At 43.5% G+C, this 72,089-nt stretch overlaps 2 protein-coding genes across 9 annotated transcripts in view; both read right to left on the minus strand.

Moving 5' to 3' along the window:
• Window positions 1-9,931: 9,931 nt before the first annotated feature.
• On the minus strand, window positions 9,932-52,366 carry CD14 (CD14 molecule). Of its 2 annotated transcripts, none has more exons than XM_077474133.1 (2): window positions 52,203-52,366; window positions 9,932-12,309 (listed from the first exon to the last, which is right to left on the minus strand). In XM_077474133.1, the coding sequence occupies exon 2, from the start codon at window positions 12,294-12,296 to the stop codon at window positions 10,902-10,904; it is 1,395 nt and encodes a 464-aa protein (XP_077330259.1). In that variant the 5' UTR covers window positions 12,297-12,309; window positions 52,203-52,366; the 3' UTR covers window positions 9,932-10,901. The 2 variants fall into 2 exon arrangements, with proteins under 2 accessions (XP_077330259.1, XP_077330260.1); XM_077474134.1 differs by lacking the exon at window positions 52,203-52,366 and adding an exon at window positions 51,921-51,939.
• A 12,863-nt stretch (window positions 52,367-65,229) lies between these two features.
• The window catches only part of LOC143964418 (uncharacterized), an 8,807-nt gene continuing 1,947 nt past the window's right edge, over window positions 65,230-72,089 (minus strand). The window contains exons 1-6 of one of the 7 annotated variants that reach the window (XR_013271135.1): window positions 71,641-72,089; window positions 71,406-71,511; window positions 69,680-69,755; window positions 65,891-65,996; window positions 65,640-65,765; window positions 65,230-65,443 (exon numbers count right to left, since the gene is read on the minus strand). The exon at window positions 71,641-72,089 is cut by the window's right edge and continues 1,899 nt beyond it. Coding sequence is in view for 1 of the 7 variants with exons in the window: in XM_077474135.1 (XP_077330261.1) it covers window positions 67,592-68,809 (1,218 nt within the window). In the remaining 6 variants the exon portion in view is untranslated. The other 6 variants (XR_013271138.1, XR_013271136.1, XR_013271139.1 and 3 more) reach the window with 6 other exon arrangements.

The raw sequence follows: 72,089 nt of genomic DNA on the forward strand, positions 1-72,089 counted from the left end.
AAGGCCCTGGAGTACCAGGACAATGGAATTTCCCATTACGTATAATCTGTGAGGCATGGGCTGCAAATAAGTACTCTGGTACTCTGATGGGCTGCAGATAGGTACTCTGGTACTCTGATGGGCTGGTGACAGGTACTTGAGTACTCTGATGGCCTGGTGACAGGTACTTGAGTACTCTGATGGCCTGGTGACAGGTACTCGGGTACTCTGATGGCCTGGTGACAGGTTCTCTGATGGCCTGGTGACTGGTATTTGGGTACTCTGAAGGGCAGTGATAGGTACTCAGGTACTCATATGGACTGTGACAGGTACTCGGGTACTCAGATGAACTGTGACAGGTACTCAGGTACTCAGATGAACTGTGACAGGTACTCAGATGAACTGTGACAGGTACTCGGGTACTCAGATGGACTGGGACAGGTACTGGGGTACTCACATCTCGTTACCGTGGTTTGTTTACATTTTAGTGATCGGCTGTGAAACGATCACAGCCAATCACGTGGTTAAACAGCTGGCCAATGGTTGTTTGCCAGCGTCGGTGACGAGCAGTGTTCCCGGGAATGCGCCAGCACCGACGTGCACGTGCAGCGCGGTCGCAATTGCGTGCACACGCCGTGCACAGTGGGGTGTGACCATCTGTGATTGGCCGTGACTTCATCACGCCCGATCACGTGGTAAACAGCCATACCCAATGGCTGTTCACCCCCTTCAGTGGCGAGCAGTGACTCCGTGACATGCCGCCACCGAAGAAACAGGGATGCGCACGCACGATCGCGCGCATTCCCTGTTTAAACGGGAGGAAGTCATATGATGCCCTCCCGCCACAATAGGTGCACCGCCTGGACGTCATTTGACGGCCGGCGGACGTGAACTAGTTAATTGAAGTCGAATATTTCATAATTAAAATGGTTGTTTCATTCTCACCCTTCAATGCATAAAGTGATATTAAAGTCTTGTTGTTTTTTTAACAATAACAAACATGTTATACTTACCTGCTCTGTGCAGTGGTTTTGGCTTCTCAGGTCCCTCGCCGGCGCTCCTGATTCCTCCCTTCTGCCGAGTGACCCCACAGCAAGCAGCTTCCTATGCGGGCACCCGAGCCAAGCTGCTGCTCTGTGTGTCCATTTAGACATGGAGCTGCAGCTAGGCCCTGCCCCCTCTCTCTCCTCATTGGCTCACTGACTTTGATTGACAGCAGCAGGAGCCAATGGTGCCCGCTGCTGTCTCAGCCAATGAGGAGGCAGAGCCCCAGATAGCAGAGGCTCTTGTGCAACATCGCTGGATCAAGATGTTCAGCTTATATCTCCACGTCTGGGGGTCATTATTTGTGCTACTTCTTTCCCCAGTCAATTGGGCAAAGCTCTCCTTGATCTTCACATTACATCTTAGCCCTTGTACACACGGTCGGACATTCCGACAACCAAATCCGTCGGATTTTGTCCAAAACTGTTGCATACACATGGTCGGACAAAGTTGTCGGAAAATCCGATCCTTCAGAACGTGATGACGTTATTTCGTTACGACGGGACTACGTTCAGGCTAGTAGCCAATAGCTTTGATGTAGGAATTTGATCTGAGCATGCGTGGCACTTTGTCCGATCGGAATTCTCTACACATGATCGGAGTATGTCCAATCGGAGCATTTTGTCGGAAAATGTTAGCAACAAGTTGGAAAACTTGGTCCGTCGGATACTCCGACGGAAACAGCGCGATGGAGACCACACACAGTCGGAATATCCAACAAAACGGTCCGATCGTACACATTCCGTCGGAGTCTCTGACTGTGTGTACAAGGGCTTACAGCCACACAGTAAATGAATGTCATGAGTCCCTAAAATCAATTTTCTTAAAGTGGTAGTAAAGCCCACTTTGTTATTTTTCCCTACAGGTAAGCCTATATTAAGGCTTACCTTAACCGCTTGCGGACCAGCCGCCACAGTTTTACTGCAGCAGGTTGGCTCCGCTGCGCGAAATCATGTTATTGTACGTGATCTCGCGAGGCATGGATAGCGTGCCTACCGCAAGCTCTGTGATTCTGACTGCAGGTCCCGTGGACTCGATGTCCGCAGGGATACCCACAATCGTCTCACAGAGAGGAAGAACGAGGAAATGCTGATGTAAACAAGCATTTCCCCGTTCTGTCTACTGACACTGATCACAGCTCCCTGTAATCGGGAGCGGTGATCATTGTCATGTCACACACAGCCCTTCCCCCCACAGTTAGAATCACTCCCTAGGACACACTTAACCCCTGCAGTGCCCCCTCCTGGTTAATCCTTTCACTGCCAGTCACATTTACACTTCGTGCATTTTTAATCGCACTGATCACTGTATAAATGTGTATGGTCCCAAAATAGCGCCAAAAGTGTCCGATGTGTCCGCCATAATGTCACAGTCACGATAAAAATCATAAAGTACAGATATTTATTATGGTAAAAAATAATGCGTTTTTTTTTTCAGAATTTTGCTCTTTTTTGCTTATAGCGCAAAAAATTAAAACCATAGAGGTGATCAAACACCACCAAATGAAAGCTCTATTTGTGGGGAAAAAGGACGTCAATTTTGTTTGGGAGCCACGTTGCATGACATCACAATTGTCAGTTAAAGCGACACAGTGCCGAATCGCAAAAAGTGCTCTGGCCTATGGCCAGCCAAATGCCCGGGGCTGAAGTGGTTAAAATAGAATGAATATCTCCTAAACGTGCACTGTTTAGGAGATATTTACCCTGCATGCAGCCAGTGACATCACGGGAGCATGCCCTCTAAAAGTCTGGCATACCTTGCCGGAACTTCAGAGCTTGTGTCCTGGAACCGGGGGATCCCGCACGCATGTGCTGGATGTCTTTGCGACTCCGGCCAATCACACAGCCAGAGCATGCGAACCCGGAAGAAAGCCTGGGGGAAAATGTCAGCCATCTCAGCGGTGACCTGGTGCTGTGGGAGGTCTTTGTTCTGAGGTGGGCATTCAACCGTTTTAAGTAGAAAAAAATGTTTACAACTGTTTTAAGTAGAAAAAAATGTACATGCACTCACATAAATGATTATAATAGGTACATATATTAACCATCTATGTGACTGCATATATTTTTATACTTAATAAAACAGTGAGCACTATGGGGTTTTTTTCTGCTTTAAGCCTGAAATCTAGAGTTTATATGAGGCATTGGACTGGGAAGTAAGAGAAGCTGTTGGGGGCATCCTGACCGGGTTACTACACATTGATTGAATCGATCCGGCTGAATTGTGAATTCCTTTTTTGAATTAGCCTTTATGCGCGTGTTGACCTTTGTAGTGAGAACCTGCCAGGTGAGAGCACACCTTTGGGGGTCCAGTGGAGGATTTGTGTCACCTATCTGCAGTATGAACACAGGTTATGGACTTTTGTGGGCTCTAATTCACGGTGTGTCCAGAGGCATAGGTGGAGCACATGTAGCGGGTGCTGCGGTTCCCCATCCCGCCGGCAACTGACAAGAGCACATACCGCTCCCACTGTCCCCGGAATCCGTGCTATCTGAGTACCAATGTGGAGCCTAGTACCAGAACACATTCCAGTACTAGACTCCACTAATATTTTGTCCGGTGCGTGTGGAGCAGTTTCCTGTCTGCCCAGCTCCCTCTGCGCGTCGGCTCTTCTCTTCTGGGTTGACCGGAGCTGCTGCCAATCATCCAGTGCACTCCCAGAAATGCTGTTCAAGTGCCGCCCTCCTAGTAACCAAAGATGCCCCCTGCAACATGCACAGTGCTTCTGCTCCCAACGCGCCCAAGCTACAGGGATCTATTGGACAGGTACTGATCTATGGGGACACCTGCTGTGGGGGGGCTCTGATGGGGAACAGCTGCTGTGGGGGGGCTCTGATGGGGGACAGCTGCTGTGGGGGAGGATCTGATGGGGGACACCTGCTGTGGAGGGGGCTCTGTTGGGGGCATCTGCTGTGGGGGAGGATCTGATGGGGGACACCTGCTGTGGAGGGGGCTATGTTGGGGGCATCTGCTGTGGGGGGGCTCTGATGGGGGACACCTGCTGTGGGGGGAGGCTCTGATGGGGGACACCTGCTGTGGGGGGCTCTAATGGGGGACACCTGCTGTGGGGGGAGGCTCTGATGGGGGACACCTGCTGTGGGGGGCTCTAATGGGGGACACCTGCTGTGGGGGGAGGCTGCTGCCAATCATCCAGTGCACTCCCAGAAATTCTGTTCGAGTGCCGCCATCCTAGTAACCTAAGATGCCGCGGATGCCCCGCCCACCTGCAACGTGCACGGTGCTTCTGCTCGTGATGCGCTCAAGCTACAGGGATCTATTGGACAGGTACTGATCTATGGGGACACCCGCTGTGGGGGGGGCTCTGATGGGGGACAGCTGCTGTGGGAGGGCTCTGATGGGGGAGAGCTGCTGTGGGAGGGCTCTGATGGGGGACACCTGCTGTGGGGGGGCTCTGATGGGGACACCTGCTGTGGGGGTCTCTGATGGGGGACACCTGCTGTGGGGGGACACCTGCTGTGGGGGGCTCTGATGGGGGACAGACTCTGATGGGGGACACCTGCTGTGGGGGGCTATGATGGGGGACACCTACTGTGTGGGGGCTCTGATGGGGGACACCTGCTGTGGGGGAGGCTCTGATGGGGGACACCTGCTGTGGAGTGGGCTCTGTTGGGGGCACCTGCTGTGGGGTGTCCCTGTGGGGGGGACACCTGCTGTGTGGGGAGGCTCTGATGGGGGACACCTGCTGTGGGGGAGATCTGATGGGGGACACCTGCTGTGGGGGGGCTCTGATGGGCACATTGATATAAGCTGCGTGTGCCGCAGGTCACTCTCTCCCCAGAATTCCCTCATTCTCAACTTTAAAAGTTGGGAGGTATGCAGGAGCAGATCAGGGGAGGAGAGACTGTGCCACCACCGTCCCGGTTATCAACATGAAGAGGGCTCTCTGTGTTTACTGCCCATCCCCCTCCCTCCTCCTGTCAGAGGAGAAGAGCGATGCAGCCGGATATTGGCGAGCACCTGTCTGAGTGGAAAGAGAGCAGCTGCTGGCTCTAAAAGCCCCCCTCCCTCTCCCTTGCACTGCTGTACTAGTGAGCGGCACTTGCCAGGTCAGCTGCCTGCTATGTTTCTTCTCCCTCCTTCATATTGGCCAGGGAAGAAATACAATAAATAAGGGAGCAGAGAAGAGGATTGTGGGACATGTAGTCCCAAGGACTGGTGGCCTCATTGTGACCCGGAAACTGCAACCCACACAGCATGCTCACCTGAATAAGAGAGGCTGGGGGAGAGAGAGAGAGAGCACCAGGAGCCCGGGAAAGCTTTCGGGGAAGTGCACCCAGGACTCCAGGGAGAGGACAGTGCTGAGGGGATGCCATCAGAAAGAGAACCCCGCTGCCCTGTGCACAGCCTGGCACCATCCCCGGTGAAGAAAGAATGGAGTCATTGCCAGAATACAGATCTGAGCACCACCCAGCGGAGTTGCCACGGGCAACCCAGAGTGAGCTGACTCCTGATCAGAAAAACTGATGTTGCTGTATCGCCGGGTCTGGTGAGAGGGCTGGTCAGCCATTATCTACTTCCATCCTTAGGAACTGCAGTCTCTGACCATCTCCTGTAGCGTGTCTGCAGTCTCTGATAATCTCCTGTACTACGTCTGCAGTCTCTGATCATCTCCTGTACTATGTCTGCAGTCTCTGATAATCTCCTGTACTACGTCTGCAGTCTCTGATCATCTCCTGTACTATGTCTGCAGTCTCTGATAATCTCCTGTACTACGTCTGCAGTCTCTGATCATCTCCTGTACTATGTCTGCAGTCTCTGACCATCTCTTGTACCATGTCTGCAGTCTCTGACCATCTCCTGTACCATGTCTACGGTCTCTGACCATCTCCTGTACCATGTCTACGGTCTCTGACCATCTCCTGTACCATGTCTACGGTCTCTGACCATCTCCTGTACCATGTCTGCAGTCTCTGACCATCTCCTGTACCATGTCTGCAGTCTCTGACCATCTCCTGTACCATGTCTGCAGTCTCTGACCATCTCCTGTACTATGTCTGCAGTCTCTAACCATCTCCTGTACTATGTCTGCAGTCTCTGACCATCTATTGTAGTATGCCTGCAATCTCTGTCCATCTCTTGTAGTATGTCTGCAATCTCTGACCATCTCTTGTAGTATGTTTGCAGTCTCTGACCATCTCTTTTAGTATAACTGCAGTCTCTGACCATATCTTGTAGTATGTCTGAAGTCATTGACCATCACCTGTATCATGTCTGCAGTTTGTCTGGGGGCTATTTCTAACAGACTCTCTAGTGGAAGCCCTCTCTGTGTGCATTAAAGAGACCCCCCTCCAGGTCCCATTAGTGTACTCATTTTCTTTATTGTTAAAAGATCATGGGAGGATCCCAGGGTAATAAAGACTTCTTAGGGGAGCATCTCTGTGTTGAAGCCATAGAAACATTGTAAAGGGGAGAAGTTAGTAAGATGACCACACCCATGTGGGGGCACCAGAAACATTTCTGCACCCAGGTGTCTGTGACCCTAGGATCGGCCCTGAGCATATCAATGCCCATCAGTTTAGCCTATCAGTGGCCATCAGTGCAGCCTATCATTGCCCATCAGCGCAGCCTATCAGTGCCCATAAGTGCAGCCTACTATTGCCCATCAGTGCAGTGTATCAGTGCCCATCAGTGCAGCGCATCATTGCCCATCAGTTCAGTGTATTATTGCCCATCAGTGCAGCGTATCATTGCCCATCAGTGCAGCGTATCATTGCCCATCAGTGCAGCGTATCATTGCCCATCAGTGCAGCGTATCATTGCCCATCAGTGCAGCATATTATTGGCCATCAGTGCAACGTATCAGTATCCATCAATGCAGCCTATCATAGGCCAAATGTGTGCCCAGCAATGCATCAGGGAGGAATCAGGAGGATCTGCTGCCGGATGAGACACGGCGTGTATATGAATAGCCGCCACTGTCAAATGAAGTCCCACCTCCTAGACCAGCTACTCTAATAGACAGCACACTGGTCCAATGCCGGTCCAGGAGGTGGGACTTTGTTTGACAGCGGCCGGCTATTTATATACAAGCCATGTCTCGGTGGGAGATCCCCGCTCTGTGTCATCCAGCTGAACGATCCTTCTGAAAGTTTCCTGGCTGAAGCGGTGCGGCCTTTTGTACAGGTCATCCGAGTGGTCTGGGGGTAGGGAGCCCCCCTCCGGGCCGCTCTGATGGTCGCACTGTTTCTGCCAGAAGCAATCAGCCAGGAAGCTGTCAGCACAGTCCGTCCCTGCTTCACACTCACCATCCATTATTTTCCACTCACCAATGTGAGCAGGCGAGTGGAAATTTGGAGGGCTGCATGTGTGGACACCTTGCTCCAGGGAGGGGGGGTTTGCCCCCCCCCCATGCAGACACCCATGTCTGGAACAAGTATGCAAGTCAGTAAAGTCAGAAAGCCTTTTCTGAATACATAAGTCTTTTACACACAATGAAATTATCAGATGAATGATTGTCCGTTATTTTTTTTTGGGATGCTAGTCCCTATATTGAAAATGAATAGGTTACTAATGTACCAAAATTCTCATACGACAGAATAAAAATTTGGAAGTGATGTAAAGTATTTGTATTGTATTTTCAAATGAAAACTGTACTGATTAAACATAAATCTTACAATCTGGTATCTGATGATAAACATTTCCACTTTCGTCCCTTTGGAAAGTACATTGAAAATTTTATTTTTTGTATGATTTTCTGATTGTGTGTACGGGCCTTTATTCTATGTCCACAACTCATTGTTTTAAAGGCAGAAAGTCAGCATGAAAACCAGGCAACTAGCTTGTTCATAGGGAGAATTCAGCAAAAGAAGCATCCATGTTTTTCCTAATCATGGGTATACTGTTAGGCTGGGTTCACACTGCCGCACAGCGTGGCTTATAGCATGGGTCCAGTGCGTCCCTGTTCACTATTTCAGGTCCGATCACAGTCTGAATTTTTGGCTGAATTTGGACCTGAAAAGGACCAAAAGACGCACAGGACTCCTGTGCAATTCGCACTGGAGCCCCTCTGGAGATTTGTGAACCGGCTCCATAGAGAGCTGGTCACAATCTCTTGACATGAAAATTGGGTGTGGAGAAATTTGCAATAGTGTGAACCCAGCCTGCTGGCTAGTTCACACCAAATGCCTTTCAGTGCATTTTTTCTTGTTCAATCTTTTTATTGAGTTTTATACAGGAAAAGACAAATAATGTCTAGAAAATGAAATGAGAATAAACTACAAGCATGGGATACAATACAGAACAATATAACCATAACTTCTTAGATATAATCACATTTGAGCAAATATAGATATAATATTTGACAACTAATATACAAAGAAGAAGGAATGTTAATGTAACTTTAAATAAACATCTCTGAATTCCCAAACGCACATTCACCCCAATTGGGTTCAAGCTGTGAACGCGTGTGGGTATTTTAGGACATAAGATAAAATGTATCGAGACTAAAAGTATATTAATTAAAGTAAAGAGGAAAAAAAGAAAGTTATGTAGCAGACTACCGTATATACTCGAGTATAAGCCGAGATTTTCAGCCTCTTTTTTGAGGCTGAAAGTGCCCCCCTCGGCTTATACTCGAGTCATCGCTGTCTGCCTGCTCGATCAGCGTATCGAGCAGACAGACAGCGGCCATTCTAACATTCAAACGCCGCGCCTCCGCCTCCGCCTTCGCCTGTGATAGGCGGAACACTGAATTTCCCAGCAGGCTGTGTTCCGCCTATCACGGACATCGTCTCATCCTCGTACTACGGACGAGGATGAGACGATGTCCGTGATAGGCGGAACACAGGCTGCTGGGAAATTGAGTGTTCCGCCTATCACGGACATCCGATAGGCGGAACAGCAGTCAGTGGGAAATTGAGTGTTCCGCCTATCACCGACGGAGGCGCGGCTTTTGAATCCTAGAATGGCCGCCGACGAAGAGCTGAAGGACGGAGGCTCGGCTCGGGACGGGACGGGCCGGGCCGGGACGGGACGCAGGCTGGACGGGACGCAGGCTGGACGGGACGCAGGCTGGACGGACACAGGCTGGACGGACACAGGCAGGCTGGACACAGGTAGGCTGCACGGACACACACACACACACACACACACACACACACACACACACACGGATGCATGGACACACACACACACACACACACACACGGATGCATGGACACACACACACACACACACACACACACGGATGGATGGACACACACACAGGGATGGATGGACCCACAGGGATGGACGGACACACAGGGATGGACAGGCATGTCTCACCCTCGGCTTATACACGAGTCAATAATTTTTTCCAGTTTTTTGGGGGTAAATTGGGGGCCTCGGCTTATATTCGGGTCGGCCTATACTCGAGTATATACGGTATATGATTCTCCTTTATCCTATATTTGATAACATAAGGAATCTATAATAAATGAGAAATCAGCCAAGTATGAGTGACAGAGATTCTAAGATATATATATGAGTAAAAAGAGTGAATCAAGATCTTCCAGTGCATTTTTAAGCTGCATCCAGGCTGCATGCACAGTGTTTGCCTTACAGCCTGCTGCATTTTTTTGATCCAGAACGCATCAAAACATGTGTAAGCCTGTATTCACACCTATGCAGTTTTAGTGCTTTTTGCATTTTTCAGATTTACACTACATTCCATTTACCATGGTTTCCTATGAAACACATTCTGTAGTGCAAATCTGCAAAATGCAAAAAGAATTAAAAATGCATAGGTGTGAATCCAGCCTAACTGCACTGGAATGCAATTGTTCTAATAAAAATAAAGGTTTTTCATGCATCACAATAAAAAAGAGGAAGACAATACACTGGACTTGAAATGCGTAAGTAAAAACTGGAACACTGAAATTGTGGTGTGAACAAACACTCAAGGATACCTAAACCCAAGAATAAAATTTTATTTGGACAATTAACAGGTGGATGATTGAACACTGTACACTATCCATATGTTTATTGAAAAAATAAAAAGTCAAAATAGCATAACACACAGTAGGAGCAAGTGTTGACACATTTCACACCAACGGGCGCTTAATCATCAATATTGCGATTTACCAGTCTTTAGATTTGGTGGTTGCAGTAACTTTCATTTTCTGGTTAAGAACATTTTTACCAAGCACAGAAAATACTGGTTGATCCTACCAGAAATGCAGTGTCCTTGTCACTTCCTGTGAGATAAACTTAAAGCAAAAACAATATTATCTTTCTTATGTAATATGCTAACCCCCATCAGCCCCCATGTAATGGAAATAAACAAATGCTGACTTATTTGAAGTGCTGCCTGTATGACAACCATAGCTGCCACTAGTGCTGGATTTATACCTTGTGGGGCCCGAGGCATTTCAAGTTTGGGGCCCCTCTACTCTCTGTCAATTTCATCTGACACTTTGCTATGTCATTCTGGCTAAATTCTGATCCAGGTCTACACCTGTCTGAATCTGACCAACTTCATAATTTCGGGTAAAACTTACTAACAAAGTTTGACCCTATTCCAAATCAAGGAGTTTCAGATTCACCCTTTGTCCCAATCAGGGTTAAGTGGGAGATTGAGCTTCTCTCCCATGATTCTCAGTGCAATAAATCAATACTGACAATTAACTTCACTCAATGGGGTCGGGGCTGTTGCCTGGCACTTTCCAACCCTTTTCAAACTTTTTTCTTGTCTCTTGTAAATAAGGCAATTAATTCTGCAACACATGTAAAAATAAACATCTTGAATAGTAAAATAATATGAGAAGTTGAAATGTAAAACATCTGCCAGAAGCCCTCCATTTCTTTGCCTCTGAAGTCAGGTTTATCCTGACAAACACACACCCTTTGTTACCTTTTTAACAATAAAACTAGTTTTATAATCATTAAAACTGCACACTGTTCGAATTTCTGCTATCTATCCGTGGAGATCTTGTTTTGTTACTCCGATGAATCTTAACCAAGCAAATTATTATAGCTATACTTAACAATAATATTATCATGCATATCAAAACTATTAAGAGATGTGTATGACACTCAAAGAATGAACGATTGACATCATCAACCAACATATCCTTAATTGAAGAGGGGGAATTGCATATGTATCCTTCAGGCCACTTTTGCACTATCCAATTAGCTTCTGCAATTTCTCTCATTTCAGTCACAAAAGAACATGAACAGGTATACGGATTATTGTCTCCTTTAAAACTTCCTAGATTTTCATAGTGTTGCAGCTGCCCTCTGTTTAAGGTTTCAATAAGATTCCCATCAACAGCTAGGACCTGAAGAAAAGGGAGATTACCCATGGGAGAAAGAGTTGTAAATGCATTGTAGGACAGATAAAGGTCCTTTAGCCTTGGCAGTGAGATATTTAGCATTTCTATTTTGTTGTGGCTTAAATCAAGAACTTCACAGTTTTTAGGCAAATCAATATCCACATGCTTCAGGCCAGTATAAGACAAATTTAAGTGAATTAATGAAGGCTGCCATTCACAAATAAAATTGGACATGCTTGAGAAATTGTTCTGACTTAGGTCTAAGTGCTCCAATAGGTTGTACTTCCTTAGTGTTTGGCACACAGATTCAAAATTAGCTAAATGATTATGTTGAAGCTTTAATATCTTGAGATTGGGAAATGCACCACTACAAAAAGATGAAGAGAGACCGTCCTCTTGAATAAGATTTTCCGATAGGTCTAGATCTGACATGAACTCAAAATTCAAACTGGTATCACATGGAAAAGCCTTCAAGTTGGACTTGGACACTGTTAATTTTCCCAGTGTAGACATCCAGTTTCCAAGACCATAGAACACAGTATCTCTCTCTATTAATGGATGTGAAGACGTGTTGATGAATTGCAGAGATGATATAGGAGGCTGTTGCTCTTCTGATGTCCGCTTATATTTTCCAACAAAAGTTGTGTTTTCAAATGAAAGCAAAGTGGCTGGAATCTTCTGCAACCATTTTATAAAGTCAAACAAAAATTCCTCAGACAAAACAACGTTTACAAAGCTGATCTTGGTTAACTGACTTTGAACCTCATTCTGAGCCTGCAGCAGTTCAAAGCTGAACATCTTAAAATATTCTTCATTTACATAGTTTCCTCCAATGAATTCAAAGCTGGAAGCCGAAATACATGAAATGATAGACATGATGTTGTTCAAGTCAAGAGGCAAACAAGAACAATGTCTAAGGGAGGTATCGTAGGTGCAAGTTGCCTCTGAAGCTGGGATCTTCTGAGCAAATAAAAAGATGACAATAAAAGAATGGCTGATCTTCATTGTGGAATGTTTTCTAGAAAAATACGGGGAAAGGAAAAAACAAACAAGTTAATTGAATATTATTTACCTATACTATTAAAGGAGTTTCCTGTTAAAGCTAGAAATCTCTGATGGCATTCTGGCACTTCCAAAGCTGGCCATAGTTGGTTCAAATCTCAGCCGATTCAGCAGAAACCTGCCGAGATTCAAATCATGTATGCGCAGGCTGAATGTATCCAAGTTATTTGATCAATCAACTTGGGTACAACCAGCCTGACAGAGCTTATATACCATTATTGCTAGCGGCTGTTATAACCGCAAGCAGTAATCACAATAGCTTTGCGTGAGGGATTTCCCTGTCAACACTGTCTGTGTTGATGGGGAAATCAAGCGATTTTCTTTCCTGCAACCTGTGGCTGCAAGAAATATAATCGATTCGTCTATGACCGGCCTAACTACACGTGAGTCTGAATACAGCTGATTAATTTAGATCCACTTTAGAGGCACCAATACCTGAAAATTTATAAGAGCAAACTTTAGTCAGACTATCAAATAAAAGTTTAGTGGTTATAAATTCCATCAATGCACAATTTCACACTATTTTACACACTATCCAACATACATATTATTGTTTTCCAAATGCAATCCATCAGTAGCTTAAGAAAAGTTTGAATAAAGAACTAATCTTTATTCAAACAGCGCTAGAAAAAAAAACTAATATTATTTCACAGTGAATAAAAAACAGTGACTTTAAAAAAATAATGAATAAATAAATATGTGCTAGTATAGTCCAGTGGTAATGAATTGGATGACTTCCTGATTCAGATATAAATGTGCTCTTTTTGGAGAAATACATACAATAGTGAACAAATGTTAATGGTGCTCCCAAACGCTTCATAAAAAAACGTGAAGGGCCCTACTCACCGAATGGAGTTGACCCTCATTACCTTATGATAAGAGAAAGGTCACATGCGCTATACGGTCTTAAAGACCAGAGGTTGCAGGAACCGGCTCCCATCAATACCTTGTGATCCGTGATCCCAGGGAACAGCCCAGAGGAAACATCCGCCACTCTCCCACACTGAATGAGATCCAGGCCGTGGTGCAGTCTCAATGGTCAAAGGCTCCACACACAAGCTCCCACCAACAGCTCCCTGCTGCTATCCATAATCCAGAGGGACAACCATGTGAAATTCAAAAAGAAAAGGAAAACGGGCTCCTCATAACGTAAACCAGTAGACTCTTTATTAAAACTTAGTTTAAAAAATACAGTTCTCAAGCGGGTTGGTATAACAGCTTGCATGATGCATCACATAAAGTCCTCGCAGACTCATCAAAAAAACAGCTGTGCTTGGTGCATACCATCTAGCGCTTGATCCAGCACACCATGCGTCGTAGCTTGACATGTTTTGTCATCACAAATGACGTCATCAGAAACTGAGAACTCACGGTGTATAATTAACTTTATGTACCCTTCAGGCTAGGTTTCCCGGGAACTCCCACATTTAACTATTTGTGGGTAAATGTACATATTACATAGCAGTCAACAGATAAATTTGCTTAAGTGCTACATATCATATAGTTGCATTAATTACACCATCATATAAACTTTAAAATTAAATTAAAATTTCAATTGCTATTTTATGCACAAAGTCACTATCGCCATCTAGAGGCAGTAATATTGAACTCTACAAAAATATATAATTTTACATAAAAACCTTCCCTATAATAAACAATATTAAAATACAATTTTAATAATTAAAATGTATATAAAATACCTATATTCTGAATGGATGCTAGCATATCCAACCAACCCTATACAATTTTTTTATGAACAGTTAGTTAGTAATTGGTCAAAAAAACATTTAAGGTCTATATCTAAATTCATTCCCTGTGCCACACAGACAGGCCAGGAGGTAGGTTACGTGGGTACTCTGGCATGTAATCAATTTTTTAATAGGGGGTAATGATAGGCAGAGCATATATCACAGAATGAAACAAGGTGGATATATGAATTATGTACTTTGAATCCACAGGAAATGAATTTAGATATAGACTTTAAATATTTTTTGACCAATTACTAACTGTTCATAAAAAATTGTATGGGGTTGGTTGGATATACTAGCATCCATTCGAATATAGGCATTTTATATGTTTTAATTATTTTATTTTAATATTGTTTATTATAGGGAAAGTTTTTTATGTAGAATTATATATTTGTGCAGAGTTCAACATTATCACCTCTAGATGGCGATGGTGATTTTTTTTTTTTTTTTTTTAAATAGCAATCGGAATTGTAATTAATTTAAATTTTAATTGTTTATATGATGGTGTAATTAATGCAACTATCTGATATGTAGCACTTAAGCAAATATATCCGTGAGTGTATTAGTTGAGTGCTATGTGATATGTGCATTTACCCGCAAATAATTCAGTGTGGGAGTTCCCAGGAAACCTAGCCTGAAAGGTTAATTGCACACCGTGAGTTCTCAGCTTCTGATGACGTCATTTGTGATGACGAAACATGTCAAGCTAGGATGCATGGTGTGCTGAATCAAGCTCTAGATGCTATGAAACAAGCACAGCTGTTTTATTGGAGAGTCTGTGAGGACTTTATGTGATGCACCAAGTGTCTACAGCAAACTGTTTTTTATACCAACCCTCTTGAGAACTGTATTTTTTTTAACTAAGTTTTATTAAAGAGTCTACTGGTTTACGCTATGAGGAGCACCTTTTTCCTTTTCTTTTTGAATATCACGTGGTTGTCCCTCTGGAGTACAGATAGCAGCAGGATGGGAGCTTGTGTGTGGAGCCTTTGATCATTGAGACCGCACCACGGTCTGAATCTCGTTCAGTGTGGAAGAGCGAGGGCTTTTTCCTCTGGGCTGTTCTCCGGGATCACGGATCACAAAGTAGTGATGGGAGCCGGTTCCTACAATCTCTGGTCTTTAAGAGCGTACAGTGCATTTGACCTCTCTTATTGTAAGGTAATGAAGGTCAACTCCATTCGGTGAGTTGGGACCTTCATCTTTTTCTATGAATCGTTTGGGAGCACTAACATTTGTTCACTATTATATGACATTTCTACAAAGAGCACATTTATATCTGAATGATATAAATGAAATACCACTGGACTATACTTGCACTTATTTATTTATTCATTATTTTTTAAAGTCACTGGTTTTTTATTCACTGTGAAATAATATTTTTTTTTTTTTGCTAACGCTGTTTGTCTAAGGATTAGTTCCCGTGACACCACTTTTCTTTTATATCACATGACTAAAACAGCTGCTGCATTGATATATTGTATTTAAAATGTTTAGATTCAGGTGCAGGGTTTTTTTTTCACTTTTAATATATATAGCATCGGTAGCTTAAAGCTGAAGTTTATGTATTGCAATATAATTGGACCAATGTAAAAATTGGAACAATGTAAATATATACGTATATTCCATGTTTGTGGGATCCCTGTGGAAGCTGGAAATCACTTTAGTAGGTACTGCTACTGCAATGACTTCCCTTAGCTTCCTGGTGCCATTCAGAGCGGCTGCCCTGCTGCTTAATAAACAGAGGAGGTTGCATGCTTGGCATGAACGCCATTCACAGAACACTTTTTCTCTATGAATGCAAAGTCTTCTCTGATTGGAAGAGGTGGAGATCGTGTCACTGCCTTCCCTCCCCTCTACCTCGTCCACTCTGAAAACGCTTTGCATTCATTAAGATGATGCAAAGTGTTTCCTGAATGGCACCAGGAAGCTAGCAGGGATCACTGTAGTAATAGTGTTTTCCAGCTTTGATCCCATAGGGATGGCACATACATAATTACATTGGTCCAAGCTGGACCAAAGTAAAGGTTGCCATACCTAAACTTCAGCATTAAAGCTTAAAGTGACACTAAACAAATAATTCTCCAAAAATAATCCATACACATCCATTACCTAAGGGCCATATAATCTGTTTTTATGAACTTGTTTCTTCTGCTTGTTTTTTGAACAAACGTTCTTTAGTTGTGGTCATGTGCACTGCTCTATCCACACTACAAATTCAAGTAACTAGTGAGTAGGGATGAGCTTCGAGTTCGAGTCGAACTCATGTTCTACTCGAACATTGCCTGTTCGCCTGTTCAGCGAACAGTGAACAATTTGGGCTGTTCGCAGCAAATTCGAAAAGCCGGAACACCCTATACAAGTCTATGGGAGAAATCTAAAGTGCTCATTTTAAAGGGTAATATGCAGGTTACTGTCCTAAAAAGTGTTTGGGGACCTGGGTCCTGCCCCAGGGGACATGGATCAATGCAAAAAAAAGTTTTAAAAACGGCCGTTTTTTCAGGAGCAGTGATTTTAATAATGATTAAAGTGAAACAATAAAAGTGTAATATTCCTTTAAATTTCGTAGCTGGGGGGTATCTATAGTATGCCTGTGAAGGGGCGCATGTTTCTGGTGCTTAGAACTGTCGCTGCACAAAGTGTCATTTGTGCAGGAAAAAAAGTCTTTTAAAATCACTTGCGGCTAAATTGTTGGGTCTCCGTAATACAGAGAACACTCAATGAGTGTTCTCTGTATTAGCCGACAATTCATTCATTCATTGATTAAAAAAAAAAAAAAAAAAAAAAGCGTGGGGGTTCCCCTAAATTCAATCAAAAGGCCCTTCAGGTCTGACATGGATATTAAGGGGAACCCCGTGTCAAATTTAAAAAAAAAATTGACGTGGGGGTCCCCCCAAATATCCATACCAGACCCTTCAGGTCTGATATGGATATTAAGGGGAACCCCGCATCAAATTTTTAAAAAAAATTGACGTGGGGGTCCCCCTAAATATCCATACCAGACCCTTTATCCGAGCACGCAACCTGGCAGGCCGCAGGAAAAGAGGGGGGGACGAGAGAGCGCCCCCCCCTCCCTCCTGAACCGTACCAGGCCACATACCCTCAACATTGGGAGGATGCTTTGGGGGTCTGTGACCCCTCAAAGCACCTTGTCCCCATGTTGATAAGGACAAGGGCCTCATCCTCACAACCCTGGCCGTTGGTTGTGAGGGTCTGCGGGCGGGGGGCTTATCAGAATCTGGAAGCCCCCTTTAACAAGGGGACCCCCAGATCCCGCCCCCCCCCCTGTTTGAAATGGTAAGGGGGTACAAAAGTACCCCTACCATTTCACAAAGAAAGTGTCAAAATGGTTAAATAAGACAAACACACTTTTGAAAAATTCCTTTATTAAAAAAAAAAAAAATAAAAAAAAAATTCCAGCGGTGCTAATCCACTCTTGCTATCCAGCGACGGGTCTCCGGGGTCCAGCGATGGATGATCATATCCAGCGACGGAGGATCTCTCAGTCCAGCGCTGTCCATACCTCCTTCTGTCTCCACTGCGGAGACACTGCAGAGAGCCGAGCGCTGACATTTCTTATATTGGGAGGGCGGGGCCACCCGTCACCTGACCCCCGCCACTCTGACGCAGGAGAGGGAAGCCAGGGGTTCCCCAGTGACGTGTGGGTGACCCCGCCCCCTCTGATGTAACGGAAACCTGCGTTACATCAGAGGGGGCGGGGTCACCCACACGTCACTGGGGAACCCCTGGCTTCCCTCTCCTGCGTCAGAGGGGCGGGGGTCAGGTGACGGGTGGCCCCGCCCTCCCAATATAAGAAATGTCAGCGCTCGGCTCTCTGCAGTGTCTCCGCAGTGGAGACAGAAGAAGGATGTATGGACAGCGCTGGACTGAGAGATCCCCCGTCGCTGGATATGATCATCCATCGCTGGACCCCGGAGACCCGTCGCTGGATAGCAAGAGTGGATTAGCACCGCTGGAATTTTTTTTTTATTTTTAATAAAGGAATTTTTCAAAAGTGTGTTTGTCTTATTTAACCATTTTGACACTTTCTTTGTGAAATGGTAGGGGTACTTTTGTACCCCCTTACCATTTCAAACAGGGGGGGGGCGGGATCTGGGGGTCCCCTTGTTAAAGGGGGCTTCCAGATTCTGATAAGCCCCCCGCCCGCAGACCCTCACAACCAACGGCCAGGGTTGTGAGGAGGAGGCCCTTGTCCTTATCAACATGGGGACAAGATGCTTTGAGGGGTCACAGACCCCCAAAGCATCCTCCCAATGTTGAGGGTATGTGGCCTGGTACGGTTCAGGAGGGAGGGGGGGCCGCTCTCTCGTCCCCCCCTCTTTTCCTGCGGCCTGCCAGGTTGCGTGCTCGGATAAAGGGTCTGGTATGGATATTTAGGGGGACCCCCACGTCAATTTTTTTTTAAAATTTGATGCGGGGTTCCCCTTAATATCCATATCAGACCTGAAGGGTCTGGTATGGATATTTGGGGGGACCCCCACGTCAATTTTTTTTTTTTATTTGACACGGGGTTCCCCTTAATATCCATGTCAGACCTGAAGGGCCTTTTGATTGAATTTAGGGGAACCCCCACGCTTTTTTTTTTTTTTTTAATCAATGAATGAATGAATTGTCGGTTAATACAGAGAACACTCATTGAGTGTTCTCTGTATTACGGAGACCCGACAATTTAGCCGCAAGTGATTTTAAAAGACTTTTTTTCCTGCACAAATGACACTTTGTGCAGCGACAGTTCTAAGCACCAGAAACATGCGCCCCTTCACAGGCATACTATAGATACCCCCCAGCTACGAAATTTAAAGGAATATTACACTTTTATTGTTTCACTTTAATCATTATTAAAATCACTGCTCCTGAAAAAACGGCCGTTTTTAAAACTTTTTTTTGCATTGATCCATGTCCCCTGGGGCAGGACCCAGGTCCCCAAACACTTTTTAGGACAGTAACTTTCATATTACCCTTTAAAATGAGCACTTTAGATTGTGAACGTTCGAGTCCCATAGACTTTAATAGGGTTCTAAAGTTCACACGAAGTTTAGGTCTGTTCGCAGGTTCTGGTGCGAACCGAACAGGGGGGTGTTCGGCTCATCCCTACTAGTGAGCAAGAGAGGTTGTTCCAACATACAGTGGGACCATGGAAACAAACATAGCCACTCTCCAAGAGGAAGTCAGATCACAGCAGCAAAAAAAGGGACTTTGGAGATTGAGCTGAAAGCAATTGAAGGTATTATTTTTAGTTAAGAATACTTGAACAGCATTTTTTAGCTATATCAAAACCACAGTTGCTCAAAATCTTATGCTGCGTACACATGACCAGACTTTCCGGCAGACTAGGTCCAACGGAATCAGTCTGTCAGACAATCCGATCATGTGTGGGCTAATCCAATCATTTTTCATTTAAAAAAAATCAGACGGACCTACAAATAGAATATGTTTCAAATCTGTCCGACGGACTCAACTCCTATTGGGAAAACCGTTCGTCTGTATACTGGTCCGATGGACCAAATACGACTGGCTATTGAACTTCCTTTTTTAGTCCCATCTTACGTCATCACGTTCAAAACAAACTGACTTTTCGAACTGAGTTAGTCCATTCGTGTGTGGCCAAGTTCGCAAAGTCTGTCGGAACTCCGCCGAAAGTCCGTCGGGAAGACCGTCAGACCTAGCCTGCCGGAAAGTCCGGTTGTGTGTACGCGGCATTAGAGTTATTTGTTTTTAGAAGCCATAATATGAGCAGAAGTTGGCCCCTAGTTTTCTGTGTGGATCTCTGCAGAGTTCTGTCAAACCGACAGCTCTCCAGTCAGCAAAGTTCACAGCTCTGACTGAGCAGGGAGTGTGTCAGACCACTGCAAAGACGCCACTGTTTCCATATAAAGTGAGCAAGGGTCTTTCTCTGTAGGACGCTGGCAGCAGACAGGATTTTTTACCCAGATTGTGGTTGCCTTTTCAAGGAAACAAACTGTAAGGCTTTAGACCCCTTTTGGTTTGATGCACCTGAATTGTATTTAGCTGATATGCCCCATACACACTATTAGATTTTCTGCTGTTTTTTTCCTTCAGGTTTACCAATACCATGTAGTGCAAGGGCCTGCCTGATTGCATACACATTGAAATGCCTAAGGTTTGACCTCATATTATATGGTTTTGGTAAATCTGAAGGAAAACCCCAGCAGAAAAACTGATAGTGTGTATGGGGCTTTAGAAAATTAAAGTTCACTTGGGCTTTAAAGTGTACCAGCATTGATAAAAAAATACAACGCAAGGGAAGCTATTGGTTACTGGCTATTGAGCTTCCTTTTTTAGTCCCGTCTTACGTCATCACGTTCAAAACGAATTACAAAGTTAGTAAACTTACTTTCAGGTGCCTACACTTTAGAGATCATTAAAAGCAGCGGTCTCAAAACTGCAGCGGAGGGGCCAGATGCGGCCCTTTTTTTTTTTTTTATGTCATAATGTAGAGTATAATATTTCCTATCATTTGAGCCCAGTCTTGCCACAAAGAGTTAATCCAGCTCTGAGCAATCCTCTTTTATTGTTCAGTGAGATAAATCTTGACAAACAGAGAAAAACGTTGTCAAATCCTCCCCCTTGCTTTGAGTGACAGGTGATTTACATATCTCGTGCACTAGCCTAAGAGACATGCATTATTTTTTAATTCCCTCCCACTCCTTTCTTCTGCTGTTCTGCAAGGATTGGCTGTTCCACACCTCAGCATGATTTGGTATACTGAAGTCATGTGGGGACTTTTCTGGGTTTTGACTGGATGTTAGTGATCATAGCAGAAGTTCAGCGTAAGAAATACACAGGAAAATGCATGTTGATAAGGGGAGTGTAGAGATGGGCGGGGAGTCTAATGACATCATGATTCCACCCACTGAGCCCTGGAAAACAGACCCACCCACAAAATCTGCAGTTTTTTGGGTCTCATAGCAGACAGAGGGGAGACATTTGACAGATAAGTATATATGCAGGAGGCATGTATATCCTTCTAGATAACCAATATTGCAGTAGTTTAGAAAGGACGAGAGTGGGTTTACATCCACTTTAATTTCTTCCACTGACACCAACGATGGGGCATGGTTCTTCCCAATAACACCAACAATGGGCACAATGACACCAATAATAGGGTGAGAGTGGGTTTACATCCACTTTAATTTCTTCCACTGACACCAACGATGGGGCATGGTTCTTCCCAATAACACCAACAATGGGGCCCAATGACATCAATAATGGGGCACAATTACTCCCACTGAATTAAAGTTCACTTGGGCTTTACAGTGGCAGCACAGTGGTGTAGTGGTTAGCATGCTCACCTAGCAGTAAGAAGGGTTGCTGGTTCAAATCCCAACCACGACACTACCTGCATGGAGTTTGCATGTTCTCCCTGTGCCTGCATGAGTTTCCTCCAGGTACTCCAGTTTCCTCCTACACTCCAAAGACATGCAGGTAGGTTAATTGGCTTCTGTCCAAAATTGACCCTAGTATATGACTGGGAACCTTGGATCATGGGCTCCTTGAGGGTAGGGACCAATGTGAGTGTGCAATGTACAAGGATTGGGACAATTGTAGACACTCACTCTGGATGGACTGGTGTCTTTATTCAACCTTACTAACTATGTAACTATGTAAAGTGGGGCATTATTTTTGACGTCGGGACCTTTTCTACTCCCACTGGCCTCAGAGGGTCCTTGGAGCAACAAAGACCAGTTGTTATGCCAACACAGCCTTCTACAGTATTTTAGCCCTCCTCACTGTTGTTAATTAAATTAGATGGGTGGCTCTGCTGGCGAACCCGTGGAGCACCAGACATGGATGGCACCAATGCCCTAAAGCAGGGGTGTCCAAACTTTTTCAAAGAGGGCCAGATTTGATGAAGTGAACATGCTTGAGGGCCTACCATTTTGCCTGACATTCTTTAAACCATTAAAATTCGGTCTAAGTGTGTTCGATCGAGCACTAATACACTGCCCAACAAGAATTATCTTGCCTTTGTGTGATGAACAGATGAGCTTGGCCATTTTATTTGGATATACTGTATTTATCGGCTTAAAACATGCATCTTAACTTTAAAAAGTAAGTTTCTGGAAGAAATCTTACATTTTAAATAAAGAGCTGTGAAGCAAAAGAAGGGTCAGTGACCATCAATGCAGCCTAATCAGTGCCCATCTGCAGACTCACAAGTGCCATGAATGCAGCACCCACCGTATTGCCTTGAATGCAGCACCCACCGTATTGCCATGAATGCAGCACCCACCACATTGACATGAATGCAGCATCCACATTGACATGAATGCAGACTCACCATCATCGTCAGTGCAGCCTGATTCATGTCCATCTGCAGCCTTGAGGAGACCCGGCAATATGAATGAAAATTATTGAGAAAAACAGCATGGGTATCCCCCCAGCCTATTACCAGGCCCTTTGGGTCTTGTATGGATATTAAGGGGAACCCCGCACCCAAATTAAAAAAAGAATAGGCGTGGGGCTCCCAGGCCCTATATACTCTGAACAGTAGTATACAGGCGGCCCAAATAAGACAGGGACTGTAGATTTGTTCTTAAGTTGAATCTGTTTGTAATTTGCAACAGGTATATTTTGTAAGTGTAGCTCCAGCCAAAAAATCTATTTATAAGCTTTTTGGATAACATAGGGAAGGGTTATCACCCCTGTAATATTTGTTTTGTTGTCTGTGCTCCTGTTCAGAAGATTTCACCTCACTTTCTGTCCCAATGACAATTGGATTTTGAAAATTTGAGGTTATTAGGGAAACAAGGCGGAGTTCTTCGCCCTGCTCTCATAATGGAGGAACGTCAACTTCGTCGGGTCAACAACTTATGCCTTTACTGCGGAGAACCTGGGCACTATGTCAGGAACTGCCCTACCAAGCTCCGTAAGTTCATGCCTTCAAAACCACTCTGTCCAAAAAAATATCTACAATAACCTTAAACCACTCTACGGAGGAAACACTCAACTCCCTGAACAAGGCATTACTGCAATCAGCAGACTCGGTAGCACCAAAACGCAGGGCTCTCATCAGGAAGAAAAATGCTGGATGGTTTAATAGCTCCCTCTCCGTACTAAAGCAAGAACGCAGAAGAGCGGAAAGAACATGGAGAAGAAATTCCACCGAGGAAAACCTATTTAACTACAAAGGTCTGACAGAGAATTATCGGAAAGCAATCTTCAAAGCCAAAAAGGACCACTTCTCATATACAATCTCAACGGCCGCAAACCAACCACGGGAACTGTTTAAACTGGTTAATCAATCAATGAATCCGGTGTGCCTAGAACCCCCAGAAAGCGAATCCCAGGATTACTGTGACAAACTGTCAGATTTTTTCATCGATAAAGTCAAAACCATCAGGGAAACAATTTGTCAGAAGAAAACATCCGACCTCAGCCAGCAAATGCATAAAGAGGATGTCCGCACCAACATACCGCAACCGCCAAAATTTTCACTATCCCCAATTACCGTAGACACCGCAAAAAACATCATTAATAAACTGCGTGACAGTACCTCACCTATTGACATCATCCCCACAAAACTACTGAAAGAATGCTCCGACATCGTGGCTCCAACCATAACCCACCTCATAAACCGATCATTCCACGAAGGGATTGTTCCCAGCATCCTCAAACAAGGCATCGTCAAACCTCTACTCAAGAAACCAAACCTGGACCCTCAGGATCCAAACAACCGTAGGCCAATTACAAGCCTCAACACCATTTCTAAGATCATGGAGAAAGCTGTAGTACATCAGCTACAACTTCACCTGGATACTCACAAACTCCTGGACCCGCTGCAATCAGGCTTCCGCCCGGGTCATGGAACAGAAACAGCTCTCCTCAAGATTTGGGATGACGCCCTCGAAGCGGCAGATGACGGAGAGCCGTGTCTCCTCGTACTGCTAGACCTAAGTGCAGCGTTTGATACAGTAGATCACAATACTCTACTCGTCCGCCTCACAGAAGTAGCCGGAGTCCAAGACATAGATCTCCATTGGTTCGCGTCCTTCCTAGGAAATCGGTCACAGACAGTGAAACTAGGAAAATTCCTCTCCGAAACTCGGGCAGTCACCTGCGGAGTCCCTCAAGGCTCTCCGTTGTCACCCGTTCTCTTCAACATTTACATTCGCCCACTCCTTCAAATCATCAGATGCTCAGATCTCTGCTTCCACTCTTACGCTGACGACACGCAACTTTATTTCCGGATCAATGGAAAAAAAGATCACCAACAACAACTTGAAAACTGCCTCAAATCAATAGAGGACTGGATGACCACCAACTCCCTCCAGCTGAACCAATCAAAGACAGAGCTTCTTATCTTACACCCAAATCATAAGCCCGCAACCAAAACCTCCTGGTCTCCACCAACCGTCTTTGGGCAGACTATCTCCCCAAAGACCAAAGCCAAGAGTCTCGGGGTTATTTTAGACGCACAAATGTCAATGGATGCGCAAATAGGAGCAGTAGTCAGTCGATCTCACCATCTGCTGCGCATGCTTCGCAGACTCATCCCTTTTATCCCAAAGAATGACAAAGCAGTGGTAGTTGGAACAATCATTAATTCACGACTGGACTACGCAAACTCGCTTTACATAGGATTACCACAATATCAACTTGCGCGATTACAACTGATCCAAAACACGGCGGCAAGGCTGATAACAGGAAAAAAACCCTGGGAATCCATTTCTCCTTCACTGAGGAGCTTACATTGGCTAACCGTAAAAAATCGGATCACGTTCAAGACCCTTTGCCTCACCCACAAATGCGTGCATAGAGAAGCTCCGCAATACCTAATGGAGAAAATAAATCATTACACACCAAACCGCAGTCTTCGATCAGCCAACAAAAACCTCCTCCTCGTGCCCAAAGCCCGGTATAAATCCAAGGGGGATCGGAGATTCGCTGTCCAAGGGCCTCGGCTATGGAATGCTCTACCAATAAACATCCGCCTGGAAGAAAATCACCTGGCTTTTAGGAAAAAACTCAAGACCTTCCTCTTTTAGCAGATGATCAAAGCTCGCCACAGCGCCTAGAGGCGATTCAGTTCGCATTGTGCGCTATATAAGTATTTCATTCATTCATTCATTCATGTCTGTTTCTTCTGGTGCTACAACTGCTTGGCTTAAGACATCCTCTCACCTCGCCCTTTCTGTCTCATTGCAGCTCCCAGGAAGGACTTTGCAAGTCCCCGCTATACAGTCAGTCTATATATATTAAATACACTGCAGCTCACTGAATCACCTGCCTGCTCAATCTAAATTAAATGACACTCTCTCTCGGTCAACGCCAGCAACACACTACACAGGGCCGACTTGCAGGCGGCCTTAAATAGTGTGGGGTGTTTACTTAACCCCTGAGCCATAATTGGCCAAAGGCACCCTGCCTTTGGCCAATTATGGCTCTCTTTGCTGACGGCGCTGTGATTGGCCAAAGCATGTGGATCATAGTGCATGCTTGGCCAATTATCAGACAGCAATACACTGCGATGTCGCAGTGCATTATGGGGCGTGACGCGCCACTCGAATTTGGCACGAACACCCCATAATGTTAGTATTTCGACGAGCATTATGGGGTATGCTCGAGTGTAACTCATGTTCGACCCGATGCTCGAGTCAAACTCATGTTCAACCCGAACATAAAGCTCATCCTTACTTCCCAGCAAGGGACAGACAGAGATAGAAACTTGACAGAAAGTCTAAACCTTCCCTAATCTATCCAAAACTTTTAAAAAAATTGCCATATACATTTTCAGATTAAGGTAGAACGACAGACAAACCTTTCTTTATGTCAAGAAGGATTTCCTCTTGCATTTTTTTCTGTTGGCCATTGTCATTAGGAGTGAAAGAAAGCAGAGGTGATATTTTTAATAAGAACCCCTGTTCCAATGAAATTGTTCCTCAGAAGACCTGCGTTTCAGGCATTTGTCCCTGAACGCATAGGGCCCTAAACGTGGATACCACTCGGTACAGTGTTCAGTCCCATCCATCCACAGCCTGCCATAGACTTTAATAGGCTGCAGGCAGCAGGACTGGATGTTTCACCTGTCCCTTCTGGGCACATTTATGCTGGCCACACATGTATAGATTTTTGAAAATTCTTTGTACATTCAATGAATGGACAAGTGTAATTCGAAAATTTCACTTGCTTTTAACATTCAATTTAAAAAATAAATGTAATTTCTGAATGAAGTCCAAATACACTGTCATCCGATGCAGAGATAAAACGATAATTCTCCCACTCTACAAGACTCTGGCCGCATCTTAAGTATGCCGTCGAGAGTCCAGAGAAGTGCAACAAAGCTAATAAAGGGAAGGAAGGATCTCAGCTATGAGGAAAGACTGCAAGCATTGAACTTATTCTCTCTCGACAGGGGACACTTGAGAGGGGATATGATATACAAATACTGTACTGGTGACCCTGGCATAGGGTAAAAACTTTTCAGTGAAGGGGAATTTAAAAAGACACGCGGCCATTCACTAAAACTGGAAGAGAAGAGGTTTAACCTTAACCACTAGGCGCTGTCCCTGGACGTCCTCCTGTTTGCTTCCGCAATGCGCGCTCCCGCGAGCATGCATCGGGGAAATTCTGTGCTGCCCGTGTCCCTTGGACACAGCCAGTCACAGATCGCTGTAAATGGCCAATCACAGCGACCGTTTACAGAGCGATCGGATCGCCATCTCTCATCGCCGGCTTCTCTCCTCACACATAGACAGCGTGTGAGGAGGAAGAGGTGAACAGCTGCAGAGTAAGTGTAAAAAATAAAAATAAAAAATAAAAAACAGAAAATAAAGTGCCCACAGTACGTGTCAGTGCCATCTGTCAGTGCCACCTGTCGCCAGTGCCACCTGTCAGTGCCATCTGTCCCTGGTGCCATGTATAAGTGCCATCTGTCATCAGTGCCATGTGTCAGTGCCACATATTAGAGCCATCTGTCATCAGTGTCATGTCATCAGTGCCACATATTAATGCCATCTGTCATCAGTGCCACATATCAGTGCCATCTGTCAGTATCACGTGCCATCTGTTATCAGTGTCACGTGTCATCAGTGCCACGTATCAGTGCCAGCTCTCATCAGTATCACGTGTCATCAGTGCCACGTATTAGTGTCATCTGTCATTAGTGCCATCTGTCATTAGTGCCACGTGTCATCAGTGCCACATATTAATGCCATCTGTCATCAGTGTCATGTGTCATCAGTGCCACGTATCAGTGCCATCTGTCATCAGTGCCACGTCAGTGTCATGTGTCATTGTCCTGGTGCTCCAGGGCCTTCAAAAGTGTAATAGGTAGTCAACAAGTTAGATGTGTAATTTATGCTCCTAGAACACGTGATGGTGCTCCCTGCATGTTGGTGTCAGTGCTACATATTAGTGCCATCTGTTATCAGTGTCACATGAGTGTCACGTGTCATCAGAGCCACATATTAGTGCCATCTGTCATCAGTGCCACGTATCAGTGCCATCTGTCATTAGAGCCACCTGTCAGTATAAATAACCTATTACAATAACCATTTTGTGGAAAAAAAATCTTTATTTTGCAAAGAATTGTGGGAAAAAATTACAACATCAAAAAGCTCACCATGCCTCTTACTAAATACCTTGGAATGTCTACTTTCAAAAAAAGGGGTCATTTGGGGGGTATTTGTACTTTCCTGGCTTGTTCGGGTCGCAAGAAATGTAGACTCTCTAACTTTCACAAAGACCAAATAATATCCACTAATTTGGGTTATTTTTACCAAATATATGTAGCAGTATAAATTGTGGCCAAAATGTATGAAGGAAAATGTAAAATTTGCAAAATTTTATCACAGAAACAAAGAAAAATGCATTTTTTTTCAACATTTTCGGTCTTTTTTCATTTATAGCGCAAAAAAGAAAAAACCCAGAGGTGATCAAATACCACCAAAAGAAAGCTCTATTTGTATGAAAAAAAAGGACAAAAAATTAATTTGGGTGCAGTATTACATGACTAAGTAATTGTCATTCAAAATGTGAGCGCACTGAAAGCTGAAAATTGGTCTGGTCACGAGGAGGATTTAAGTGCCCAGTTGTCAAGTGGTTAAACTGCGTAGACGGTTCTTAACTGTCAGAGCAGTAAGGATGTGGAATTCTCTTCCACATGCAGTGGTATCAGCATGGAGCGTCAATAGTTTATTCAATGGGCACCTTAGCCATCACAACATACAGGGATATATAATGTACTATTGACATAAACGCATACATCCACAAACACACACAGGTTGCACTGGATGGACTGGTGTCTTTTTTCAACCTCACCAACTACATAATTCTGCTTCTTCAAATGCTCTTAACCACTTTCAGACCGGACCAGAGGTCTTTTTACAATTTGGCACTGCGCTTCTTTAACTGGTAATTGCGCGGTCATGCAATGTTGTACCCAAACAAAATTTGCGTCCTTTTCTTCCCACAAATAGAGCTTTCTTTTGATGGTATTTGATTGCCTCTGCGATTTTTATTTTTTGCGATATAAACGTAAAAAGACCGCAAATTTTGAAAAAAAATGATATTTTCTACTTTTTGTTATTAGAAAAATCCAATAAACTCAATTTTAGTCATACATTTAGGCCAAAATGTATTCAGCCACATGTCTTTGGTAAAAAAAAAAGTCAATAATTGTATATTTATTGGTTTGCGCAAAAGTTGTCACATCTACAAACTAAGGTACGTTTTCTGGAATTTACGCAGCTTTTAGTTTACGACTGCCTATCTCATTTCTTGAGGTGCTAAAATGGCAGGGCAGTATAAAACCCCCCCAAATGACCCCATTTTGGAAAGTAGACCCCCTAAGGAAATTGATAAGTGGCATGTTGAGCCCATTGAATATTTTATTTTTTTGCCTCAAGCGATTGAATAATGACAAAAAAAAATTTTTTTTTTTTTTTACACAAAGTTGTCACTAAATTATATATTGCTCACACATGCTATGGGCATATGTGAAATGACACCCCAAAATAAATTCTGCTGCTTCTCCTGAGTACGGGGATACCACATATGTGGGACTTTTTGGGAGCCTAGCCGCGTACGGGGCCCCGAAAACCAAGCACCGCCTTCAGGCTTTCTAAGGGCGTAAATTTTTGATTTCACTTCTCACTACCTATTACAGTTTTGAAGGCCATAAAATGCCAAGATGGCACAAAACCCCCACAAATGACCCCATTCTAGAAAGTAGACACCCCAAGCTATTTGCTGAGAGGCATTTTGAGTCCATGGAATATTTTATATTTTGCCACAAGTTGCGGGAAAATTACAAACTTTAATTTTTTTTTATTTTATTTTCACAAAGTTGTCACTAAATGATATATTGCTCACACATGCTATGGGCATATGTGAAATGACACCCCAAAATAAATTCTGCTGCTTCTCCTGAGTACGGGGATACCACATACAGTGGTGTGAAAAAGTGTTTGCCCCCTTCCTCATTTCCTGTTCCTTTGCATGTTTGTCACACAAGTGTTTCGGAACATCAAACCAATTTAAACAATAGTCAAGGACAACACAAGTAAACACAAAATGCAATTTGTAAATGAAGGTGTTTATTATTAAAGGTGAAAAAAAATCCAAACCATCATGGCCCTGTGTGAAAAAGTGATTGCCCCCTAAACCTAATAACTGGTTGGGCCACCCTTAGCAGCAACAACTGCAACCAAGCGTTTGCGATAACGTGCAATGAGGCTTTTACAGCGTCCTGGAGGAATTTTGGCCCACTCATTTTTGCAGAATTGTCCTAATTCAGTTACATTAGAGGGTTTTCGAGCATGAACGGCCTTTTTAAGGTCATACCACAACATCTCAATAGGATTCAGGTCAGGACTTTGGCTAGGCCACTCCAAAGTCTTAATTTTGTTTTTCTTCAACCATTCGGTGGTGGACTTGCTGGTGTGTTTAGGATCATTGTCCTGCTGCAGAACCCAAGTTCGTTTCAGCTTGAGTACACGAACAGATGGTCGGACATTCTCCTTCAGGATCTCTTGGTAGACAGCAGAATTCATAGTTCCTTTTATCACGGCAAGTCTTCCAGGTCCTGAAGCAGCAAAACAGCCCCAGACTATCACACTACCACAACCATATTTTACTGTTGGTATAATGTTCTTTTTTCTGAAATGCAGTGTTCCTTCTACGCCAGATATACTTGGACACACACCTTCCAAAGAGTTCCACTTTTGTCTCATCGGTCCACAGAATGTTGTCCCAAAAGTCTTGGGGATCATCAAGATGTGTTGTGGAGAAATTGAGACAAGCTTTGATGTTCTTTTTGCTCAGCAGTGGTTTTCTCCTTGGAACTCTGCCATGCAGGCCATTTTTGCCCAGTCTTTTCCTGATGGTGAAGGCATGAACGCTGACCTTAACTGAGGCAAGTGAGGCCTGCAGTTCCTTGGACGTTGTTGTGGGGTCTTTTGTGACCTCTTGGATGAGTCGTCGCTGCGCTCTTGGGGTAATTTTGGGCGGCCGGCCACTCCTGGGAAGGTTCACCACTGTTCCATGTCTTCGCCATTTGTGGATAATGGCTCTCACTGTGGTTCGCTGGATTCCCAAAGCTTTGGAAATGGCTTTATAACCCTTTCCAGACTGATAGATCTCAATTACTTTCTTTCTCAATTGTTCCTGAATTTCTTTGGGTCTCGGCATGATGTGTAGCTTTTAAGGATCTTCTGGTGGACCTTACTGTGTCAAGCAGCTCCTATTTAAGTGATGCCTTGATTGTGAACAGGTGTGGCAATAATCAGGCCTGGGTGTGGCTAGAGAAATTGAACTCAGGTGTGGACAACCACAGTTATAGTATGTTTTAACAAGGGGGGCAATCACTTTTTCACACAGGGCCATGATGGTTTGGATTTTTTTTCACCTTTAATAATAAACACCTTCATTTACAAATTGCATTTTGTGTTTACTTGTGTTGTCCTTGACTATTGTTTAAATTGGTTTGATGTTCCGAAACACTTAAGTGTGACAAACATGCAAAGGAACAGGAAATGAGGAAGGGGGCAAACACTTTTTCACACCACTGTATGTGGGACTTTTTGGGAGCCTAGCCGCGTACGGGGCCCCGAAAACCAAGAACCGCCTTCAGGTTTTCTAAGGGCGTAAATATTTGACTTCACTCCTCACTACCTATTACAGTTTTGAAGGCCATAAAATGCCAAGATGGCACAAAACCCCCACAAATGACCCCATTTTAGAAAGTAGACACCCCAAGCTATTTGCTGAGAGGCATTTTGAGTCCATGGAATATTTTATATTTTGCCACAAGTTGCGGGAAAATTACAAACTTTTTTTTTTTATTTTATTTTTTCACAAAGTTGTCACTAAATGATATATTGCTCACGCATGCCATGGGCATATGTGAAATGACACCCCAAAATAAATTCTGCTGCTTCTCCTGAGTACGGGGATACCACATATGTGGGACTTTTTGGGAGCCTAGCTGCGTACGGGGCCCGAAAACCAAGCACCGCCTTCAGGCTTTCTAAGGGCGTTACAGTTTTGAAGGCCATAAAATGTCAAGATGGCACAAACCCCCCCCCCCCCAAATGACCCCATTTTGGAAAGTAGACACCCCTAAATTTAGGGGTACACTAGTGAGACTAGGTAATAAATGGCGGGTGCCCTGAAACTATAAAAAAATAACTAACCAACCAGCGTCACCTGTAACAGTTATATGGTGATCACTGGTGAAAGGGTTAACTAGGGGGCAATCAGGGGGCTTTATGCGGTAGTATATGGGGGTCCCTGGCGCTATAAAAAGCTGCGGCGAACCTAAATACCTACCTGCCTAACTAGCGTCACCTGTGACACTAATACAGCGATCAGAAAAACGATCGCTTATTAGGCTGGGTTCACACTGGAGCGATGCAGGAACGCCACGAATCCGCGGCGGGTTCCCGCATCACATGCCTCCCGGCGGCAGTTCACACTGCCCTATGCGAACTGCTGGGAGTGCCAGTGAAATGTTAATGACACCCCCAGATCAGTTCGCATATCGCAGTGCGATCTGCAAACTCGGATCGCATGGTGTGAACACCCATGCGATCCGATTCTGCTGCGGACCAAAAAAAGGGTCCCGTGCGAGTTTGCGGCGGGTGCGACACGAATTCAGCCATACTATCTGTATGGCTGAACTCGAATCGCACAGAGATCGGATGTGATTTGCACTGCAGTGCGGTGCGAATCACATCCGTTCTCATAAACCGCTGCAATGTGAACCCAGCCTTAGTGACACTGGCGACGGGGGGTGATCACGGGGTTAAACCTTTATTGGGGGGGGTTAGGGGGGTACCTTAGAACTAAAGGGGGCTAACCCTAACTGCCCTAACAGTTATTACAGTCACAAATGTCACCCGCCGGGTGATCAGGGGGTTAAACCTTTATTAGGTAATAAATGGCGGGTGCCCTGAAACTATAAAAAAATAACTAACCAACCAGCGTCACCTGTAACAGTTATATGGTGATCACTGGTGAAAGGGTTAACTAGGGGGCAATCAGGGGGCTTTATGCGGTAGTATATGGGGGTCCCTGGCGCTATAAAAAGCTGCGGCGAACCTAAATACCTACCTGCCTAACTAGCGTCACCTGTGACACTAATACAGCGATCAGAAAAACGATCGCTTATTAGGCTGGGTTCACACTGGAGCGATGCGGGAACGCCACGAATCCGCGGCGGGTTCCCGCATCGCATGCCTCCCGGCGGCAGTTCACACTGCCCTATGCGAACTGCTGGGAGTGTCAGTGAAATGTTAATGACACCCCCAGATCAGTTCGCATATCGCAGTGCGATCTGCAAACTCGGATCGCATGGTGTGAACACCCATGCGATCCGATTCTGCTGCGGGCCAAAAAAAGGGTCCCGTGCGAATTTGCAGCGGGTGCGGCGGGTGCGATGCGAATTCAGCCATACTATCTGTATGGCTGAACTCGAATCGCACAGAGATCGGATGTGATTTGCACTGCAGTGCGGTGCGAATCACATTCGTTCTCATAAACCGCTGCAATGTGAACCCAGCCTTAGTGACACTGGCGACGGGGGGTGATCACGGGGTTAAACCTTTATTGGGGGGGTTAGGGGGGTACATTAGAACTAAAGGGGGCTAACCCTAACAGTTATTACAGTCACAAATGACACCAATGCAAAAAAAAAAAAAAATGACATTGGTGTCACTGTGACTGGGGGGCAGGGGTAATTGGGGGGGTGATCGGGGGGGTGTGAGTGTGCCTGGCATGTTCTACTGTGTAGTGTCGTGTTGGTGCAACTCACCGATCCTCTCTCCTCGGTGTTGGAACAAAAAATACCGACACGGAGGAGAGATTACATCACTTCCTCTCCTGTGTTTACATTACAGGAGAGGAAGTGATGTCACGGAGGATTTTCATTCGTCGGGAGCGATCGCGAGGGGGTGGCCATGAATGAATGGCCGTCCCCTCATCCGGGATCGCTCCCGAACGAATACCGACCGCCGCAGGCACCGGGCGGGGGCCCGATCGGGCCCCCGACCCGCGGGAAGGCAAGGACGTACATGTAAGCCCTTATGCCTGCCCGTGCCATTCTGTCGACGTACATCGTCGTGCGGCGGTCGGGAAGTGGTTAAAATAAAGTGCGAACCGGAGAAGAAGAAAATTGATGCAGGGTCGGCATGACTAGGGGAGGAACAGGTCCGGGGAAGGGTTAACAAATAAGTAGTTTGTTTGAGTTCCCTCCCTCCCTCCCTATATTTGGTTTTAGGGGTAAGCTGCGGGGTTTGATGCTGATGTTTCCTGTTCATGACATAGAAAAAAAAACATAAATAAATAAGAAAAAAAATTATATATAAAAATAATAAAATAATAATAGGAATAATATGGATAATAATAAAACAAAATAATTTTTTTTTAAATTATTTCCTCTGTCACAGCATCTGGTGGGTCAGGGGGTCTTTGGGGGGGGGGGTCAAGGATTAAACAGATTGGAGAAGACTTGGGGGCCCATCTAGGGTATGGCGCTCCCACATGGTTGGTTGTTGGTGGTTCTCCCAGGAGCTAGGTCTCCTGGGGGAAAGTCAAAATGTGGAAATCGCAACGTCTTCAAGCCGGATGGGGCACGGCTGAGGACATGGTCGGTAATAACAAGCAAAAATGGGATTTAAGGACACCCAAAGACCCCCCTCCTGGTTAAAATTGTTTTTGGTTTATTAATTGTTTAATAAAGGGCTGTTGTGGCCGTTTAAACCCATGTCATGCAGTGTTGTGTTTTTATTATCAGTTCATAGGACCGAAAGTTGACGAATCCTATAGTCATGTTCAAACTAAAATCTATATGTGTATGGCCAGCATTAGGGTGTACTAACACTGGGCATGGTTGCCCGAGTTCAATTGTTCCCTCTCCTCTGCTGGTTTGCACTCACACTGAGTTATGATCAAGGTTCCTGAGCACATTAATATCATCACCTCTGCCAACCAGACCACAGTGATCCCTTATTCTGTTCTCACTGATCTATAGAGAGATCTATAGAGAGTTCTGTGCTCAGACATGGTGTACACTTACACTGAAGTGAATCATACCAAACCACAAGTGAACCACGCCCACGACCATCACTTCCAAGTGTTTTTGGGCACAAAACACTTAACCATTCCCAAGCACGGTTTGAAGCACTCACAACATACAAACTGACTGGACCAAGGGGAGGAACCGTGCCTAGGCATGGTTAAAACTGCCAAGTTGCGAGTGCACACTAAGAGTGTTTCACACTGCCGGAGCCTGGGCATCGGCGGTAAAGGTTTGTTTTAGCGGCGCTATTCGGCCACCGAAAAAGGGTTAAGTCTGTCCACAAAATGCCGCTGCAGCTGCGTTTCAGCAGTGCTGCCTATTGATTTCAATGAAAAGAAAGATAAAAATACTGTGCCAACCTCAGATGTAAGCAGCCAACACAACAATAAGACTAATTGTGAACAGATGTGTAAGGTAAATAAAAATAAAAATATAAATAAATTATTAAAAAGATGCACTTGGTGGTAGCAAAAATTTGAATGAAATAAAAATAAAGAATAGTAGTGACATGAATAATCTGGTGTTAAAGTAGTTGTAAACCCTTACAACACACTTTCACGTACAGGAAAGCCTAGATTAAGGCTTACCTGTAGGTGCTGTAAATATCTCCTAAACCTATACGTACAAGGATTCCTTCTGCGCATGCACCGATGTATTCGGTGCATGCGCACTTTAGAGAGGTCACGGCGTGCCGTTTTCATTAAAGGACATACCTTGACTGGTGGCTCCCGCGTCGTCACGCGACTCCGGCTAGTCACAGGTCCGGAGTCCGTGACCCCGGAAGGAAGATGGACGCTTCCAGCTGGAGAGGAAATCGGAGACATCGCAGGCTCCTTTGTCAGGTAAGTGACACATAATGGGCTACTATGCGATGCATAGTAGCCCATTATGCTTTGCCTTTGCAGAGAAACAAAGTTCCCGACCAGCGCACTGGTCGGGAACTTTGTCGGCAGAACAAAGGGCAGGCATATTAGCGTACAGGTACGTCCAATCTTTAATGCCGCCCTGCCATCGCGAGCGTGCTGCCGGCAGCGTGCTCGCATGCTGGTCGGGACCCCCATGAGTCCGGTCGTGGGTCCCGCGGACTCGATCGCCGTGGGCATACCCGCGATCGTCTCATGGGGTGGTTGAATGGAGAGATGCCGTTGTAAACAGCATCTCCCAGTTCTGCCTAGCAACAAGTGACGCTGATCTCTGCTCCATGTGATTGGAGCAGAGATCCGTGTTCACTAAATGAAAACCCAGCCCCCCACAGTTAGTAACACACCCCTAGGAACACTTAACCCCTACACTGCCACCCACTGGTTAACCCCTTCACTGCCAGTGTCATTTACACAGGAATCACTGCATTTGTATAGCAGTGATTGCTGTATAAATGACAATGGTGCACATTATTGTATTAACTCATTGTATTGTTTTGTCTTAATTAACTCCATAGTAAGTTGTAGAATCATTAGATTTAACTAAATATGATAGCCTAAGAATGTACGGAACATGTATAGCTAATAAAGTGCCAGCCTGTGCCATGACAACGTTATTTATGTTCCCTCAGCCAATAGAAGCACAGAGATGTTATTTTTATGGGGTATGTGAGGGCGTAACACGGTCTTTTGGCAGACATTTTTCTTCAGCTTTCGTCCTGTAAGCATGTCTCTCTGTTGTGGGCCACATCAGAAATAAATTTTCCTGCTTCTCAGAACACCTGAAGTTTTTTTTACTGATCACAAGGGAAATTCCTAACATTTTTGGTCTTTCGAGCCGGGAGCAACACGCTGGTTTTCAGATCAGACTGCCCCGACAACACTTCAGTGAGTATTGGACTTTGAAGCTCACCGACCGATTTAAAGTCCCCCCAATCAAAGTTATTGGTGAAAAAGGGGCAGGGGCAAAAAAAGATCTGGATTCCACTGTCTGTTTCCGAACCTTGTGTGATCCAGTCCAGGTGTTTGAGAGGTAAGATAATTTAAATTATTCTTAATTCTTTCTAAGAGTCTTTTCTTCTCTCTTTGCTTCTGGTTTAATGTGTTGTAATTGCCGACATTGGTATTGATCGTATAATATCTAGATGATCCAGTGCTCGTAGACAGAGACACTTGGGGACGTTGTCTAAGGTAAAAAATTACGTCGCCCGCTGTCCGGACAGATAACAAAAAGATTTGAGGTATACCGAATGTCAGAGGTTGAATGCCTGACTATTTAAGCGCTGTTTAGTTAAGTGATCTACAAAGATCGCAAGGCTATCTTTTTTCTGTGTGTGTTTACTTATCTTTGTTCATGTTTAACCCTTTTTGATTCTCTTGATAGTGTGGGGAGTGCTGATGTTTTTTCTCTTGTATTGACATGTTTTTTGTGCTGGTATTTCTCAGAAGATAAGAGGCCAAGCACTGCTCTCTCTCCCCCTCCCCCTCCCCTCATGGAAGGATTGCTTCTGCAAGAAGTTGTAAATGTTAACCCTTGATTAGCTATGACAATACAGAAGGGTTATATTGTAAATATTGAAACTTAGCATAAAAGAAAAAGAAGGTAGATTGCATTTTGGAGTAAATAGAATGTTGTAGAATTATCAGGTGGCTTGATGAATGTGAAAAGAAAAAAAAAAAAAAAAAAAGGCTGAGGATGTTTTCATTGCTATGAAGGTCAAGAAGCCGTTTCTCGGAAACAAGAAAATGCAGATTGCCTGACAGAGGTTAATTTGTGCATCTGTGAAAATATTAGGACTTTTGGTGGGAAAAGAGTCTGAAAAATAGTTTTAACCAGTTGCTGACCGCCGCACGACGATGTACGTCGACAGCATGGCACGGGCAGGCATATTGGCGTACATGTACGTCCCTTGCCTCCCGCGGGTCGGGGGCCCGATCGGTCGGTTTTCGTCCGGGAGCGATCCGGGACGAGGGGGCGGCCATTCATTCATGGCCACCCCCTCGCGATCGCTCCCGACGAATAGGAATCCCCCGTGACATCACTTCCTCTCCTGTAATGTAAACACAGGAGAGGAAGTGATGTATTCTCTCCTCCGTGTCGGTATTTTTCGTTCCGACACGGAGGAGAGCGGATCGGTGAGTTGCACCAACACTCTACACACACAGTAGAACATGCCAGGCACACTCACACCCCCCCTTTACCCCCCGATCACCCCCCCAATTACCCCTGCCCCCCAGTCACAGTGACACCAATGTCATTTTTTTTTTTTTTTTTTTGCATTGGTGTCATTTGTGACTGTAATAACTGTTAGGGCAGTTAGAGTTAGCCCCCTTTAGTTCTAATGTACCCCCCTAACCCCCCCAATAAAGGTTTAACCCCGTGATCACCCCCCGTCGCTAGTGTCACTAAGGCTGGGTTCACATTGCAGCGGTTTATGAGAACGAATGTGATTCGCACGCAGTGCAAATCACATCCGATCTCTGTGCGATTCGAGTTCAGCCATTCGCCGCACCCGCCGCACCCGCCACACCCGCCGCACCCACCGCAAATTCGCACGGGACCCTTTTTTTGGCCCGCAGCAGAATCGGATCGCATGGGTGTTCACACCATGCGATCCGAGTTTGCAGATCGCACTGCGATATGCGAACTGATCTGGGGGTGTCAGTAACATTTCACTGACACTCCCAGCAGTTCGCATAGGGCAGTGTGAACTGCCGCCGGGAGGCATGTGATGCGGGAACCCGCCGCGGATTTGCGGCGTTTCCGCATCGCTCCAGTGTGAACCCAGCCTAATAAGCGATCATTTTTCTGATCGCCGTATTAGTGTCACAGGTGACGCTAGTTAGGCAGGTAGGTATTTAGGTTCGCCGCAGCTTTTTATAGCGCCAGGGACCCCCATATACTACCGCATAAAGCCCCCTGATTGCCCCCTAGTTAACCCTTTCACCAGTGATCACCATATAACTGTTACAGGTGACGCTGGTTGGTTAGTTATTTTTTATAGTTTCAGGGCACCCGCCATTTATTACCTAATAAAGGTTTAACCCCCTGATCACCCGGCGGGTGTCATTTGTGACTAATAACTGTTAGGGCAGTTAGGGTTAGCCCCCTTTAGTTCTAAGGTACCCCCCTAACCCCCCCAATAAAGGTTTAACCCCGTGATCACCCCCCGTCGCCAGTGTCACTAAGGCTGGGTTCACATTGCAGCGGTTTATGAGAACGGATGTGATTCGCACCGCACTGCAGTGCAAATCAGATCCGATCTCTGTGCGATTCGAGTTCAGCCATTCGCCGCACCCGCCGCACCCGCCACACCCGCCGCACCCACCGCAAATTCGCACGGGACCCTTTTTTTGGCCCGCAGCAGAATCGGATCGCATGGGTGTTCACACCATGCGATCCGAGTTTGCAGATCGCACTGTGATATGCGAACTGATCTGGGGGTGTCAGTAACATTTCACTGACACTCCCAGCAGTTCGCATAGGGCAGTGTGAACTGCCGCCGGGAGGCATGCGATGCGGGAACCCGCCGCGCATTCGTGGCGTTCCCGCATCGCTCCAGTGTGAACCCAGCCTAATAAGCGATCGTTTTTCTGATCGCTGTATTAGTGTCACAGGTGACGCTAGTTAGGCAGGTAGGTATTTAGGTTCGCCGCAGCTTTTTATAGCGCCAGGGACCCCCATATACTACCGCATAAAGCCCCCTGATTGCCCCCTAGTTAACCCTTTCACCAGTGATCACCATATAACTGTTACAGGTGACGCTGGTTGGTTAGTTATTTTTTTATAGTTTCAGGGCACCCGCCATTTATTACCTAGTCTCACTAGTGTACCCCTAAATTTAGGGGTGTCTACTTTCCAAAATGGGGTCATTTGGGGGGGGTTTGTGCCATCTTGGCATTTTATGGCCTTCAAAACTGTAACGCCCTTAGAAAGCCTGAAGGCGGTGCTTGGTTTTCGGGGCCCCGTACGCGGCTAGGCTCCCAAAAAGTCCCACATATGTGGTATCCCCGTACTCAGGAGAAGCAGCAGAATTTATTTTGGGGTGTCATTTCACATATGCCCATGGCATGCGTGAGCAATATATCATTTAGTGACAACTTTGTGAAAAAAAAAAAAAAAAAAAAAAAGTTTGTAATTTTCCCGCAACTTGTGGCAAAATATAAAATATTCCATGGACTCAACATGCCTCTCAGCAAATAGCTTGGGGTGTCTACTTTCTAAAATGGGGTCATTTGTGGGGGTTTTGTGCCATCTTGGCATTTTATGGCCTTCAAAACTGTAATAGGTAGTGAGAAGTGAACTCAAAAATTTACGCCCTTAGAAAGCCTGAAGGCGGTGCTTGGTTTTCGGGGCCCCGTACGCGGCTAGGCTCCCAAAAAGTCCCACATATGTGGTATCCCCGTACTCAGGAGAAGCAGCAGAATTTATTTTGGGGTGTCATTTCACATATGCCCATGGCATGCATGAGCAATATATCATTTAGTGACAACTTTGTGAAAAAAAAAAAAAAAAGTTTGTAATTTTCCCGCAACTTGTGGCAAAATATAAAATATTCCATGAACTCAACATGCCTCTCAGCAAATAGCTTGGGGTGTCTACTTTCTAAAATGGGGTCATTTGTGGGGGTTTTGTGCCATCTTGGCATTTTATGGCCTTCAAAACTGTAATAGGTAGTGAGAAGTGAACTCAAAAATTTACGCCCTTAGAAAGCCTGAAGGCGGTGCTTGGTTTTCGGGGCCCCGTACGCGGTTGGCTCCCAAAAAGTCCCACATATGTGGTATCCCCGTACTCAGGAGAAGCAGCAGAATTTATTTTGGGGTGTTATTTCACATACGCCCATAGCATGTGTGAGCAATATATCATTTAGTGACAACTTTGTGTAAAAAAAAACAAAAATTTTTTTTTTTGTCATTATTCAATCGCTTGAGGCAAAAAAATAAAATATTCAATGGGCTCAACATGCCTCTTATCAATTTCCTTAGGGGGTCTACTTTCCAAAATGGGGTCATTTGGGGGGGTTTTGTACTGCCCTGCCATTTTAGCACCTCAAGAAATGAGATAGGCAGTCGTAAACTAAAAGCTGCGTAAATTGCAGAAAACGTACCTTAGTTTGTAGATGTGACAACTTTTGCGCAAACCAATAAATATACAATTATTGACTTTTTTTTTACCAAAGACATGTGGCTGAATACATTTTGGCCTAAATGTATGACTAAAATTGAGTTTATTGGATTTTTCTAATAACAAAAAGTAGAAAATATCATTTTTTTTCAAAATTTGCGGTCTTTTTACGTTTATATCGCAAAAAATAAAAATCGCAGAGGCAATCAAATACCATCAAAAGAAAGCTCTATTTGTGGGAAGAAAAGGACGCAAATTTTGTTTGGGTACAACATTGCATGACCGCGCAATTACCAGTTAAAGCAGCGCAGTGCCAAAGTGTAAAAAGACCTCTGGTCATTTACCAGCAAAATGGTCCGGTCTGAAAGTGGTTAAAGTAAATATTTATATTGGATTGGAGTTGATGATGCAATGCTGTTTATATTTGGGTACATTTATAAAGTCAAAAGGCAAAGTTCAAAAAAGGTATGGGTTGGAAATGGCGGAGTATTGGCTTCAGCATGCTAGAATTAGGGTAGAAGGAAGAACAAAGGAAAAATGCCAAGACCAATTGCCCCTAGTGGACAAAGAGGATGATCTCATCTGCTACACCCAGAGACCACCTCCCTATAATGGTCCTCCCCCTCAGGTGCAAGTAACTGCCCAGAGTAACACCTTCCCTGTGACATCCACCCCTGTCAAAGGAACCGCCTCTGAACAAAACCCCAACTCCACTTCCTCAATCTCTCCAGACAGTAGTTCAGTCCTGGAGATGAACAGATCGATCCTTGAAACATTAACTGATGCCATAACTCATGTACTAGGTGCCCCAGCAGGAGCCAAGAGACTAAGTAAACCTCCTATTAGGTATGGTGTGGAGGACGGTGAGGAATGCCCCTGCGCCCCAGAAAATGCACAGGGACGGGGGGGATCCATTGCCTCCAGAAAGCCCAGACTTAGGGAACAGGTTGACTGCCTTATTGAACAGATGCCGGCTTAGATGGGTACAACGGACTGATTGGAAAAAAAAAAAATATGACAGTACAAGAAGACAAAGAAAGTGTCAGTGACTACCTAAATAAATTACGAGAGATTTTTAGAGTGTTCTCCGGGCTCCCCGAAGCTGAGGATGTGTATAGTGCATATCAGCAACAGCTAAAGATTGCTTTTTAAATGGATTGAAACAGGATCATAAGGATTACATTGTTTAAAACATGGTTACTTACCGAACTGCATCAGTTTTAGATGTTTTACAATATGCTAAGCATTCTGAGAAGTATTTGAAAGCAAAAGCAAAAAAGAATGTGAAAGTAAAGGTTCTTATGCAAGGTGATGAAGGAGAGGAGGATGCAGAAGAGTACACTGCTGAGGCAGAACTAGAGGGGTCTCATAGAGGAAGGATTACTCTACAGAAATAGACAGTGCAACGAGAGTACTTCCACCCTGTGTACAAGCACTGGTAGCATCAGCGGTGTAGTGGTTAGCACTCTCGCCTAGCAGTGAAGGGGGTCACTGGTTCGAATCCCAATCTTGACGCTGCCTGCCTGGAGTTTGCATGTACTCCCTGTGCCTGCGTGGATTTCCTCCGGGTGCTCTGGTTTCCTCCCGCACTCCGGAGACATGCAGGTGGGTTAATTGGCTTCTGTCCCGGTTTGGCCCTGGTATATGAATGGGGACGTTGGATCCTTGGGGGTGGAGAACGATGTGGGTGTACAGGGGTAGGGGCTAGACACTCACTCAGGCTGAACCGGATGGACTGGTGTCTTTATTCAACTTTACTAACTGAAAAGGTACCACATGCAGTGTTTGTTATCCTGTTACAGCAAAAGATATCACATTTGAGCCCAGCACGACACCTTTCCTGTATGACAATACTCTTGACACAACCTCACTTAACAATACAGAGGTGTACTACATTAAAACCATCCACACTACTACCACTTCCTACTGACGGGTATAAACATGACTGCACTGCTGCCATCACTGAAAAGGTACTGCCACAAAGTGATCTGAAAGATGTACCATTATCTAACCCTGACATGATACTTTTTGTTGATGGTTCTAGTAAGAAAAATCCAGATGGCACAAATGCAACAGGATATGCAGTAGTGACACAGGATGAGATTTTGGAAGCGGGGCCACTACCAAAACATTATTCAGCACAAGTTGCAGAACTTGTAGCACTGACAAGAGCATGTATACTGTCAGAAGGAAAATCTGTAACCATATACACTGACAGTCAATATGCCTTTTCAACAGTGCATGTTTTTGCACAACAATGGAAAAACAGGGGGATGGTCACCTCCAGTGGTAAACCAATTTCACATACGGACTTCATTTTAGAACTCCTAGATGCAATACAGTTACCAAAAAAGCTTGCAATCTGTAAATGTCAAGCACACACAAAATATACGGACCCCATCTCAAAGGGAAAAAAAAGGGCAGATGAAGCTGCACATAAAATAATGACGAGAAATCATAGTGATAGATCATACAGTCCTTACTGATATGCAGCAAAATGCCCCCCTGGGGAAAAACAATATTGGAAAACAAAGGGTTGCACAATAATTGATGATATTTACACATCACCTGAAGGGAAACCGGTATTACCAAAATCTTTATTTAGGTATGCAGCAGTATTGACACATGGAGTAACGCATGTGTCAAACAGGGGGGTGACTGAGATGTTAAATAAAGTATGTACAGCCTATGGATTCACAAATTACTAAAAAAACTTTTTGCTCTCAATGTCTTATATGTGCAAGACACAATGCTCAGGGAGGTATAAGACCACAGAAAGGGAAGTTCCCTACACCACAATATCCATTCCAACACATTTGCATGGATTTTATTGAATTAGACAAATGTGAAAGGAAGAAATATTGTTTGGTACCCAGGCACCCTGACCAAATGGGTGGAGATATTCCCGACAGGAAGTGCAGATGCACAGACTGTAGCCAAAGCATTACTAAGAGATATTATTCCTAGATTTGGAATCCCTGAAAGGATTTACAGTGATAATGGACCCCATTTTGTAATTAACAAATATACAACATTTGATAGAAGTGATGAGAATTAAAGGGAAATACCATTGTGCCTATCATTCCCAATCAGCTGAATTGGTAGAAAGACATAATGGCATTCTAAAAAGCAAACTGAGAAAAGTTATGGAAGAAATAGGTAAAAATAATTGGATGTATTGCCTACTGGTAGCTGTGACCAGTATGTATATCACACCCCCAAAAGAAGATGAAAAAGGTGCATGTGGGAGATTGGGTCTCAATAAAAAGTAATAAGAAAAAAAAGCAGTGGTAACTCCCCAAGGTGGGATGGTCCTTTCAAAGTCCTTTTAACTACCCCTACTGTGATAAGCATTGCAGAGAGGTCTACCTGGATTCACCAGTCCCATTGTAAAAACGTTTCACAGGCAGAGTAGGGCCAGTTGGCTACAAGAGGTCCAGAAAGTCAAGCTACAAAGGGAGGTCTCACACAAGGTGGGACTTGTCTCAAACCGGTGAAGTCTCCCTCCCCTTCCAACTCCCCTATCCTATCCGCTGGAACTCTGTAGCTGGTTAGGATGAAAGGGACAGTAATTATCCTTGGGTTACTGGTGACTCTAGGAGAGGCATCCATAAGAGGGGGTAGGCGCTATGGAAGAGTAGAGGAACCTTTGGATTGGGAAAGAACAGGAAAAGCACTAAATCTAACCTTTATAGAGGGAATAACTAGCACTATACTGGTAGACTTCTGTCAGATTGCAGATTGTGGGGATACAACTGGGGCTAGAGGACTTCTATGGGCAGATAAATATATCTGCTGGCTCTGGAATAAGGCAGGATGTCAAGCATGGGATCAGGCCCTGTGGACTACAGCGCATCAAGATTGGGGGTATAATCAACCAAGGGCTAAAAAGAGTGGTATAAAGGAGAGACTCCTATTCACAAAAGCGGCCAACTCCCCCTGCACAAATAGTAAGAACTGTAACCAACTATTAATAACATTAAAGGAGCCGAGGAAGGAAGATCAGCGGTTGTATTCCATGGGAGCATGGGTGTCAGGAACTGATCCCTCAGGAACATTTTTCCTTGAGGTATTACCACCTAATAAAATTAAACAACAGGAAAAAGTAGACTCAGAAGGGAAAGAAGAAGGCCATACTAAAATAGAAGTTCTGAGTATAACTATAAGATTCACTAACCTAACAATAGAAGATGCCATAGCTTTGGAGACGGGCTACCAAGAAAAAAAATGAGTGGTTAGAATGGTTGAGGTACACGGTTAGAACTCTGAAAAAGGAAAACTGTTTAGTTTGTGCCGGAGCCAGACCACATTTAGCAACAGTTCCTTTTCCTCTAGATCACAATACAGATCCAGAAGGTTTAAAATGTATGTTGCAATTGTATAATAAGAGCTATAAACCTGAAACAAATTCTACTTGTCACACATTGAGTTTGTTGTTTCCCCCAGTACAGAGACCTCAGATACCTCCAGCGGTTGCCGCTTATCCGGGCAACTTTACTTGTTTTGCACTCCCAGGGAACCGTAGCGCGGTGGATCTTGGGTCACTACCTGATGACTACTGTGTGGAGAGGATTAACACGGACAACGGTGACTGGGTTGGACATGACATTCAGAGAGCTGATGTCTGGTGGATGTGTGGGGATAAGAAACTGCGAGCTAGACTACCGGCCAATGCCCAAGGGGATTGCGCTATGGTCCAGCTGGCTATGCCCCTGAGAATCCTGTCAGAATACCCGTGGACTAAGAGTCACCGACAGTATCGTAGGGACACCTCTCCCTTGGGGTCATTTGACTCTCAGATCTACATAGATGAGATTGGGGTTCCTCACGGGGCGCCGGACGAGTTTAAAGCCAGGAATCAGGTGACAGCTGGGTTTGAGTCTCTTCTCTGGTGGGTGACTATAAATAAAAATGTTGACTGGATTAATTATATATATATATTATAACCAACAACGATTTGTAAACTATACTAGGGATGCTGTGAAGGGCCTAGCAGAACAGTTGGCCCCCACATCTCTAATGGCCTGGCAGAACCGAATGGTTTTAGATATGGTCTTAGCTGAAAGAGGAGGGTATGCAAAATGTTTGGTAGCATGTGTTGTACCTTTATCCCCAACAATACAGCTCCTGGAGGGACAGTGACCAGAGCCTTGGAAGGACTGACTGCGCTATCGAATGAATTGGCGGAAAACTCAGGTATTAATGATCCATTCACAACTTGGCTTGAAGGATGGTTCGGTAAATGGACTGGATTTATCACATCATGTTTGATCTCAATCGCTGTGGCTTTGGCCGTTTTGGTCACTTGTGGATGCTGCTGCATTCCCTGTATTCGAGGACTTTCACAAAAACTCATTGAAACTGCAGTCTCAAGAACAATGTATCAAACCCTCTCTACCTCTGAGGATACCTATGTGGACATTGAAGCTCAACTTAATGACATACAGTCCGAAAGTGTATAACACAGGGACTTTCATCGAAATGTGTTGAGATAAAATAGTCACACAAAGAGGAGGGAATGTTAGAAAAGTTTTAAATGTTTATTGTGTGACTATTAGAAAAACAATAGTCCTGAGACTGATTTGTTAAAAAGCTTACTTCTGAGCACATTATTGTATTAACTCATTGTATTGTTTTGTCTTAATTAACTCCATAGTAAGTTGTAGAATCATTAGATTTAACTAAATATGATAGCCTAAGAATGTACGGAACATGTATAGCTAATAAAGTGCCAGCCTGTGCCATGACAACGTTATTTATGTTCCCTCAGCCAATAGAAGCACAGAGATGTTATTTTTATGGGGTATGTGAGGGCGTAACACGGTCTTTTGGCAGACATTTTTCTTCAGCTTTCGTCCTGTAAGCATGTCTCTCTGTTGTGGGCCACATCAGAAATAAATTTTCCTGCTTCTCAGAACACCTGAAGTTTTTTTTACTGATCACAAGGGAAATTCCTAACAAATGGTCGTCCCAAAAATGTGTCAAAAATGTCCGATGTGTCCGCCATAATGTCGCAGTCACAATAAAAATCGCTGATCGCCGCCATTACTAGTAAAAAAATTATTAATAAAAATGCCATAAAACTATCCCCTATTTTGTAAACGCTATAGCTTTTGCGCAAACCAATCAATAATCGTTTATTGCGCTTTTTTATCGAAAGAAGAAGAAGAATACATATCGGCCTAAACTGAGGGGAAAAAAATGTTTTTTTATATATATTTTTTGGGGGATATTTATTATAACAAAAAGTAAAAAATAATGCGTTTTTTTTTCAAAATTGTCTCTCTATTTTTGTTTATAGCGCAAAAAATAAAAACCGCAGAGGTGATAAAATACCACCAAAAGAAAGCTTTATTTGTGGGAAAAAAGGACCTCAATTTTGTTTGTGAGCCACGTCACATGACCGCGCAATTGTCAGTTAAAGCGGCGCAGTGCCGAATCGCAAAAAGTGGTCTGGTCTTTGGCCAGCAAAATGGTCCGGGGCTGAAGTGGTTAACAGATAATCAATATTAACACAGTGTACAATTATGGTGATTTGTAAAACGAATCTCTATAAGACTATATGGGTGTGGTCTAAAATGGAAAGTTCATATTAAGACACAATTATTATGACAGTTAGGAGTGTACCACTGAAGGTGAAAAATCAACAGTATCAATACACTACACGTATATAGCTGAAACAATGTGAGTCCATGGGATTTTAACACCATAGCAGACATGCAGAATGATATAAAGAAATTATATTTTCTATTTCAAGCAAATATCTGACAGTCTCTCAAATAAACGTGATCAGCCATTGTACCTACAACCGAGATAGTGCCTGAGTTTTTTATTTGTATTTATACACTTACCTTTTCAGATATTTACATTATATGCACTCTTTCTTATGAGAGACATATCATTGTATTTTTAGATCGTATAGCCCCCAAACTGACGCTTTTGGCAGACTTTTGAAACTAATATACATTATTAGCACTACACATTTGCCTTACACATTGATTTCAATGGGCAGGGGCGCTTTAGGAGCGGTGTATTCATCGCTCCTACACCGCTGCAAAGAAGTTACTTGCTGGACTTTTTGTGACGCCCTGCCAGCGCAGCGCCCCAGTTTGAAAGCACTCGGGCTTTCACACTGGGAATGCAGCTGAGGCTTTTTTCAGGCGCTATTTTTAGCGCTAAAGCGCCTGAAAAATGCCTTCAATGTGAAAGGGGTCTAAAGCACCAGGAGGTAAGCACTGCAGTTAGATGGCCCCATGTGCAGGGTACCTAAGGTCTCATGCACACAGAGTTTTGCAATCTCTCCTAGAAGTCTCCCCCCCTGACAGCAGCGTTTTGGCCGAAAAAAAGACTGTCGCTTGTAAAAGTGTTTAAAGTTACAGGTGTCACAGAGCTGGGTGTCAATTCATTTCATTGGTCAGAATAATAATATAATATGGCTATTGAAATGAATACACGTGCAAGTGCTAAACATGCCAATCGTTTAGGCGCGTTATGACGCGTTTAGCAGTGTCAAGCTTTTTCCTGCAAAATTCTGCTGTTGCTGCTGCTGAACACACTGGTAGTATTTTTTTTTTCCTGCTTCTAAAAGCTCCTGCCACTAAACACTGCTAAAAGGCTATGTGTGCATGGACACATAGGATAACATTTAAGGGATTTTAGAAGCAGGAAAAAAATGGCAGACACCCCTAGAAGCAGCTGCAAAAACATCTATTGTATTGTATGGGACAAGCTCAAAATACCACAAGCCCATGACTTCACTCCTCTGTGGCATAATATGGCTCTCCCAGATTTTTATTCAATCCCAGGCCCCACGCTGTGGAGCTCCAGGGGAATATTTTATTTGTCACACATTACACAAAATGGGGACCTAAAGACATTCGACAGACTGAAATCCAAATTTATGCTACCAAACCAAATGTTTTTCAGGTACCTACAAATCTGCCATGCCTTTAGAACACAATTCCCCTCTGGTAACCCTTCACTAGACAATAACCCTCTAATGGAAGTGATTAAAAGCCCTGACCCCAAAAAACTGATTTCTCACTTTTATAGTTATGTAGTTAGTCAGGTTTTAGAACATGCTGTCACTCCCCCGGGCATTTACATCAGCTTATGCATTGAAGACTAGATGGGAGGGGGATATAGGATCCACGGAGAATGAGGAGTGGAGTGACGCCTTAGACACCTGCAAACTAGTTTCACCCAAACTCTGTGATCGATTGACTCAGATCTTTATATTGCACCGATCATGCATCACACCACTAAGAATTTCTAAATATAAACAAGATCAATCCACTAATTGCCCAATGTGCAAAGGTGAAGTTCTATCACCTAATCTGGAACTGCCCAAGAGTTCAGGGATTCTGGACACAAATAGTGCAGTTTGTACACGAAACCATGGGTTCCCCCCTGACACTACACACCCCAAGCCGTACCTTCTGGGTATTTTCCCAGAACCGGATATGGATACACTTACTATAATCTTCTTAAATGAAACCAGGCATGGATGAGACCTAACCGACCGGAGTTCATTGACTGGATAGTAGAAGTGAATAACAATCTGCCCCATAAAAAAAACTCATAAACTCTCATCGAGGATGCCCTTCAAAATACAATAAGATCTGGGATAGGTGGCTACAGACCCCTGAAACCTGCACCTAATAGGGTGTTAGTAACTATAAACCTCTGGACTTCCAATGCCCCTACTAACATTGTGTGGAGAAGTTGGGAGGAGAGACTATAATGCCGTGTACACACGAGTGAAATGTTTGACAGAAAAAGTCAGACGGGAGCTTTTCATTGTATATTCTGGTTGTGTGTATGCCCCATCGGACTTTTTACGTCTAAAATTCTGACGGACCTCTAAATAGAACATGTTCTAAATATTTACGACGGAACCAATTCCTATCTGGAAAACTGCTCGTCTGTATGCTTTACCGACGGACCAAAAACTATGCATGCTTTTAAGCAAGTACGAGACTGAAGCTATTGGCTACTGGCTACTGGCTATTAAACTTCCTTTTTCTAGTCCAGTCGTACGTGTTGTACGTCACCACGTTCTTGGCGGTCGGACTTTGGTGTGATCGTGTGTACGCAAGACAGTTTCAGCGGAATTCCGTTGGAACTCCGTCAGAAAAACAAACATATCATGCTTACCCCCACTGTGCATCTCATTTTGCATAAAGTGGAACCAACCTCATCTTCTGGTGCCCCCCGGCGGCTCTCCACATCAAATAACCACTTAGGAGAAGCACTTTCCTGAGGGGGTCACCTTGCAGGCACGCAACTGAGTCCAGCATTTGCGTCCACAGACACGAATGCTGGACTCAGCCCGCCCCCCAGTGCCCACGTCATTGGATTTGATTGACAGCAACGGGAGCCAATGGCTGCACTGCTATCAATCTATCCAATCAAGAGTCGGGACCCCGTGGAGAAAGGGACAGCACGTCTCTGCCGAGGAGATGAAGGGGCTCAGGTAAGTAAAATGGGGGGGCTGGGGACCAGTGACTGCCAGGTGTTTTTTTAACCTTAATGGCATATGATACATTAAGGTGACAAAACACAAGGGTTTACAACCCCTTTAAATGTCAAAATGTGTCTCACGCTTACATCTGAAACATTACGGGATGTCTATGTGTGATAGTTGCCTATAATATTGTCTAAGATATCAGACATTTGGTATGCATGTCTTATATAGGTTTATTTTCTTTTTGTTCAATAAAAACAGTTTTAACTGAAAAAAAAACATCCATTGTGAATGAGGCCTAAAGTGCCTAGAGGTCTAGAACAGAGCACCCCTTTGTATTATCACAGTGCATTGCTTGTAGGAGTTTAAGCTCCCCAGCAGTGGATGAAGACCATGGCTCTGCCAGCTATCCTGTCCAGAAGACGTCGTGCTGACGAAACGCATAGAGCGTGGCCATAGGACGCACTCTCTCCTTCTCAGATTGCAACGGCGGACGGCTGCTGTATTATACTAGCGTTTTTTACATAGTGACAGATGTGAGTCAATTTTCATGTAATAAACTTGGTTTTAAAGCGGTTTACACTATGGATACTCTTCTCTTTTATTAACATCTATATGAGGCACCCCCAATGGACCAATTAAGGACCCCCCCAGAGTGACACCAGGCAGCGACACACAGGGGCTCACACTGTGGCAGCGAGCTTACCCCTGCAGGGGGCAGGTGATCCGGTGAGGGCAATAACAGCACTTTTTTGGATACACGTATTGGGGGTCTTTCTTTAAAGTGGCAATACCATTCTCTTTGCACCAAGGCAACAATAAGAACTTTCTGGATTGGTTGTTTGATCCTCAGTTGGACTATTTCTATTCACCACCAATTCTGTTAAAATCATTTATTTCACTACTGCATGTAAAAGTATTTATAATTTACTGCATGTAATTTGATCAGTTTCACCAATATGGTATGTGCACTTTGAGCACTATTCATGCCACATATAGAAATTGTTAATTAATTAGTGCACGTATATTCTTTATTGTATATATTTTTTTTCTTTCTTTCTCACTATTACCCTACTAACACGATACGTACAGATTTGGCACCTGCTGTATTCAGCAGCTCTTACATAGGGTTGAAATTTATATGGTTCATATCACTTTATGTAATTTTTTTGGTTTATTTAAGCATATAATTTGAGGTGCCTTTAAGCCCCATACACACTATCAGATTTTCTGCTGATTTTTTCCATCAGATTTACCAAAACCATGTAATATGAGGTCAAACCTGAGGGATTTCAATGTGTATGCAATCAGGCAGGCCCTTCCACTACATGGTTTTGGTAAATCTGAAGGAAAAAAATCAGCAGACAATCTGATAGTTTGTATGGGGCTTTAAGGTATAGCGCCAAATCTACTCCCCCTTTTCCTCCTATCTGCTGTCTTGTCAAGTCCCTTATGCATACCACACACACATTACAATCTGACTATACAATCATCTTTATATTTACCAAAACTATGTGATTAGAGACCCTACCTAAATCATACAATAAATCTAAATTGGACAGGCCATTGCACTGTTTTTTTAGATCTAAAAAAGATTGCACAATCAAATTGTAGCATGTGTGATAAGCTTTAAAGGGCAAGTACAAAAAACAGGTTTTACAAAAATTTCAACTCTACCGTGGGTAACTGATGAGTTAAAAACCATGGATTGAAAGTGTTTTGGATCAAATTTCTGTTGAATATACCATCTAGAAATGCTGTCTGTATTGTTGTCCCAGGAAAAAGTCCTTCACTTATATCAGAAGAATTCAGCTATGACATCACTGCAATCAGGATTCCGATTAAAATAGTTTGTATTTGCAATTGTAATTTTTTTTTTTTTATCATCCCAGGGTCTGTGGATTGTTTTCAGAAAATGAATCAGTTGGATTTTGAATATACGTTTTTAACATATTATCTTTCTATATATGGTATAGAGAAGAAAAAAAAACAAGAAGAAAGGAGACAACAACTCCAAAACAACTTACTTCTCAGACTTATGTAGCTGTGCTGTCAAAGCTGTGTGCTTCCTTTTAGTTTCTGCGCTGCATTTCTGACAGCAGCCAGCTCATTTTCTTCTCTGAAAAAACAGTTGGGAGTAGAAAAAAAAAAAAAAAAGAGTACTGGTAAAAACAACTCGAAGGACAGACTTCCTTTTCAGAAATTCCCATTTCGTAACCGAGCTGCAGGAAAGAATCAGAGCCTGCCGAGAGGTGTTACATCAAAGATTTTTTTATTTTGCTAGGGGCGGGGAAAGAACTTAAAGTTGCATACTCTGGATGTTACTTTTAAAGCTATGCTTTTAAACGTGTAACTCTTATATTAGGCACATGAAAAATATTTTTTTATTTTGTTTATATATATAGAAAAACATTTTTATTGCAATTTCACAAGCTTCTTTAAGCTGAATATAGTTTAACCAACATTTTGAATGACAATTGCGCAGTCATGTAACACTAAACCCATAATCATTTTTCCCCCACAAATAGAGCTTTCTTTTGGTGAAATTTGATCACCTCTGCAGTCTTTATTTTTTGCGCTATAAACAAAAAAAGAGTGATAGTTTGGAAAAAAACACAATATTTTTTAGTTTTTGCTATAATAAATATTCCATTTTTTTTTAAATAAAACCAAATTTTTTTCCTCAGTTTAGGCCGATATGTATTCTTCTACACATTTTTGGTAAAAAAATAAAATAAATCGCAATAAGCGTATATTGATTGGTTTGCGCAAAAGTTATAGCGCCTACAAAATAGGGGATAGATTTATGGCATTTTTATTATATTTTTTTTTTTTTGCTAGTTATGGCGGCAATCTGCAATTTTTGTCAGGACTGTGATTTTGCGGCAGGCACATCGGACACTTTTGACACTATTTTGGGGCCATTGACAATTATACAGCGATCAGTGCTATAAATATGCATTGATCACTGTATAAATATCACTGTCAGGGAAGGGGTTAACACTAGGGGGCAATCAAGGGGTTAAATGTGTTACCTAGGGAGTAATTCTAACTGCGGGGGAGGGGACTGACTGGGGGAAGTGACCGATCGGTGTCCCTATATACAAGGGACACACGATCTGTCTCCTCTCCCCTGACTGGACGTGGATCTGTTTGTTTACACACACAGATCCATGTCCCTGCTCTATGTCAAGTAATCGCGGGTGCCTGGCGGACATCACGCATCGGCTCCTGAGTGGAGTGGCGGGCGGGCGTGCGCTTGCGCCCTCTAGACGGCCGGGAACCGAGGACAGCCGCCCAGAATGAGAGCACCACTTTGTGGCCGTCATATTACTATATGGAGGATGGGAAAGGGTTAAATAAAAATAAGCAAGTATGGAACTGACTCCTGTCCAGTATTCTTATACATGTCATTCAGACTGCTGCCAGACTCATCCACTTAACCAACAGCTTCTGATCACCCAATGAAAAAATTTAAGATACTAACAACAACATACCAAGCCATCCACATCTCTATCCCCAGCTACATCACCAACCTTGTCAGAAGGTTCATGTGGAGACATGGGGAAGTGTATGGTCATGCCGCTAGAGCAGCGGTCGACAACCTGTCTATCACAAGCTACCTGTCCATCACAGGCAGGTGAGGGGTAAATAGGCGATCCTGCTTTGCAGACCCCAGGACTGCTCCTCCCACAGTGGGCGCAGAGAAGGAACTACCTCCAGAGAAAGAGAGGAGGATTGGCCACGATCAGCACTCCAGGAGTGCAAGGTGTAGTGTGTAGCCAGTGCTTCCCTTCTCTGCATGTGAAGGAAGTTTCTTATCTCTGCTCTGTTACTGACTAACCTCATTCTCTGCCCTACTCTCACCATCCACTGCCTTGCTAACTGTCACCATCCACTGCCCTGGTGACTGACACCATCCACTGCCCTACTAACTGACACCAGCCGCTGCCCTACTAACTGTCACCATCCACTGTCCTACTAAGTGTCCGCATACCCTGTCCTATTAACTGTCACCATCCACGGCCTTGCTAATTGTCCCCATCCACTGCCCTGGTGACTGACACCATCCACTGCCCTAAATAGGTCTCTTGCACATGATACTCCTGTTTGAGCATTTTTTCAGCCTTTTTTTTTTTGGTACTTCTGCTTCTTCAACGTTACACTGACCTTCTCCTTTGTATCGAAGTCCTGTGTTCCCCAGTCACAGAAATCAAATAGCTGGTCTACTTCTGCCGCTTTACTCCTATTTCCTCCACTTGAACCTCATTGCAGTCAAGCACTGTGTTCCCCAGTCACAGAAGCCTGATGCACTCTGCAGAGATGAGGATCTTCTCCGTCCATCCCTCCTCCGCACACATGGCACATCCCCTCATGGGGATGTCCGAAACAGCACCTCAGCACGCCATTCTGTCTTTCCTGCGCTCCACCACTCCCCCCTGGAACCATGTGACCCCAGTTTATATGGGAGGCCTGCCCCCTGCCAATGCAAATGAATGATTGGTCAGAGCCCCCCCACATGAGCTGCCTGATACCCAGGTCTCAAGTCCAGAACAATTCCACTGAAAGCAGGAGAGGATCTCTGAGCCGGAATGTAGGTGTGTAGGTGGCCACCCACACACACTATACTGACACTCCCATTCCCAAATCAAAACAACCAGGCCTGGCTAAATTTACTTGTATCTAGTCCTACAACTAGAAAAATACTAATCTAGCACCTACCTAAAAGTAGAGGGTGCTATATATGCATATTCATAGCCCAAATTCACTGTAGCTCATCATACTAATGCCAAAGGTAACAGTGCCACTTACTGACAAAAAGGGGGAACCACAGCTAAACCAGGCTTAGGAGAAAACCCAAATGATCACATGGACTATAAATAAGGCAGGCTAGTTACAACCCAGCAAAGCTAAATTTACTAGCAGCCCTGTTTAGAACAAGGGTTCTACATAACTGACTCTGTCCACTGCCCTACTAACTGAGACTGTCTACTGCTCTACTGACCACGGTATATTGTTCTACTGGCCCCATCCTCTGCCATACTGCCCCCTATAATTTGCGCTACAAACTTCTGACTTCTGTACTCTGCCCTACCTATTACTGACCTCTATACCAGGGGTCTCAAACTGGTGACCCTCCAGCTGTTGCGAAACTACAAGACCCATGAGGCATTGCAAGGCTGACAGTTACAAGCATGACTCCTAAAGGCAGAGGCATGATGGGACTTGTAGTTCCACAACAGCTGGAGGGCCACCAGTTTGAGACCCCTGCTCTATACACTGCCCTAAATGCAGGCCCGAAACTAGTCAAGCAAGTCAGCCTGATTTTCTGCCTTCATGATAGACTCCTGGCATCAGACTTGTGGGGGTGACCAATTACTTTCCAAATATGAAGTCTTGTGAATGAAAGTGAATGAGTTGCTCACTGATGTAAACTTTTAAGGTAGGGTAAGTTTACATTTTTACAGTGACATTTGTTTTATTATAATTTTAATTTCTTCTTTTTTTTTTTTAAAAAGAATGCCGAACCCCGGTGGTCTTTGATCTCTTTTATCTTGGTCGGGTAAATCTCTACCTTTGAAAGGTTGTGTATTACTAAATAGACCTCATGTTAGATGGAATAGTAAATAACAAAAAATAAATGATAAACAGCAGCAGCTATTACAAAGGTGCTAGAACCTTAAAAAATTAATACATAAATGAACAGCGCTAGCAGAATATAAAACATCAACGTGATAATGTGCTTGTAAATTATTGACCGTGACAAAATTGACAAGTTCTATACATATATAATGAATAAAGTGCTAAGTGCTCCAAATGCAAATTCTAGTGTTTTGTGGTTCAGGATAGGATTTTTCAAGTGCCACACTCCCCTCTTGTGACCCCACTCACCAGAGTTAATGGACCCTCAGCTTTGCAGTCTAGGGGTCAACAGGGCTGTGATCTAAAAGATCTGATGTGTAAAAACTGGACTCTCAGAGAAGCTTCCATGCAAATATTCATGTGGATGGACCGAAGTAGACCATTCATAATGGGAAACAGCTAAAAAAGCCGATAGTGAAGTACTGCTAATACTAAATCAAATGCGCAATCAAACAAACACCACTCACGAGACGGCATTGTAAAACAGGCATCATTAAGTTCCGGGTTCGCCGCTGTACGGCATGCGTTCCACAGATAGCGGAAGTAGCGTCACTGGTTAGTGAAACCGGAAATACGTCGATGCATTTCGCCCCTCCTCCAGGGCGTCATCAAAGACATCATTTCTGGATTTGGGTGGTTTAATTTATATACAAAGGAGCAGTCACCTCCTCTCCAATTAGCCAATAGTAACAAAGACCATCTGGCGTAATCAATCACCAACTTCCTGATAATATCGCTTCCTGTTTATTGCCAAATACAAATACTTTAAAAACAACATACATAAATTCGTTATTTTAAAATTCATTGGCCACTAACCAGTGATGCAAGTTCCACTATTCCTAAATATTTGTAAATCGCAAAGCTGAGGGTCCATTAACTCTGGTGAGTGGATTCACAAGAGGTGAGTGTGCGCTGTTAATTTATGTATTCACCTTTGAAAGGTTACAAACCCCTGCTCTAGAGGGTGCCAGAGGTATTTAGCTAAACATGGGTACTGCTATTAAGGCAGCACTCTGCATAAATCAGTGACTCTTCTCCCTTTTGGACATTATGTTGATTCTCTCACTGTTTGCTGTCACTGTAGTGTCTCACTGGCTGAGCCCTCTACACCTGAGCCCTTTATTTCTTCATGTAGCATTTCTGCGAAGCATGCACCAGCCTCCACCAGTCTTTATCCCGTCACTACTCCCCCAATATTTAATTCTTTGCCCAGTCAGTCCCTTCATTCCTATTCCTCACCTTCGCAGATGGACCCAAGTAATGGGGTACTGACCACTAAGGGAGGGACCCAAGCACACTGATCCCTTCACCAAGGGAGACATCCATCACCCAAGCCAAGTCACCCTACTAACTGGCTGTCCGTCTGCTATGATTTTGACACTTGTACTGTATCTTCTCCTTGCAAAGTCTCTTCCTCTTGTGTGATCATATTGTGTGATACGCTATGCATGCACTCCTTTTCTGTGTCTATAAATAAACTTCAGAACATGCATGTAACATTTAACAAAGAAACTCTTTTACTTAAATCATTCTTCAATTACAGCTGTATTTTCCATTACAGTTCCAATAGACATTAACACAGCATTCAGTAAAATTGCTCTAGCCCTGGTGCCCCTTTCCATGAATCACTTCAATCCTTATTGGAATTAAAGAATCAGCTTTCAGAATAAGTCCATCTTCTGGAACCCCAAACGGATGGTCCAACAACATAGTAGTGCAATTCCCCATTCGTCATTCATTACATGGATAGACCTAAACTTGCTTCCTCTTGTATTTATAATTTATTATATAAATATGCTAGATCCCTTAACGGAAAATGCTTTTAGACCTAATTTATATGCAGGTCCACATTTGAAGGTAAGAGCATAGTATGAAAGGTGGTGGGACTCACTGAATACACGATGGAGGAAAAATTTGTATATGAACTGTCAACCAGGAAACATTTGAATCACGTGGTGAATTGATTATTGAGAAAGAAACTGCTGAGACACAATAAAATAGCAGAGACATTTATATGTTTATCAAATAATTTTTATCTTTATCATTAATTTGTTCATTGTGATGCACATATTTGGTCTTTATTATTATGAAAATATACTATTTGCACAGTTGAATTGCATTCAAGGCCTCATGCACACTGGACGTTAAAATAACATTTTAAAAACGACAATAGCTTTTGCAGTGAGTTTTTAATGTTTTTCAACATTTTTGCAATAGTGTTTTTTTTTCAGCGCAGGCGTTTTTTTTTTTAAATCAACAGGTTTTATTTTGTTTACAGTGCATACATGTTATAGTGTACATTTTCGTGTATGGTACATATCATACATAGCTTCAAATAACAGTTGTGTCTCCATCTCAGATCTTTGTCATCACATTGTGTCATATGCATGAAATAAATGGAGTAAAGAGGTACATGGTTTCAGTGTTTTGTGGTTTGCTTTATTACCCATGGGCTTGGTGATCCACATGCTGTTAACTTTCCCGTGCGTAGTGCAAGAGTCAGGTTATGAGCAAGTGTCAGACTCCTGCAGCCACCTGTCCCAAATTTTATAGTATTTCTGAGGACATCCTCTATTGGTGTATATACATTTTTTAAATGGGAGGGTGTTGTTTATTTCTGCTTTCCAGTCTGCAATGCTCAGGGGACAAGTCCTCATCCATTTCCTAGCTATTGCATTTCGCACTATGAATAGCGTCTCGTGTAGAAATTTCTTTGTGTACCTGTTGGTCGAATCTGGCAAAAGTCCTAGAAGGCACATTTTTGGGTCAAGCGTGGCTGGAGAACACATGTCGTCAGAAGGAATCTCACTATCTGTGTCCAGAGTCCCTATATTTTGAGGCATGACCATAATAAGTGAATGAATGTGCCCGTCTCCCTCCCACACATTTGGCACAAAGTGGACTGGGAGTTTCTGTATCTGGCTACCCTGAGGGGGGTAAGATACGCTTGATGGATTATGTAAGTTTGGGCCAGTCTGTCCGAGAGTTTTGGTGAAACCGCTTTGCAAAGTTCTAAAGCTTCCCCCCATTCCTCGTCCTCTATAGGCCCTACCGCCCTTTCCCAGGGAGGCTTAAAGCCATACGCCATTTTAGTTGTTACTGGAGTGGAGAGTATGTTATAAAATGCTGATATTAGTTTTTGAGGATCTGTGTTTTTGACTATTGCCATGATGACATTTGAAGCGGGCTGAGGCGGGAATGATAGGAATTGAGTTTGGGTTACATGTTTGACTTGTAAATATCTGAAGAACATGTGCTTGGGAAGATTGTATTCTTCGAGTGTGTGAAAGATTTTTAGGGTCTCATTCATAATTAAATGATGTAGGTAGAAGATTCCATAAATGGACCAGAGATCCACATCCGGGATTTGCCAGAATTCGAGTTGCCAGAATTCGAGTTGCCAGAATTCTTGTTGTGCCATAATGGGGCGAAGTTTTTATATTGAGGAATCTCTAGTTTAGCAGAGGCAATGTCCCATATGCATCTGTATTGATGCAATAGGGCCTATTGTTATCGCATATAGTGAGTCTTTCATGTATCTGTCCCACTTGGGGAACATTAGCTGGAGGAACCTTTCTCTGTCTGTCTTGTCAATGTGGTATAATTGGGATAATTGGGACGCAATATAGTATAGGTTAAAATCGGGCAATGCCATACCTCCCAGGTCAGTTGGGTTTTTAAGCGCCTGCCATGCCAGTTTGTGTCTGTTAGGACCCCATACAAAAGGCTTAAGGAGGGCTTCTAGCGTCTTGAAATATTTCAAAGGTAGGTGTTGGGTATTGTCATATAACATATAACATTTTGGGAACTAGAATCATCTTGATTAGATTTATTCGCCCCCATACCCCCAGTGGCAGGTGAGCCCAAGTCCTGAGCTTAGTTTTCAGGTAGGATATAAGGGGTTCAATATTTTGATGTATATAGTCTGTCGACATTCTGGACACCTGTACCCCAAGGTATTGAATGGTATTAACTCTTTGGAGTGGTAACCTGGCTTGTGACTTGGTTGGTGGGAAACTGTCTATTGGTAATATCTGTGATTTCTGCCAATTCATTTTTAAACCAGAGAAGGTCCCGAATTGTTCAATTGTGTGTAGTGCCACACGCAAGGAATGTCCCGGGTCTGCCAAGTACAACAAGGTATCGTCCACGTACATACTGATTTTTTCAATCAGATTACCGGAGCATAGTCCCTTGATTTCTGGATTATCCCGGATGGATATGGCTAACGGCTCAGCTGCCAAGGCGTATAGCAACGGTGAAAGGGGGCAGCCCTGCCTTGTGCCTCTGCTGAGGTCAAACTGCTCAGAGGGCCATCCATTCGCCATCACCCTGGCCATGGGTGACTGGTACAATAGTTGCACCCATTTAATAAATTTAGGGCCAAAGCCATACCCCTCCAGACATTTCCACAGGTACTCCCACTCCACGGAGTCAACGGCTTTTGCCGTGTCTAAAGTTACTACTACCCGTGATCCTGCCTCCATATATGTGGCTTGTAGGTTAATAAACAATTTGCAAAAGTTGAAGGATGTATTACAACCTGGCATGAATCCTGTATGGTCGATATGTATTAGAGAAAGGATCATTTTGTTCAATCTCAGTGATAGTACCTTGGCAAGCGCTGGCGGTTTTAAGCGTTTTTTTCCCCAATGGATCAAAAACATTAGAAAACGTTATTGAGACATGTTTTTGAGCGTCTATTGGTGTTTAATGGTGTTTTTGCAATTTTTTTACATTAGATTGTTTTTACAACTGCAAACAGCTGGAAAAACTCAGCTCAGAACCCACTAGTTTTGGGGGTTTTTTTACAGACAAAAAACGATAACAGCCTATGGGTGCATGGACACATAGGATAACATGCTGGAGAGTTTACTGACTGTAGAAAAAAATGTCTGAAACCAAAAACAGCTGCTGTAAAAACATCCAGTGTGTATGAGGCCTAAAAGGTGAGTTCAGCATCGTTATTGTGTTTATTTACAGGGGGCATAATTCTAATGCAAAGCACAGCATTGTGGCCATGACATGTTTACACCCCCAGCCGCTGCCTTTGCAACTGAAGGAGGAGCGGTTAAAGGGGGGTAAAATCACGCCCCCCTTTCTATTCTAAAACTGTTGAGTGAATTTCGGAATGGTATTGCTGGTTTACTGAATGTCTCCTAATGGTACATCTTATTCACAAATCTGCAATGTTCCACGCTTCACACTTCTTTTGCATTGCTTTTGAGGAGATGCAAAGCGTTTTTAGAGTAGTCCATTATAATTTCAACTGATTTAAAAAACACCGTAGGGTTTTTACCTGTAATACGGCAGCAGCCTATTGCCATGCAAAGACATTTTGCAAAAATGATTTTGTGTATGTCCCTGGACTGTCCTTTCCTGTGTGTACTCAAGTAGGACTTTAGCAGCAGTGCCAATGTGTAACATTCTGGCACATTCTGCCAGTGTCATTGTAATGCGCAACCACTGGTGGAGCAGACATACGTTCATAGCTAATTTTTTTTAAAATCGACAAGATATGCACAATGCAGGGAGAGAAAGTAAAGTAAGTTTAAAGGTTTAAATCTGGGTCTTACATATAACTGGTATCTGGTTTGTAGTAGATTTTTGTACATGATCAACAGTTTAAAATTTAAAGAGTTTGTTACCCCAACACTTCATATTCCTGATATGTGGCTGCTGTACCATGTAATTGTATGAGAAAGTATCCTGTTCTCTTTGTATTGCTTCCTTTATGTGAAATCCCTGGTGTTCCTGCCAGTCTCCTTGCTTTTCTATTAAAAACTGACCAAACTAGGGAGGAGAGCACACTGTGGTTAGTTCTCTAGCTATGTTGGAAACTCTGTACTCTCCTCTAATGATCAGGCTCGTCGCTGCACAGCCATTCATTGGCAAGCTCAATGTGTAGCTGTTTCTTCTCCCCCCAGCTCTTATACAGCTGATAACAGATAAATTTTTATAATTTATATTAAAAAAAGAGGGAAAAGAGGTATTTATAATTTTTTTATATCTATCTATACAAAAATGTTTTGACTTTCTTTTCTTTTTTTAACTGAATGGGTTGTTTTTTTCTTCTTCCAAACACGGCGAGTTGAGTCAATGCCAAATTGCTCAATTTTGGTCCCATCTGTACACAGTACTTTCTCCCAATCCTTCTCTGAATCATTTAGATGTTCATTGACATGACTGTACATGTGTCTTCGCGAGGAGGGGGACTCCCCGTGTATGGAGAAAGAAAAATGCTGACAATGACCCTAAGAACACCATCCCTACAGTCAAGCATGGAAGTGGAAACATGATGCTTTGGGGCTGTTTCTCTGCTAAAGGTACAGGTCAACTTTGCCGCATTGAGGGACCAATAGATGGGGCCATGTATTGTAAAATCTTGGATGGGAACCTTCTTCCCTCAGCCAGAACAGTGAAGATGTGTTAATGATGGGTCTTTCAGCATGACAATGACCCAAAACATACCGCCAAGGCAACAAAAGAGTGGCTCCAGCAGAAGCACAGTAAGCTGATAGAGTGGCCTAGTCAGTCTCCAGAATTTAATCATACAGAAAATTTATTGAAGAGCTGAAATTTTGATTTGCCAAGCCACAGCCAAGAAACCTTAACGCAGAACTTCAGTCATTTTTTTATCTTTTCATCTATTAAATCATCTGCCCTTGTTTTAACTTTGGATAGTAAAACATTTTTTTTTTCTGCCAGGAAACACTTTATACGGTCCATTTCATGTTTCTTGTCTGGAAAAAAGCATAAGCTTATGACATCATGCACAGCTCTCTCCCTTATTCTCGTGACAGTTTTCCAAGAAGGGAGGGGGAGTCATAAGAGTCATAAGAGGGTCAATGAGAGCTGCAGAGGTGGAGGTGTGCCTTTGTGTGTCTGTGTAAATCAAGGAAGTGAACAGGCAGAAGCTTCAGCTGCCCACAGTTAAAATGATTGCAGCCAGATGCAGTGGAGGGATATTTCTGCAGCATATTTGGCAAGTACAGAATCACAGAATATATAAAATATTGTGCAAAGTGGTTGGAGAGAAGCCTCAGATAGCTTCATAGCTCCATTATGTGAGCAGACTGCAGTTCCTCTTTAAAGGGGTTGTAAAGGTAAATGTTTTTTCACCTTAATGCATTCTATGCATTAAGGTGAAAAAACATCTCACACTGCCGGCACCCCCAGTCCCCCCGTTTTACTTACCTGACCCCTCGAAAGTTCCGCGCTCGCCCCCGCTGTCCTCTTCGCTGCTCAGCCTGGCCGCTGATTAGCTGGAGTGGATGGATTGAATGCAACGCAGCCATTGGGGCCATGTGATTCAGAGAGCGGCTATAGCCGCCGGCTGTATCACGGGAGCGCGCCCACGGGTGCTTCTCACCATGTGAGGGAGCTCGCATGAATGTGAGAAGTACCTGCGGGAGGAAGCAGAGACAGCCGCCGAGGGACCCCAGAAGAGCAGGTTCGGGGCCACTCTGTGCAAAACGAGCTGCACAGTGGAGGTAAGTATAACATGTTTGTTATTTATTTTATTTTTTTTATTTTACTTTACAATCCCTTTAAGGATTTAGAGATGATCTGTAAAGAAGAGTGGACCAAATCCCTCCTGAGATGTGTGCAAACCTAGTCATTAACTACAAGAAAGCCTTACTTCTGTGCTTGGCAACAAGGGTTTCTCCACCAAGTACGAAGTCATGTCTTGCTTGGGCATCAAATACTTATTTTTACCCACTGAACTGCAACAGTTTATTTCTTTGTAAGTGGGCGAGCTTACAAAATATGCAGGGGATCAAATAATTTGATTTGGATTTTTCTTCTTTTCGTTTACTTTCCATTAGTTATTTCCAATAAGTTATATATACTGCTACAGGGCTAAAGGATAAAGCGCCTGGGAAAAGATGTTTGAATTTATGTACCACATCCACATCTCCGAAAGGTTTCACATAGGAACCTAGAAGTAATAAAGGCTAACCCTTTATTACACATCTGCACAAAAGCCTTCATCGTGGAGTGCAATGCAATTGGTAATTTAAAGAATAGCTAAAACTGATATTTGACCCTTACTGTACCAGGTCCATGATCCAACACCAACCTCAGAAAGGCCAAGATACATCCCATGGGGAATTGTCAAGGTTAACCTTTTGCCATTCACTCCAAAATAAGCCTTCCAGGTGCGGTGATAAATCTTCTGAGAAGTTGATTTTCTAGCACCTAAAAGCATAGGTATGACCGATTCAGGCAGACATCTGACTTTCGGGACTTGGGCTTGAACAGCCAAGCCATAAAAGCCAGTGACCATGTAGCGCTTTCTCCTGACGAGCAGGTGCAATGTTTTTTTCAAAGTTAATTTTCCTGAAACCACAGTCGGGTTTTGGGGTTAATTCTCTAAATTTCTGGTTTCAGTACCAGCCCAGTTGGGTTGCACTGGGTTCTCCTTGGCCGCAGGCATCGATGTCACTGCCGGCAAGAGTAAAAACACAGTTTAGCTGGGTGTATTGAATGCCACTGTGCTCTCGGAACCAGCCCAGTGGGAATGTTCTCTTGCTGTGCATTCTGGGAGGTGGTATTTAAGGTACCGACATCACGTGCTTCGGGGTTCCGGAGATTATTTTCTGCCTGTTTGGTGTGGGTGGTCCTCCTGACCCAGCCCCATGGTCCTCCTGGCCTGGGGTGCGGAACCATGCATTTCGAGTCTCTGGGCTGGCTAGCCCGAGGCAACGCAACTGCAGGGACAGGCCTGAATGGATTTTGGGGCCTATTGATCCAAAGATAGTCCAGTGCCGTCTCATCTGAAGGGAGAGGCCCAGCAACTGGAAAAACCCCAGGGGAGGACTCTTCAGGAGAAGGTCGTGCGCAAGGCTTAGTTGAAGGACACAACCTGGATGTACACTCAAACGGTATCGCCGGATCGGCTGAAAGATACTGGTGCCATATGTTAGCTCTTTAAATTTGTCTACATTCCTCAGTGTACCACTCAAGTCTGTGACAGAGACTTTGTCAAATATCCTACGCTCCTTTGGACTCTATCCAGAGAAGCAGATGACGGAGGATCTTTAGTTGAGGAAAGGCAAACATCAGGGAGAACAGATCCTTTAGGGTCCCCAGCATATCCACCAGAAAATTTCTCTGATACCGTGGCTGAGACACAAACCTTGTGGTTGAATCTTGATACCAAGGGATCCACATCCAGTGTTTCCCATTTCAGACAAATGTCCCAAAAGATTTCTGAACCACAATATCTGTTGACTAGTAAATGAGAAATTGAGAAAAATTTGAGAGAGAGGGATCAAATCATTAAGGATACTACGTCCCAGTAATTATCCAAAAATGAAGGAAAAAAAGGGGGGGCAGAAAAGGGGCTGGGGGATCACCAACCCCAGGGACTTTTGGGGTATCAAATCACAAAATTAACGATTGAAATAGATAAAAGGTATAATTTTATTTACATTTTACAAAATCAGTAACACAACTTTATTGTTACATTCATAAAAATAATCTTGCACGGTACAGCGTGGGAAAACATTCCAGAATTACCCAACTTTGTCCATGAAGGGAAAGAAAAAAGCTGCGATTTTTAACATGTTTCGCTCAATTTGAGCTTCTTCAGGAAAATTTAAGCAGCCAATAATTGACACTAAAACAACAGAGGTATGCGATAAGTAAATATTTGATTAGTTAATGCAATCAGATAAAGTAAACATATAGAAAATACAATTAAAGAATAAATTGGTCTCTTGGAAAAGGCAATGTAATTATTGGTGAATGAACACATAAATTCAATTACAATTACAAATTTAGTATATTACAGGTACATGATAGTAAGATCTCACCAAATTCGCCAGGACTCCCCGTATCGATACTATATTCATATGATGTCATTGAAAATCAATTAAATTTAAATTTGAATATAAGCCTTAGTAGCTCATGACCAGAGAGGGCGTGTCGCCATTTAGGGTCTGCAGAGAGGAACAATAGGTGGTAAGTAATTAAATAATATCTGCCAGGATAGAAATCCAAGAAAAATCCAAATTAAATAGATAAGTCAAATGAATAAAGTAAACAAGGAATCGGTATTAGTTACCTGAGAAGGTTAATTGAATCAATGCAAATACCAGAGAATCATGGTAGCATCAAGTTGTGTGTCAGGGTAATCCAAAAGTAAAGATTTTTTGGGGTTCATAAAATAGCTAAAAAGAGAGAAAGAGGGAATAGATGTACTATGTACTATGTAGATCAAAAGATCTAGCTTAAGCAATTATAAAAAAAAAAAAGTCCTGGTTGGAACTGAATAAGGCTTGTTGGCATATGAGTTAGCCTACCTCTGAGATATAGAAAGATCCTGAGTGTGGACACAGGGAGTGTGCAGATAGTCTTGTCCCGTCAATTGCCAGAAGGCAACTGATTAGGAGAGGGGATTATGAGCCTCTCCAGCTCGGCGGCGTCTGACGTCACCGCCGAGCTGCGGGCGTGAAGGGGAAGGGCTGCCCATGTTAATTCGTAACTGAATATGTTATCGCGCATGCGCGAACAGCGTCAGCACGTTGCGCATGACGTAGATCGCGTCGTGACGCCGTTGCAGCCATTAAGAGAAATCCTAGCGTCAGTGTATATATGTCAAATTAAATGACGCTGTGTGTGTTTGGCTGGCGTAGAATTAAATAGCCTGGAAATCATAAACAACTAAAATTGAGCCAGGAAATTAAAAGAGACTGGTAGTTAAAGGGCTCAGCAAACAAATTAGCATTGAGCAAAGCTTGAGCCAGGGAATTTAAGAAAAAACTAGTAGTTAGAAAACTCAGCAAACAAATTAGCATTGGGAGCCACATTCCAAACAGTAGGGGGCACAATGGCCGGAAACCTGATTGATTAACAGAACCGGCAGAACAATAGTGTCCCCGGGGCGCCCGTACAGACCCAATTTATTAGAGGGAGACACGTTAGCTCTATTTAAGTATAGATAAAAATATAAAGAAAAATATATAATTAGAAATAATATTCAAATTTTGTTCAAAGCAATAATAAATATTGCTGTGGTCACGGGAGTGCTGGCGAGCATGGAGAGATTAACAACAACATATGAAAAAAAAAAAAAAAGAGAAACAAAACCTTAAATAAATTAAAAATTAGAATAGGCAACTTTAACCCAACTTTACAATACAATTGAAATTTGTAAATCTTAGAGAAAAGGTTTGAAGCTGAAAGCCTCATTCAGGCCAGGTGTATCAGTGGCCTTGAGGTCAAAGATCCAGCGGGCCTCACGCTGCAATAGAACTTGATTGTAATTGCCCCCTCTATCTCCCGGTGCCACATGCTCTAACGCAAAAAAGTGCATTTTACTGTCATTAAAGTTGTGAAATAATCCCATGTGGCGACTAATCGGAGTCTCCATCTTCTTACCTCGCACCAGGGAAACATGGTCCCTGATGCGATGAAAGAAGGGCCGCTTAGTTTTTCCCACATAGTAGGCGCCACATTCACAGGTCATGATATATACAATTCCCACAGATAGGCAGGTAACTAAAAACGTAGGTTTATAAAGTCACTTGTTTGGCAATAAGATTGAATCCGAAGTGAGAATATGTCTACAGAAATTACATTTGTGACATGGTCTAGACCCACGTTGTGGTTCGTTAGTTTTGGGAGTTGGAGGGACATAATGACTTCTAACTAGAGTATCTTTGATCGATCGTGATTTCCTGAATGTTATCTCTGGGTAATTTTTTTAAAATTTGGAGACTTTAGGGTCACCTGTCAAGAGATACCAGTATTTGTTCAAGATACTTCATATCTGAGAGTGTTGGGCACAGTAACGAGTGATTAGTCTAACCCCTTCATTTGATTTGGGGAGTTTTTGACCATGTATAAGAGAGGATCTGGTTTGTTTTTTGGCCCTTAGGTAGGATCTTTTTAGGCATTTGTTGCTATAGCCGCGATGTCGTAGGCGTATTTGTAACTTTTTTGCCTCAAGTTCGAAATCAGCTTCACTGCTGCAATTTCTCTTGAGGCAGAGGTATTGGCCATATGGAATGCTGGCCACAAGTGGTTCAGGATGCGAACTAGAGGCATGCAGAACAGTGTTAGCTGCCAATGGTTTTCTAAAGAGGGTAGATCTGATCTCACCCTTAGGGTTCACATAAATTTGAATGTCTAGAAAGGTTAAACTAGAACGACTCTTTTCCATCGTGAATTTTAGGTTGTATGTATTAATCTTAAGCAGCTCCATAAATGTAAACAGTTCTGCCTCAATCCCAGTCCAGATGAAGAAGATGTCATCTATGTATCTCCTCCATACTGGAATGAGGCAGAAAAATTTAAACAGATCTTCACAATGAAAAATGTGACGCTCCCACCCCCCCAGGTAGAGGTTGGCATATGAAGGGGCACATTTTTTCCCCATAGCCACACCTTGTACCTGGAGGTAGTGGGAGCGTCCAAAAATGAAAATATTATTATTCAAGGTGAAAGAAAGTAATTTCAAAATGAATTGATTGTAATTGGTTTTTGCTTCACCAGCCTCGGAAAGGAAGCCCTCCACAACTCCGATCCCCAAATCGTGGGGTATGGAGTTGTAGAGGGCCTCCACATCGAGAGTGACGAGCCAGGAATTTTCAGAGATGCACATTCCATCCAACACTTTTAATAGATCTCTAGTATCTTGCAAATAAGAGGTGAGGCCTTCTACAAAAGGACGAAGAAAGTCACCTATTAGGGCACTGGCTGGTTCAGTGAGACAGCCATTGCCAGATACTATGGGGCGACCCGGAGGGTCTAATGCATGTTTGTGAATTTTGGGTATGGCGTATAGGGTAGGAGTTTTAGGGTCGGCCACGTTGAGGTATTCCCAGGTTTTTTTACTGATAAGTCCCTGGTGATAGGTCGATCCAATAAGTTTTCTGTATTGGGTGGTGGTATAATTCACATGGCTTTCAGGAATTTTCCTATACCATTCCTTATTCTGTAATATCCTATTGACCATCAATTCATACTGAGCAGTATCCATTACAACCAAATTGCCCCCTTTATCCAAAGGCTTAATGATAATACGAGTTTCATTTTGTAATGCAGCCAAGGCTGCCTTTAGTTGGGCAGTTAAGTTAGATTTTTTTGAGCTCAACCAGTCTGTTTGACAGATTTCATTGGTCACTTGCTGGGTGAAAGCCCAAATGTTAGGATTGCCTTGTAAGGCTGGAAATTTTGTTGATTTTGGCCTATATTCTTTAGGAGTGGAGATGGGTGGGAGAGGGACAGATCGGTAGGGTCCAGACACGTCTTGAGACAGTCGGCCTCCTCCAAAACTGTTTCATCGATATGGCCCTCAACCCACAATTCCATCAACTCCTCCATAGCCTTAATGTCTTTAAGACTTAGCCCCGACGGGGATGGGGGCAAATCTGATTGTTGTGGAGACTGAGTCAGTGGTCGAGACTGATCATATAGGACATGAAAGGTTAATTTTCGAGCAAAAAGGTTAAGGTCTTTAACTAGTTCAAATTTGTCAATAGTCTGAGTGGGACAGAAGGTTATCCCGAGTTGTGAAACAGAAATTTGGGCTTCCGTGAGTGAAATTGAAGACAAATTGATTATTTCAAATTGGTTTTGAATTGTTTGGGAGTGGTGCCTATCGTGTCTTTTTTGGAATCGTGTACGGGTTGTGTGAAAATCAGAGCTGTGCGAAAACTCGACTCGGCGGTGGCTGCGGCCTGACCCAGGTTCCCCTCGGGTGAGGTCGCAGGCAGCGCCAAGTCGGGTGTGCCGCTATGTGAGAAAGTGTCCGTTTGAACATGTGTTCTGGCATTGCCAGTTGATTTGGCGAGTGCAGCTCGGGTATTCATAGGTGTGCGGTTGTGATTCGAGGGGAGCTTTTGCTTACCACTCAGTTCTTTACCCGTGCCGTTAGTGCGATTGTGAGAAGCGTGTTGCCGAAAGGTGCCCGATTGGTCCATTACCTGTGAGGAAGAAATAGAGACAGAGGAATGTGAAGATGTGTCTCAATCTGAAAATTCAGATACAGCGGTTCTTAAATTGGAAGTTCTTTTAGAAGGAAAACTTTTCTTCAGCTTGGTGTGAGGTGTCCAATTATAAGCTTGGTGATTATCATAGGTCAATTTGTCCCTCATAAATTTGTTCTCTTTAGTTTTTAAGAGATCAGTGACATATTGTTCTAAATTAATTTTTAGTGCACTTTCACGCTCAGCAAAAAGTGCCTCTACAGTAATAGATTGATTTTCATCATATCGTTTTTTATTTCTGCATCCACTACACCGAATTCATTAGTGTAGTGGGTGCAGAGTAATTGCATCATAGTTGCTGAGCAGTGTTGCAAATTTGCCTCCCATTGTGTTTTGAATTCTACTTCCAACTTATGGATAGTGGGGAAGATTTGAATTCTTAAACCCCAAGGGGTTATATGGTCATCTATATATTTGGAAAAATATTGTTTATTCCAATAGAGGCGGGATTTCTTTTCAAGCATTCGTTGAAGTCTTTGGAAAAATCGATCCATAGATAGACCGCCATTTATTGAATTTTGAGACTGTTGAAATGAGTCCATCAGGCCAGCGAATGCACTACCACAATATTTTGCCATTTAAAAAAAAAAAAGAAAAAAGGGGGGTTGTTGTTGAGAGATCTATAATACAGAAGAAGATAGGTAAATCAATATAGTCATACAAAATTGTACAGAAATCTTGTTTGAAAAGTATATTGGTAAATCGACTGATTTGATCCGAATCTCTACTAAGGTGAAGGGTGGGTAACACCCAGGTTTAACAGAAATTGAGAAAAATTTGAGAGAGAGGGATCAAATCATTAAGGATACCACATCCCAGTAATTATCCAAAAATGAAGGAAAAAGGGGGGGTGCAGAAAAGGGGCTGGGGGATCACCAACCCCAGGGACTTTTGGGGTATCAAATCACAAAATTAACGATTGAAATAGATAAAAGGTATAATTTTATTTACATTTTACAAAATCAGTAACACAACTTTATTGTTACATTCATAAAAATAATCTTGCACGGTACAGCGTGGGAAAACATTCCAGAATTACCCAACTTTGTCCATGAAGGGAAAGAAAAAAGCTGTGATTTTTTAACATGTTTCGCTCAATTTGAGCTTCTTCAGGAAAATTTAAGCAGCCAATAATTGACACTAAAACAACAGAGGTATGCGATAAGTAAATATTTGATTAGTTAATGCAATCAGATAAAGTAAACATATAGAAAATACAATTAAAGAATAAATTGGTCTCTTGGAAAAGGCAATGTAATTATTGGTGAATGAGCACATAAATTCAATTACAATTACAAATTAAGTATATTACAGGTACATGATAGTAAGATCTCACCAAATTCGCCTGGACTCCCCGTATCGATACTATATTCATATGATGTCATTGAAAATCAATTAAATTTAAATTTGAATATAAGCCTTAGTAGCTCATGACCAGAGAGGGCATGTCGCCATTTAGGGTTTGCAGAGAGGAACAATAGGTGGTAAGTAATTAAATAATATCTGCCAGGATAGAAATCCAAGAAAAATCCAAATTAAATAGATAAGTCAAATGAATAAAGTAAACAAGGAATCGGTATTAGTTACCTGAGAATGTTAATTGAATCAATGCAAATACCAGAGAATCATGGTAGCATCAAGTTGTGTGTCAGGGTAATCCAAAAGTAAAGATTTTTTGGGGTTCATAAAATAGCTAAAAAGAGAGAAAGAGGGAATAGATGTACTATGCAATGCGGGATCAAAAGATCTAGCTTAAGCAATTATAAAAAAAAAAGTCCTGGTTGGAACTGAATAAGGCTTGTTGGCATATAAGTTAGCCTACCTCTGAGATATAGAAAGATCCTGAGTGTGGACACAGGGAGTGTGCAGATAGTCTTGTCCTGTCAATTGCCAGAAGGCAACTGATTAGGAGAGGGGATTATGAGCCTCTCCAGCTCGGCGGCGTCTGACGTCACCGCCGAGCTGCGGGCGTGAAGGGGAAGGGCTGCCCGTGTTAATTCGTAGCTGAATATGTTATCGCGCATGCGCGAACAGCGTCAGCACGTTGCGCATGACGTAGATCCGGTCATGACGCCGTCGCGGCCATTTTGGAAAATCCTAGCATCAGTATGTATATGTCAGATTGCATGGCAATGTGTCAGCACATTGCGCATGACATAGATCGCGTCGTGACGCCGTTGCAGCCATTAAGAGAAATCCTAGCGTCAGTGTATATATGTCAAATTAAATGACGCTGTGTGTGTTTGGCTGGCGTAGAAGTAAATAGCCTGG

This window comes from Lithobates pipiens, unplaced genomic scaffold, assembly GCF_037356315.1.
Source record: "Lithobates pipiens isolate NorthernLeopardFrog02 unplaced genomic scaffold, aLitPip1_a1.2 Scaffold_8, whole genome shotgun sequence".
Taxonomy (NCBI): domain Eukaryota; kingdom Metazoa; phylum Chordata; class Amphibia; order Anura; family Ranidae; genus Lithobates; species Lithobates pipiens.

What these genes read in the sequence shown, in the direction of transcription:
- CD14 (XM_077474133.1), bottom strand. Translation starts at nt 12,296, where the DNA reads ATGAAGATCAGCCATTCTTTTATTGTCATCTTTTTATTTGCTCAGAAG.